The following is a 72089-nucleotide window of genomic DNA, read 5'->3' as shown; positions in this document are numbered from 1 at the left end:
ATCGACCAAAAATTTCCAGAGAGGGCAACCTTCCAAGAAAACAATGTCAAGAGTTATATTGTACTCCCAATTGTTTCCTTTTTTTTAACAGAAAAGAAAACGGTGGAGAAAAATGATGAGTTTTACGAATTTTCAAAGACATGCAAACCCAAATTACAAAAACCTATCAGCTCACAGCAGCCAGAAGGGCCATTAGCATAAATGCTGCAAACAATCAATGCTGAAGCGATTGTGGAGAAATGCGTACCCTCGATTCTAAGGGGGACGTGGTAAGAGCCACTCAGGAAAACACAAAGAAGGTGCTTTGAAAAGGGAAACACGGTGCTACCAGTCAATCAATCACACCCACTGCTGGGCTTATCACCTGAGAAAATGAGAATCAAAAAGTCACAGGCTGGCAATCCTGCACTCCAACAATATTTACCATAGCCAACACTTGGAAGCAAAGAAAATATCCATCAACCGAGGAGTGCACAAAGTAGAAGTGGTCCACGTACTCAGTGGAAAATTACTCCAATAAAAAATAAAAACTAAATTTAAAGATCCAACCAAAGTAAGGAGACATCAGCTTGTGTGGGTTTGTCCGGGCAGACTCCACTCTGATTTATAACCGAGAAACACCACAGGCCGCAAGGGCTTTTCCCTAGTTACCAGGGTGGGGGCATAGAAAGGCTGCCGACCTCTGGCAGTTACCTGCAAAAGCAGCTTTAAAGCCTGTGCTAATGGTCATTTCATAGGAACAAGTACTGCAGAACTGTAAATGAAACCTGCCCTCAAAGTGTCTTGAGGGAGGTAATGGCCACAACATTTCAAAATGTGACACATACTTAAAGAGAACACTTTGAAGAACTAAGGGGTAATCACAGCTTGAAAAAGAAAAAGGGCGTGCCTTAAAGCTCAATTTCAACAGATTATGTGACACATTCGAATTCAACCACAGAGAGGTATCAGCTCACACTTGTCAGAATAACCATCAGCAAGAAAACTACAAACAAGAAATGCTGAAGGTGTTGTGGAGAAATGCATACCCTCAACTTCTAAGGGGACGTAACTTGGAAAGGGCCACGAATGGGAACAGAATGGAGGTGCCTTAAAAAGGTAAACATTGAGCTACCATATGATCCAGCAGGCCCACTCCTCGACGTATAACCTAAGAAGAGAGAATTGGAAAGACACAGGCAGGCAAATCTGCATTGCACAGTATGACAAGAGCCAAGATATGGAAATAACCAAAAAGTCCACCAACAGATGGGTGGACAAAGAAGAACTCCTCCATGTACAGATGGAATATTCGCTAGTGAAAAAATGAAACAATGCCATTTGCAGCACCATAGATGAGTCTAGACGTAATCACGCCACCTGTAGTAAGTGAGAAAGCAAAAGACACATATCCTATCATATCACTTTTAAGAGTTACTTAAAAATTGATACCAATGAAGATATTTCCACAGAGAAAGGCAATCACAGATTCATTAGAAAACTTATGGTTCACCAAATAGAAAGGGATGAGGATTGGATACATTACCATATTGGGGTTAACAGAGATATACAAACCATGTGAAATATATAACCACCAAAGACATACAGAAGACCAGGAGAAGACTACTCAACATTGTGTCATAACCTACATGGGAAAAGGATGCGAGGAAGAATAGATACATGTATATGTGTGAAAGGACCACATCTTGCACACCTAGAACAAACAAACCATTGTAATCATATTGGCTGGGATAAAAAATAAAAAGTAAATTACAAATATGAACAAGAAGTAATGAGACATAAACCTAAAGGGCTTTTTCCTGGCACATTCCATTCTAATTTACAACCTAGAACACCACTTCCATTAAGGCTCTGTTTCCCTAGTAACCAAATTGGGTAAAGGGGAAATGCTGCCACCTTGTGGCCGTTTCCTGCAAGAACAGCTTTAAACGCACAGCTAATGGTCACTTAACATTCACAAGGACTCAGGGCTGTAAAGGACACCTGCTCTAAAAAATTGTGCTGAAGTAGGGAATGGACAAAAAATTTCAAAACAGGCAAATGTTTCAGGAAGAGAGTATGAAGAGATAAGTTTTACTCACGCTCTTTTTTAAAAAAAGGAAAATGCATAAAAGCTCAACCTCAGGGAGGGTTAGACCCATGCAATCTACTCTACAAAAAGTTTCAACTTACACCAGTCGACTGACCATCAGCAAAAAGTCTCCAAACAATAAATGCTGAAGGGATTTTAGAGAACTGTGTACCCTCTACCTGCAGGTGAGAGGTAAAGGGGTAACAGCCAATAATGAGAACAGAAAGGAGCTGTGTTTAAAAGTAAAAATGGAGGTACCATTCAATCCAGCAGGCGCCCCATTGGACCTCTCAGCTGAGAAGACAAGAATCGAGAAGACACAGGCCGCAAAAGCTGCAGAGCAGCCTTATTCACAATAGCCAAGACAGGGAAGCAATCCAAATGTCCAACAACAGGTGAATGGATCAAGAAGAAGTGGTCCATGTACACAATGGAATATTAGCCCTGGAAAACAATGAACCATTGCTCTTTGAGGCACCACAAATGAGTCTGGAGATAATCACGAAACATGAGGTAAGTCGGAAAGCAAAAGACCTCTATTCTATGATATCACTTATAGGCGTTATCTAATAACTGACACAAATGAACATATTTCCACAGAGAAAGACATTCACAGACTTCGAAAAGAAACTATGCTCATCTAAAAGGAAAGGTGGGGGGAATGGATAAATTAAGATTAGTGTTCCTATATGTATACAAACACATATTATATACATATCTCAAAAAGACCGATCATATAGCAATGGACGTCTGCAGAACCCTCTGTAACATTTTATATGGGAAGAGGATCTGTACTTGAATAGACATATATAATGTACAAACGAACCAGATTGTGTACACCTAGGACAAACAATATTCTAAGCTTTACACAAAGTAAAACTTTTTTTAACCCAAGAAGAAATAATGAGACATAAAGTTATGGGGGTTTCTCCAAGCACATTGCCATGTAATTTACAGCCTAGGAACACGACTCCCAGAAAGGCTCTGCTGCCCTAGTACCCAGATTTGGGAATGGAGAAATGCTGCCTCCTTGAGGCCACGTCCCACAACAGCAGCTTTAAACCCATTGCTAAAGGTCATTAAATATTTACCGAACTTGCAGTTCGGTAAAAGACACCTGCTCTCTAAAAAAATTCTGGGGTGGAAAATCGACCAAAAATTTCCAGAGAGGGCAACCTTCCAAGAAAACAATGTCAAGAGTTATATTGTACTCCCAATTGTTTCCTTTTTTTTAACAGAAAAGAAAACGGTGGAGAAAAATGATGAGTTTTACGAATTTTCAAAGACATGCAAACCCAAATTACAAAAACCTATCAGCTCACAGCAGCCAGAAGGGCCACTAGCATAAATGCTGCAAACAATCAATGCTGAAGCGATTGTGGAGAAATGCGTACCCTCGATTCTAAGGGGGACGTGGTAAGAGCCACTCAGGAAAACACAAAGAAGGTGCTTTGAAAAGGGAAACACGGTGCTACCAGTCAATCAATCACACCCACTGCTGGGCTTATCACCTGAGAAAATGAGAATCAAAAAGTCACAGGCTGGCAATCCTGCACTCCAACAATATTTACCATAGCCAACACTTGGAAGCAAAGAAAATATCCATCAACCGAGGAGTGCACAAAGTAGAAGTGGTCCACGTACTCAGTGGAAAATTACTCCAATAAAAAATAAAAATTAAATTTAAAGATCCAACCAAAGTAAGGAGACATCAGCTTGTGTGGGTTTGTCCGGGCAGACTCCACTCTGATTTATAACCGAGAAACACCACAGGCCGCAAGGGCTTTTCCCTAGTTACCAGGGTGGGGGCATAGAAAGGCTGCCGACCTCTGGCAGTTACCTGCAAAAGCAGCTTTAAAGCCTGTGCTAATGGTCATTTCATAGGAACAAGTACTGCAGAACTGTAAATGAAACCTGCCCTCAAAATGTCTTGAGGGAGGTAATGGCCACAACATTTCAAAATGTGACACAGACTTAAAGAGAACACTTTGAAGAACTAAGGGGTAATCACAGCTTGAAAAAGAAAAAGGGCGTGCCTTAAAGCTCAATTTCAACAGATTATGTGACACATTCGAATTCAACCACAGAGAGGTATCAGCTCACACTTGTCAGAATAACCATCAGCAAGAAAACTACAAACAATAAATGCTGAAGGTGTTGTGGAGAAATGCATACCCTCAACTTCTAAGGGGACGTAACTTGGAAAGGGCCACGAATGGGAACAGAATGGAGGTGCCTTAAAAAGGTAAACATTGAGCTACCATATGATCCAGCAGGCCCACTCCTCGACGTATAACCTTAGAAGAGAGAATTGGAAAGACACAGGCAGGCAAATCTGCATTGCACAGTATGACAAGAGCCAAGATATGGAAATAACCAAAAAGTCCACCAACAGATGGGTGGACAAAGAAGAACTCCTCCATGTACAGATGGAATATTCGCTAGTGAAAAAATGAAACAATGCCATTTGCAGCACCATAGATGAGTCTAGACGTAATCACGCCACCTGTAGTAAGTGAGAAAGCAAAAGACACATATCCTATCATATCACTTTTAAGAGTTACTTAAAAATTGATACCAATGAAGATATTTCCACAGAGAAAGGCAATCACAGATTCATTAGAAAACTTATGGTTCACCAAATAGAAAGGGATGAGGATTGGATACATTACCATATTGGGGTTAACAGAGATATACAAACCATGTGAAATATATAACCACCAAAGACATACAGAAGACCAGGAGAAGACTACTCAACATTGTGTCATAACCTACATGGGAAAAGGATGCGAGGAAGAATAGATACATGTATATGTGTGAAAGGACCACATCTTGCACACCTAGAACAAACAAACCATTGTAATCATATTGGCTGGGATAAAAAATAAAAAGTAAATTACAAATATGAACAAGAAGTAATGAGACATAAACCTAAAGGGCTTTTTCCTGGCACATTCCATTCTAATTTACAACCTAGAACACCACTTCCATTAAGGCTCTGTTTCCCTAGTAACCAAATTGGGTAAAGGGGAAATGCTGCCACCTTGTGGCCGTTTCCTGCAAGAACAGCTTTAAACGCACAGCTAATGGTCACTTAACATTCACAAGGACTCAGGGCTGTAAAGGACACCTGCTCTAAAAAATTGTGCTGAAGTAGGGAATGGACAAAAAATTTCAAAACAGGCAAATGTTTCAGGAAGAGAGTATGAAGAGATAAGTTTTACTCACGCTCTTTTTTAAAAAAAGGAAAATGCATAAAAGCTCAACCTCAGGGAGGGTTAGACCCATGCAATCTACTCTACAAAAAGTTTCAACTTACACCAGTCGACTGACCATCAGCAAAAAGTCTCCAAACAATAAATGCTGAAGGGATTTTAGAGAACTGTGTACCCTCTACCTGCAGGTGAGAGGTAAAGGGGTAACAGCCAATAATGAGAACAGAAAGGAGCTGTGTTTAAAAGTAAAAATGGAGGTACCATTCAATCCAGCAGGCGCCCCATTGGACCTCTCAGCTGAGAAGACAAGAATCGAGAAGACACAGGCCGCAAAAGCTGCAGAGCAGCCTTATTCACAATAGCCAAGACAGGGAAGCAATCCAAATGTCCAACAACAGGTGAATGGATCAAGAAGAAGTGGTCCATGTACACAATGGAATATTAGCCCTGGAAAACAATGAACCATTGCTCTTTGAGGCACCACAAATGAGTCTGGAGATAATCACGAAACATGAGGTAAGTCGGAAAGCAAAAGACCTCTATTCTATGATATCACTTATAGGCGTTATCTAATAACTGACACAAATGAACATATTTCCACAGAGAAAGACATTCACAGACTTCGAAAAGAAACTATGCTCATCTAAAAGGAAAGGTGGGGGGAATGGATAAATTAAGATTAGTGTTCCTATATGTATACAAACACATATTATATACATATCTCAAAAAGACCGATCATATAGCAATGGACGTCTGCAGAACCCTCTGTAACATTTTATATGGGAAGAGGATCTGTACTTGAATAGACATATATAATGTACAAACGAACCAGATTGTGTACACCTAGGACAAACAATATTCTAAGCTTTACACAAAGTAAAACTTTTTTTAACCCAAGAAGAAATAATGAGACATAAAGTTATGGGGGTTTCTCCAAGCACATTGCCATGTAATTTACAGCCTAGGAACACGACTCCCAGAAAGGCTCTGCTGCCCTAGTACCCAGATTTGGGAATGGAGAAATGCTGCCTCCTTGAGGCCACGTCCCACAACAGCAGCTTTAAACCCATTGCTAAAGGTCATTAAATATTTACCGAACTTGCAGTTCGGTAAAAGACACCTGCTCTCTAAAAAAATTCTGGGGTGGAAAATCGACCAAAAATTTCCAGAGAGGGCAACCTTCCAAGAAAACAATGTCAAGAGTTATATTGTACTCCCAATTGTTTCCTTTTTTTTAACAGAAAAGAAAACGGTGGAGAAAAATGATGAGTTTTACGAATTTTCAAAGACATGCAAACCCAAATTACAAAAACCTATCAGCTCACAGCAGCCAGAAGGGCCATTAGCATAAATGCTGCAAACAATCAATGCTGAAGCGATTGTGGAGAAATGCGTACCCTCGATTCTAAGGGGGACGTGGTAAGAGCCACTCAGGAAAACACAAAGAAGGTGCTTTGAAAAGGGAAACACGGTGCTACCAGTCAATCAATCACACCCACTGCTGGGCTTATCACCTGAGAAAATGAGAATCAAAAAGTCACAGGCTGGCAATCCTGCACTCCAACAATATTTACCATAGCCAACACTTGGAAGCAAAGAAAATATCCATCAACCGAGGAGTGCACAAAGTAGAAGTGGTCCACGTACTCAGTGGAAAATTACTCCAATAAAAAATAAAAATTAAATTTAAAGATCCAACCAAAGTAAGGAGACATCAGCTTGTGTGGGTTTGTCCGGGCAGACTCCACTCTGATTTATAACCGAGAAACACCACAGGCCGCAAGGGCTTTTCCCTAGTTACCAGGGTGGGGGCATAGAAAGGCTGCCGACCTCTGGCAGTTACCTGCAAAAGCAGCTTTAAAGCCTGTGCTAATGGTCATTTCATAGGAACAAGTACTGCAGAACTGTAAATGAAACCTGCCCTCAAAATGTCTTGAGGGAGGTAATGGCCACAACATTTCAAAATGTGACACAGACTTAAAGAGAACACTTTGAAGAACTAAGGGGTAATCACAGCTTGAAAAAGAAAAAGGGCGTGCCTTAAAGCTCAATTTCAACAGATTATGTGACACATTCGAATTCAACCACAGAGAGGTATCAGCTCACACTTGTCAGAATAACCATCAGCAAGAAAACTACAAACAATAAATGCTGAAGGTCTTGTGGAGAAATGCATACCCTCAACTTCTAAGGGGACGTAACTTGGAAAGGGCCACGAATGGGAACAGAATGGAGGTGCCTTAAAAAGGTAAACATTGAGCTACCATATGATCCAGCAGGCCCACTCCTCGACGTATAACCTTAGAAGAGAGAATTGGAAAGACACAGGCAGGCAAATCTGCATTGCACAGTATGACAAGAGCCAAGATATGGAAATAACCAAAAAGTCCACCAACAGATGGGTGGACAAAGAAGAACTCCTCCATGTACAGATGGAATATTCGCTAGTGAAAAAATGAAACAATGCCATTTGCAGCACCATAGATGAGTCTAGACGTAATCACGCCACCTGTAGTAAGTGAGAAAGCAAAAGACACATATCCTATCATATCACTTTTAAGAGTTACTTAAAAATTGATACCAATGAAGATATTTCCACAGAGAAAGGCAATCACAGATTCATTAGAAAACTTATGGTTCACCAAATAGAAAGGGATGAGGATTGGATACATTACCATATTGGGGTTAACAGAGATATACAAACCATGTGAAATATATAACCACCAAAGACGTACGGAAGACCAGGAGAAGACTACTCAACATTGTGTCATAACCTACATGGGAAAAGGATGCGAGGAAGAATAGATACATGTATATGTGTGAAAGGACCACATCTTGCACACCTAGAACAAACAAACCATTGTAATCATATTGGCTGGGATAAAAAATAAAAAGTAAATTACAAATATGAACAAGAAGTAATGAGACATAAACCTAAAGGGCTTTTTCCTGGCACATTCCATTCTAATTTACAACCTAGAACACCACTTCCATTAAGGCTCTGTTTCCCTAGTAACCAAATTGGGTAAAGGGGAAATGCTGCCACCTTGTGGCCGTTTCCTGCAAGAACAGCTTTAAACGCACAGCTAATGGTCACTTAACATTCACAAGGACTCAGGGCTGTAAAGGACACCTGCTCTAAAAAATTGTGCTGAAGTAGGGAATGGACAAAAAATTTCAAAACAGGCAAATGTTTCAGGAAGAGAGTATGAAGAGATAAGTTTTACTCACGCTCTTTTTTAAAAAAAGGAAAATGCATAAAAGCTCAACCTCAGGGAGGGTTAGACCCATGCAATCTACTCTACAAAAAGTTTCAACTTACACCAGTCGACTGACCATCAGCAAAAAGTCTCCAAACAATAAATGCTGAAGGGATTTTAGAGAACTGTGTACCCTCTACCTGCAGGTGAGAGGTAAAGGGGTAACAGCCAATAATGAGAACAGAAAGGAGCTGTGTTTAAAAGTAAAAATGGAGGTACCATTCAATCCAGCAGGCGCACCATTGGACCTCTCACCTGAGAAGACAAGAATCGAGAAGACACAGGCCGCAAAAGCTGCAGAGCAGCCTTATTCACAATAGCCAAGACAGGGAAGCAATCCAAATGTCCAACAACAGGTGAATGGATCAAGAAGAAGTGGTCCATGTACACAATGGAATATTAGCCCTGGAAAACAATGAACCATTGCTCTTTGAGGCACCACAAATGAGTCTGGAGATAATCACGAAACATGAGGTAAGTCGGAAAGCAAAAGACCTCTATTCTATGATATCACTTATAGGCGTTATCTAATAACTGACACAAATGAACATATTTCCACAGAGAAAGACATTCACAGACTTCGAAAAGAAACTATGCTCATCTAAAAGGAAAGGTGGGGGGAATGGATAAATTAAGATTAGTGTTCCTATATGTATACAAACACATATTATATACATATCTCAAAAAGACCGATCATATAGCAATGGACGTCTGCAGAACCCTCTGTAACATTTTATATGGGAAGACGATCTGTACTTGAATAGACATATATAATGTACAAACAAACCAGATTGTGTACACCTAGGACAAACAATATTCTAAGCTTTACACAAAGTAAAACTCTTTTTAACCCAAGAAGAAATAATGAGACATAAAGTTATGGGGGTTTCTCCAAGCACATTGCCATGTAATTTACAGCCTAGGAACACGACTCCCAGAAAGGCTCTGCTGCCCTAGTATCCAGATTTGGGAATGGAGAAATGCTGCCTCCTTGAGGCCACGTCCCACAACAGCAGCTTTAAACCCATTGCTAAAGGTCATTAAATATTTACCGAACTTGCAGTTCGGTAAAAGACACCTGCTCTCTAAAAAAATTCTGGGGTGGAAAATCGACCAAAAATTTCCAGAGAGGGCAACCTTCCAAGAAAACAATGTCAAGAGTTATATTGTACTCCCAATTGTTTCCTTTTTTTTAACAGAAAAGAAAACGGTGGAGAAAAATGATGAGTTTTACGAATTTTCAAAGACATGCAAACCCAAATTACAAAAACCTATCAGCTCACAGCAGCCAGAAGGGCCACTAGCATAAATGCTGCAAACAATCAATGCTGAAGCGATTGTGGAGAAATGCGTACCCTCGATTCTAAGGGGGACGTGGTAAGAGCCACTCAGGAAAACACAAAGAAGGTGCTTTGAAAAGGGAAACACGGTGCTACCAGTCAATCAATCACACCCACTGCTGGGCTTATCACCTGAGAAAATGAGAATCAAAAAGTCACAGGCTGGCAATCCTGCACTCCAACAATATTTACCATAGCCAACACTTGGAAGCAAAGAAAATATCCATCAACCGAGGAGTGCACAAAGTAGAAGTGGTCCACATACTCAGTGGAAAATTACTCCAATAAAAAATAAAAATTAAATTTAAAGATCCAACCAAAGTAAGGAGACATCAGCTTGTGTGGGTTTGTCCGGGCAGACTCCACTCTGATTTATAACCGAGAAACACCACAGGCCGCAAGGGCTTTTCCCTAGTTAACACGGTGGGGGCATAGAAAGGCTGCCGACCTCTGGCAGTTACCTGCAAAAGCAGCCTTAAAGCCTGTGCTAATGGTCATTTCATAGGAACAAGTACTGCAGAACTGTAAATGAAACCTGCCCTCAAAGTGTCTTGAGGGAGGTAATGGCCACAACATTTCAAAATGTGACACATACTTAAAGAGAACACTTTGAAGAACTAAGGGGTAATCACAGCTTGAAAAAGAAAAAGGGCGTGCCTTAAAGCTCAATTTCAACAGATTATGTGACACATTCGAATTCAACCACAGAGAGGTATCAGCTCACACTTGTCAGAATAACCATCAGCAAGAAAACTACAAACAAGAAATGCTGAAGGTGTTGTGGAGAAATGCATACCCTCAACTTCTAAGGGGACGTAACTTGGAAAGGGCCACGAATGGGAACAGAATGGAGGTGCCTTAAAAAGGTAAACATTGAGCTACCATATGATCCAGCAGGCCCACTCCTCGACGTATAACCTAAGAAGAGAGAATTGGAAAGACACAGGCAGGCAAATCTGCATTGCACAGTATGACAAGAGCCAAGATATGGAAATAACCAAAAAGTCCACCAACAGATGGGTGGACAAAGAAGAACTCCTCCATGTACAGATGGAATATTCGCTAGTGAAAAAATGAAACAATGCCATTTGCAGCACCATAGATGAGTCTAGACGTAATCACGCCACCTGTAGTAAGTGAGAAAGCAAAAGACACATATCCTATCATATCACTTTTAAGAGTTACTTAAAAATTGATACCAATGAAGATATTTCCACAGAGAAAGGCAATCACAGATTCATTAGAAAACTTATGGTTCACCAAATAGAAAGGGATGAGGATTGGATACATTACCATATTGGGGTTAACAGAGATATACAAACCATGTGAAATATATAACCACCAAAGACGTACGGAAGACCAGGAGAAGACTACTCAACATTGTGTCATAACCTACATGGGAAAAGGATGCGAGGAAGAATAGATACATGTATATGTGTGAAAGGACCACATCTTGCACACCTAGAACAAACAAACCATTGTAATCATATTGGCTGGGATAAAAAATAAAAAGTAAATTACAAATATGAACAAGAAGTAATGAGACATAAACCTAAAGGGCTTTTTCCTGGCACATTCCATTCTAATTTACAACCTAGAACACCACTTCCATTAAGGCTCTGTTTCCCTAGTAACCAAATTGGGTAAAGGGGAAATGCTGCCACCTTGTGGCCGTTTCCTGCAAGAACAGCTTTAAACGCACAGCTAATGGTCACTTAACATTCACAAGGACTCAGGGCTGTAAAGGACACCTGCTCTAAAAAATTGTGCTGAAGTAGGGAATGGACAAAAAATTTCAAAACAGGCAAATGTTTCAGGAAGAGAGTATGAAGAGATAAGTTTTACTCACGCTCTTTTTTAAAAAAAGGAAAATGCATAAAAGCTCAACCTCAGGGAGGGTTAGACCCATGCAATCTACTCTACAAAAAGTTTCAACTTACACCAGTCGACTGACCATCAGCAAAAAGTCTCCAAACAATAAATGCTGAAGGGATTTTAGAGAACTGTGTACCCTCTACCTGCAGGTGAGAGGTAAAGGGGTAACAGCCAATAATGAGAACAGAAAGGAGCTGTGTTTAAAAGTAAAAATGGAGGTACCATTCAATCCAGCAGGCGCCCCATTGGACCTCTCACCTGAGAAGACAAGAATCGAGAAGACACAGGCCGCAAAAGCTGCAGAGCAGCCTTATTCACAATAGCCAAGACAGGGAAGCAATCCAAATGTCCAACAACAGGTGAATGGATCAAGAAGAAGTGGTCCATGTACACAATGGAATATTAGCCCTGGAAAACAATGAACCATTGCTCTTTGAGGCACCACAAATGAGTCTGGAGATAATCACGAAACATGAGGTAAGTCGGAAAGCAAAAGACCTCTATTCTATGATATCACTTATAGGCGTTATCTAATAACTGACACAAATGAACATATTTCCACAGAGAAAGACATTCACACACTTCGAAAAGAAACTATGCTCATCTAAAAGGAAAGGTGGGGGGAAAGGATAAATTAAGATTAGTGTTCCTATATGTATACAAACACATATTATATACATATCTCAAAAAGACCGATCATATAGCAATGGACGTCTGCAGAACCCTCTGTAACATTTTATATGGGAAGAGGATCTGTACTTGAATAGACATATATAATGTACAAACGAACCAGATTGTGTACACCTAGGACAAACAATATTCTAAGCTTTACACAAAGTAAAACTTTTTTTAACCCAAGAAGAAATAATGAGACATAAAGTTATGGGGGTTTCTCCAAGCACATTGCCATGTAATTTACAGCCTAGGAACACGACTCCCAGAAAGGCTCTGCTGCCCTAGTACCCAGATTTGGGAATGGAGAAATGCTGCCTCCTTGAGGCCACGTCCCACAACAGCAGCTTTAAACCCATTGCTAAAGGTCATTAAATATTTACCGAACTTGCAGTTCGGTAAAAGACACCTGCTCTCTAAAAAAATTCTGGGGTGGAAAATCGACCAAAAATTTCCAGAGAGGGCAACCTTCCAAGAAAACAATGTCAAGAGTTATATTGTACTCCCAATTGTTTCCTTTTTTTTAACAGAAAAGAAAACGGTGGAGAAAAATGATGAGTTTTACGAATTTTCAAAGACATGCAAACCCAAATTACAAAAACCTATCAGCTCACAGCAGCCAGAAGGGCCATTAGCATAAATGCTGCAAACAATCAATGCTGAAGCGATTGTGGAGAAATGCGTACCCTCGATTCTAAGGGGGACGTGGTAAGAGCCACTCAGGAAAACACAAAGAAGGTGCTTTGAAAAGGGAAACACGGTGCTACCAGTCAATCAATCACACCCACTGCTGGGCTTATCACCTGAGAAAATGAGAATCAAAAAGTCACAGGCTGGCAATCCTGCACTCCAACAATATTTACCATAGCCAACACTTGGAAGCAAAGAAAATATCCATCAACCGAGGAGTGCACAAAGTAGAAGTGGTCCACGTACTCAGTGGAAAATTACTCCAATAAAAAATAAAAATTAAATTTAAAGATCCAACCAAAGTAAGGAGACATCAGCTTGTGTGGGTTTGTCCGGGCAGACTCCACTCTGATTTATAACCGAGAAACACCACAGGCCGCAAGGGCTTTTCCCTAGTTACCAGGGTGGGGGCATAGAAAGGCTGCCGACCTCTGGCAGTTACCTGCAAAAGCAGCTTTAAAGCCTGTGCTAATGGTCATTTCATAGGAACAAGTACTGCAGAACTGTAAATGAAACCTGCCCTCAAAGTGTCTTGAGGGAGGTAATGGCCACAACATTTCAAAATGTGACACATACTTAAAGAGAACACTTTGAAGAACTAAGGGGTAATCACAGCTTGAAAAAGAAAAAGGGCGTGCCTTAAAGCTCAATTTCAACAGATTATGTGACACATTCGAATTCAACCACAGAGAGGTATCAGCTCACACTTGTCAGAATAACCATCAGCAAGAAAACTACAAACAAGAAATGCTGAAGGTGTTGTGGAGAAATGCATACCCTCAACTTCTAAGGGGACGTAACTTGGAAAGGGCCACGAATGGGAACAGAATGGAGGTGCCTTAAAAAGGTAAACATTGAGCTACCATATGATCCAGCAGGCCCACTCCTCGACGTATAACCTAAGAAGAGAGAATTGGAAAGACACAGGCAGGCAAATCTGCATTGCACAGTATGACAAGAGCCAAGATATGGAAATAACCAAAAAGTCCACCAACAGATGGGTGGACAAAGAAGAACTCCTCCATGTACAGATGGAATATTCGCTAGTGAAAAAATGAAACAATGCCATTTGCAGCACCATAGATGAGTCTAGACGTAATCACGCCACCTGTAGTAAGTGAGAAAGCAAAAGACACATATCCTATCATATCACTTTTAAGAGTTACTTAAAAATTGATACCAATGAAGATATTTCCACAGAGAAAGGCAATCACAGATTCATTAGAAAACTTATGGTTCACCAAATAGAAAGGGATGAGGATTGGATACATTACCATATTGGGGTTAACAGAGATATACAAACCATGTGAAATATATAACCACCAAAGACGTACGGAAGACCAGGAGAAGACTACTCAACATTGTGTCATAACCTACATGGGAAAAGGATGCGAGGAAGAATAGATACATGTATATGTGTGAAAGGACCACATCTTGCACACCTAGAACAAACAAACCATTGTAATCATATTGGCTGGGATAAAAAATAAAAAGTAAATTACAAATATGAACAAGAAGTAATGAGACATAAACCTAAAGGGCTTTTTCCTGGCACATTCCATTCTAATTTACAACCTAGAACACCACTTCCATTAAGGCTCTGTTTCCCTAGTAACCAAATTGGGTAAAGGGGAAATGCTGCCACCTTGTGGCCGTTTCCTGCAAGAACAGCTTTAAACGCACAGCTAATGGTCACTTAACATTCACAAGGACTCAGGGCTGTAAAGGACACCTGCTCTAAAAAATTGTGCTGAAGTAGGGAATGGACAAAAAATTTCAAAACAGGCAAATGTTTCAGGAAGAGAGTATGAAGAGATAAGTTTTACTCACGCTCTTTTTTAAAAAAAGGAAAATGCATAAAAGCTCAACCTCAGGGAGGGTTAGACCCATGCAATCTACTCTACAAAAAGTTTCAACTTACACCAGTCGACTGACCATCAGCAAAAAGTCTCCAAACAATAAATGCTGAAGGGATTTTAGAGAACTGTGTACCCTCTACCTGCAGGTGAGAGGTAAAGGGGTAACAGCCAATAATGAGAACAGAAAGGAGCTGTGTTTAAAAGTAAAAATGGAGGTACCATTCAATCCAGCAGGCGCACCATTGGACCTCTCACCTGAGAAGACAAGAATCGAGAAGACACAGGCCGCAAAAGCTGCAGAGCAGCCTTATTCACAATAGCCAAGACAGGGAAGCAATCCAAATGTCCAACAACAGGTGAATGGATCAAGAAGAAGTGGTCCATGTACACAATGGAATATTAGCCCTGGAAAACAATGAACCATTGCTCTTTGAGGCACCACAAATGAGTCTGGAGATAATCACGAAACATGAGGTAAGTCGGAAAGCAAAAGACCTCTATTCTATGATATCACTTATAGGCGTTATCTAATAACTGACACAAATGAACATATTTCCACAGAGAAAGACATTCACAGACTTCGAAAAGAAACTATGCTCATCTAAAAGGAAAGGTGGGGGGAAAGGATAAATTAAGATTAGTGTTCCTATATGTATACAAACACATATTATATACATATCTCAAAAAGACCGATCATATAGCAATGGACGTCTGCAGAACCCTCTGTAACATTTTATATGGGAAGAGGATCTGTACTTGAATAGACATATATAATGTACAAACGAACCAGATTGTGTACACCTAGGACAAACAATATTCTAAGCTTTACACAAAGTAAAACTTTTTTTAACCCAAGAAGAAATAATGAGACATAAAGTTATGGGGGTTTCTCCAAGCACATTGCCATGTTATTTACAGCCTAGGAACACGACTCCCAGAAAGGCTCTGCTGCCCTAGTACCCAGATTTGGGAATGGAGAAATGCTGCCTCCTTGAGGCCACGTCCCACAACAGCAGCTTTAAACCCATTGCTAAAGGTCATTAAATATTTACCGAACTTGCAGTTCGGTAAAAGACACCTGCTCTCTAAAAAAATTCTGGGGTGGAAAATCGACCAAAAATTTCCAGAGAGGGCAACCTTCCAAGAAAACAATGTCAAGAGTTATATTGTACTCCCAATTGTTTCCTTTTTTTTAACAGAAAAGAAAACGGTGGAGAAAAATGATGAGTTTTACGAATTTTCAAAGACATGCAAACCCAAATTACAAAAACCTATCAGCTCACAGCAGCCAGAAGGGCCATTAGCATAAATGCTGCAAACAATCAATGCTGAAGCGATTGTGGAGAAATGCGTACCCTCGATTCTAAGGGGGACGTGGTAAGAGCCACTCAGGAAAACACAAAGAAGGTGCTTTGAAAAGGGAAACACGGTGCTACCAGTCAATCAATCACACCCACTGCTGGGCTTATCACCTGAGAAAATGAGAATCAAAAAGTCACAGGCTGGCAATCCTGCACTCCAACAATATTTACCATAGCCAACACTTGGAAGCAAAGAAAATATCCATCAACCGAGGAGTGCACAAAGTAGAAGTGGTCCACGTACTCAGTGGAAAATTACTCCAATAAAAAATAAAAATTAAATTTAAAGATCCAACCAAAGTAAGGAGACATCAGCTTGTGTGGGTTTGTCCGGGCAGACTCCACTCTGATTTATAACCGAGAAACACCACAGGCCGCAAGGGCTTTTCCCTAGTTACCAGGGTGGGGGCATAGAAAGGCTGCCGACCTCTGGCAGTTACCTGCAAAAGCAGCTTTAAAGCCTGTGCTAATGGTCATTTCATAGGAACAAGTACTGCAGAACTGTAAATGAAACCTGCCCTCAAAGTGTCTTGAGGGAGGTAATGGCCACAACATTTCAAAATGTGACACATACTTAAAGAGAACACTTTGAAGAACTAAGGGGTAATCACAGCTTGAAAAAGAAAAAGGGCGTGCCTTAAAGCTCAATTTCAACAGATTATGTGACACATTCGAATTCAACCACAGAGAGGTATCAGCTCACACTTGTCAGAATAACCATCAGCAAGAAAACTACAAACAAGAAATGCTGAAGGTGTTGTGGAGAAATGCATACCCTCAACTTCTAAGGGGACGTAACTTGGAAAGGGCCACGAATGGGAACAGAATGGAGGTGCCTTAAAAAGGTAAACATTGAGCTACCATATGATCCAGCAGGCCCACTCCTCGACGTATAACCTAAGAAGAGAGAATTGGAAAGACACAGGCAGGCAAATCTGCATTGCACAGTATGACAAGAGCCAAGATATGGAAATAACCAAAAAGTCCACCAACAGATGGGTGGACAAAGAAGAACTCCTCCATGTACAGATGGAATATTCGCTAGTGAAAAAATGAAACAATGCCATTTGCAGCACCATAGATGAGTCTAGACGTAATCACGCCACCTGTAGTAAGTGAGAAAGCAAAAGACACATATCCTATCATATCACTTTTAAGAGTTACTTAAAAATTGATACCAATGAAGATATTTCCACAGAGAAAGGCAATCACAGATTCATTAGAAAACTTATGGTTCACCAAATAGAAAGGGATGAGGATTGGATACATTACCATATTGGGGTTAACAGAGATATACAAACCATGTGAAATATATAACCACCAAAGACGTACGGAAGACCAGGAGAAGACTACTCAACATTGTGTCATAACCTACATGGGAAAAGGATGCGAGGAAGAATAGATACATGTATATGTGTGAAAGGACCACATCTTGCACACCTAGAACAAACAAACCATTGTAATCATATTGGCTGGGATAAAAAATAAAAAGTAAATTACAAATATGAACAAGAAGTAATGAGACATAAACCTAAAGGGCTTTTTCCTGGCACATTCCATTCTAATTTACAACCTAGAACACCACTTCCATTAAGGCTCTGTTTCCCTAGTAACCAAATTGGGTAAAGGGGAAATGCTGCCACCTTGTGGCCGTTTCCTGCAAGAACAGCTTTAAACGCACAGCTAATGGTCACTTAACATTCACAAGGACTCAGGGCTGTAAAGGACACCTGCTCTAAAAAATTGTGCTGAAGTAGGGAATGGACAAAAAATTTCAAAACAGGCAAATGTTTCAGGAAGAGAGTATGAAGAGATAAGTTTTACTCACGCTCTTTTTTAAAAAAAGGAAAATGCATAAAAGCTCAACCTCAGGGAGGGTTAGACCCATGCAATCTACTCTACAAAAAGTTTCAACTTACACCAGTCGACTGACCATCAGCAAAAAGTCTCCAAACAATAAATGCTGAAGGGATTTTAGAGAACTGTGTACCCTCTACCTGCAGGTGAGAGGTAAAGGGGTAACAGCCAATAATGAGAACAGAAAGGAGCTGTGTTTAAAAGTAAAAATGGAGGTACCATTCAATCCAGCAGGCGCCCCATTGGACCTCTCAGCTGAGAAGACAAGAATCGAGAAGACACAGGCCGCAAAAGCTGCAGAGCAGCCTTATTCACAATAGCCAAGACAGGGAAGCAATCCAAATGTCCAACAACAGGTGAATGGATCAAGAAGAAGTGGTCCATGTACACAATGGAATATTAGCCCTGGAAAACAATGAACCATTGCTCTTTGAGGCACCACAAATGAGTCTGGAGATAATCACGAAACATGAGGTAAGTCGGAAAGCAAAAGACCTCTATTCTATGATATCACTTATAGGCGTTATCTAATAACTGACACAAATGAACATATTTCCACAGAGAAAGACATTCACAGACTTCGAAAAGAAACTATGCTCATCTAAAAGGAAAGGTGGGGGGAAAGGATAAATTAAGATTAGTGTTCCTATATGTATACAAACACATATTATATACATATCTCAAAAAGACCGATCATATAGCAATGGACGTCTGCAGAACCCTCTGTAACATTTTATATGGGAAGAGGATCTGTACTTGAATAGACATATATAATGTACAAACGAACCAGATTGTGTACACCTAGGACAAACAATATTCTAAGCTTTACACAAAGTAAAACTTTTTTTAACCCAAGAAGAAATAATGAGACATAAAGTTATGGGGGTTTCTCCAAGCACATTGCCATGTAATTTACAGCCTAGGAACACGACTCCCAGAAAGGCTCTGCTGCCCTAGTACCCAGATTTGGGAATGGAGAAATGCTGCCTCCTTGAGGCCACGTCCCACAACAGCAGCTTTAAACCCATTGCTAAAGGTCATTAAATATTTACCGAACTTGCAGTTCGGTAAAAGACACCTGCTCTCTAAAAAAATTCTGGGGTGGAAAATCGACCAAAAATTTCCAGAGAGGGCAACCTTCCAAGAAAACAATGTCAAGAGTTATATTGTACTCCCAATTGTTTCCTTTTTTTTAACAGAAAAGAAAACGGTGGAGAAAAATGATGAGTTTTACGAATTTTCAAAGACATGCAAACCCAAATTACAAAAACCTATCAGCTCACAGCAGCCAGAAGGGCCATTAGCATAAATGCTGCAAACAATCAATGCTGAAGCGATTGTGGAGAAATGCGTACCCTCGATTCTAAGGGGGACGTGGTAAGAGCCACTCAGGAAAACACAAAGAAGGTGCTTTGAAAAGGGAAACACGGTGCTACCAGTCAATCAATCACACCCACTGCTGGGCTTATCACCTGAGAAAATGAGAATCAAAAAGTCACAGGCTGGCAATCCTGCACTCCAACAATATTTACCATAGCCAACACTTGGAAGCAAAGAAAATATCCATCAACCGAGGAGTGCACAAAGTAGAAGTGGTCCACGTACTCAGTGGAAAATTACTCCAATAAAAAATAAAAACTAAATTTAAAGATCCAACCAAAGTAAGGAGACATCAGCTTGTGTGGGTTTGTCCGGGCAGACTCCACTCTGATTTATAACCGAGAAACACCACAGGCCGCAAGGGCTTTTCCCTAGTTACCAGGGTGGGGGCATAGAAAGGCTGCCGACCTCTGGCAGTTACCTGCAAAAGCAGCTTTAAAGCCTGTGCTAATGGTCATTTCATAGGAACAAGTACTGCAGAACTGTAAATGAAACCTGCCCTCAAAGTGTCTTGAGGGAGGTAATGGCCACAACATTTCAAAATGTGACACATACTTAAAGAGAACACTTTGAAGAACTAAGGGGTAATCACAGCTTGAAAAAGAAAAAGGGCGTGCCTTAAAGCTCAATTTCAACAGATTATGTGACACATTCGAATTCAACCACAGAGAGGTATCAGCTCACACTTGTCAGAATAACCATCAGCAAGAAAACTACAAACAAGAAATGCTGAAGGTGTTGTGGAGAAATGCATACCCTCAACTTCTAAGGGGACGTAACTTGGAAAGGGCCACGAATGGGAACAGAATGGAGGTGCCTTAAAAAGGTAAACATTGAGCTACCATATGATCCAGCAGGCCCACTCCTCGACGTATAACCTAAGAAGAGAGAATTGGAAAGACACAGGCAGGCAAATCTGCATTGCACAGTATGACAAGAGCCAAGATATGGAAATAACCAAAAAGTCCACCAACAGATGGGTGGACAAAGAAGAACTCCTCCATGTACAGATGGAATATTCGCTAGTGAAAAAATGAAACAATGCCATTTGCAGCACCATAGATGAGTCTAGACGTAATCACGCCACCTGTAGTAAGTGAGAAAGCAAAAGACACATATCCTATCATATCACTTTTAAGAGTTACTTAAAAATTGATACCAATGAAGATATTTCCACAGAGAAAGGCAATCACAGATTCATTAGAAAACTTATGGTTCACCAAATAGAAAGGGATGAGGATTGGATACATTACCATATTGGGGTTAACAGAGATATACAAACCATGTGAAATATATAACCACCAAAGACGTACGGAAGACCAGGAGAAGACTACTCAACATTGTGTCATAACCTACATGGGAAAAGGATGCGAGGAAGAATAGATACATGTATATGTGTGAAAGGACCACATCTTGCACACCTAGAACAAACAAACCATTGTAATCATATTGGCTGGGATAAAAAATAAAAAGTAAATTACAAATGTGAACAAGACGTAATGAGACATAAACCTAAAGGGCTTTTTCCTGGCACATTCCATTCTAATTTACAACCTAGAACACCACTTCCATTAAGGCTCTGTTTCCCTAGTAACCAAATTGGGTAAAGGGGAAATGCTGCCACCTTGTGGCCGTTTCCTGCAAGAACAGCTTTAAACGCACAGCTAATGGTCACTTAACATTCACAAGGACTCAGGGCTGTAAAGGACACCTGCTCTAAAAAATTGTGCTGAAGTAGGGAATGGACAAAAAATTTCAAAACAGGCAAATGTTTCAGGAAGAGAGTATGAAGAGATAAGTTTTACTCACGCTCTTTTTTAAAAAAAGGAAAATGCATAAAAGCTCAACCTCAGGGAGGGTTAGACCCATGCAATCTACTCTACAAAAAGTTTCAACTTACACCAGTCGACTGACCATCAGCAAAAAGTCTCCAAACAATAAATGCTGAAGGGATTTTAGAGAACTGTGTACCCTCTACCTGCAGGTGAGAGGTAAAGGGGTAACAGCCAATAATGAGAACAGAAAGGAGCTGTGTTTAAAAGTAAAAATGGAGGTACCATTCAATCCAGCAGGCGCCCCATTGGACCTCTCAGCTGAGAAGACAAGAATCGAGAAGACACAGGCCGCAAAAGCTGCAGAGCAGCCTTATTCACAATAGCCAAGACAGGGAAGCAATCCAAATGTCCAACAACAGGTGAATGGATCAAGAAGAAGTGGTCCATGTACACAATGGAATATTAGCCCTGGAAAACAATGAACCATTGCTCTTTGAGGCACCACAAATGAGTCTGGAGATAATCACGAAACATGAGGTAAGTCGGAAAGCAAAAGACCTCTATTCTATGATATCACTTATAGGCGTTATCTAATAACTGACACAAATGAACATATTTCCACAGAGAAAGACATTCACAGACTTCGAAAAGAAACTATGCTCATCTAAAAGGAAAGGTGGGGGGAAAGGATAAATTAAGATTAGTGTTCCTATATGTATACAAACACATATTATATACATATCTCAAAAAGACTGATCATATAGCAATGGACGTCTGCAGAACCCTCTGTAACATTTTATATGGGAAGAGGATCTGTACTTGAATAGACATATATAATGTACAAACGAACCAGATTGTGTACACCTAGGACAAACAATATTCTAAGCTTTACACAAAGTAAAACTTTTTTTAACCCAAGAAGAAATAATGAGACATAAAGTTATGGGGGTTTCTCCAAGCACATTGCCATGTAATTTACAGCCTAGGAACACGACTCCCAGAAAGGCTCTGCTGCCCTAGTACCCAGATTTGGGAATGGAGAAATGCTGCCTCCTTGAGGCCACGTCCCACAACAGCAGCTTTAAACCCATTGCTAAAGGTCATTAAATATTTACCGAACTTGCAGTTCGGTAAAAGACACCTGCTCTCTAAAAAAATTCTGGGGTGGAAAATCGACCAAAAATTTCCAGAGAGGGCAACCTTCCAAGAAAACAATGTCAAGAGTTATATTGTACTCCCAATTGTTTCCTTTTTTTTAACAGAAAAGAAAACGGTGGAGAAAAATGATGAGTTTTACGAATTTTCAAAGACATGCAAACCCAAATTACAAAAACCTATCAGCTCACAGCAGCCAGAAGGGCCATTAGCATAAATGCTGCAAACAATCAATGCTGAAGCGATTGTGGAGAAATGCGTACCCTCGATTCTAAGGGGGACGTGGTAAGAGCCACTCAGGAAAACACAAAGAAGGTGCTTTGAAAAGGGAAACACGGTGCTACCAGTCAATCAATCACACCCACTGCTGGGCTTATCACCTGAGAAAATGAGAATCAAAAAGTCACAGGCTGGCAATCCTGCACTCCAACAATATTTACCATAGCCAACACTTGGAAGCAAAGAAAATATCCATCAACCGAGGAGTGCACAAAGTAGAAGTGGTCCACGTACTCAGTGGAAAATTACTCCAATAAAAAATAAAAACTAAATTTAAAGATCCAACCAAAGTAAGGAGACATCAGCTTGTGTGGGTTTGTCCGGGCAGACTCCACTCTGATTTATAACCGAGAAACACCACAGGCCGCAAGGGCTTTTCCCTAGTTACCAGGGTGGGGGCATAGAAAGGCTGCCGACCTCTGGCAGTTACCTGCAAAAGCAGCTTTAAAGCCTGTGCTAATGGTCATTTCATAGGAACAAGTACTGCAGAACTGTAAATGAAACCTGCCCTCAAAGTGTCTTGAGGGAGGTAATGGCCACAACATTTCAAAATGTGACACATACTTAAAGAGAACACTTTGAAGAACTAAGGGGTAATCACAGCTTGAAAAAGAAAAAGGGCGTGCCTTAAAGCTCAATTTCAACAGATTATGTGACACATTCGAATTCAACCACAGAGAGGTATCAGCTCACACTTGTCAGAATAACCATCAGCAAGAAAACTACAAACAAGAAATGCTGAAGGTGTTGTGGAGAAATGCATACCCTCAACTTCTAAGGGGACGTAACTTGGAAAGGGCCACGAATGGGAACAGAATGGAGGTGCCTTAAAAAGGTAAACATTGAGCTACCATATGATCCAGCAGGCCCACTCCTCGACGTATAACCTAAGAAGAGAGAATTGGAAAGACACAGGCAGGCAAATCTGCATTGCACAGTATGACAAGAGCCAAGATATGGAAATAACCAAAAAGTCCACCAACAGATGGGTGGACAAAGAAGAACTCCTCCATGTACAGATGGAATATTCGCTAGTGAAAAAATGAAACAATGCCATTTGCAGCACCATAGATGAGTCTAGACGTAATCACGCCACCTGTAGTAAGTGAGAAAGCAAAAGACACATATCCTATCATATCACTTTTAAGAGTTACTTAAAAATTGATACCAATGAAGATATTTCCACAGAGAAAGGCAATCACAGATTCATTAGAAAACTTATGGTTCACCAAATAGAAAGGGATGAGGATTGGATACATTACCATATTGGGGTTAACAGAGATATACAAACCATGTGAAATATATAACCACCAAAGACGTACGGAAGACCAGGAGAAGACTACTCAACATTGTGTCATAACCTACATGGGAAAAGGATGCGAGGAAGAATAGATACATGTATATGTGTGAAAGGACCACATCTTGCACACCTAGAACAAACAAACCATTGTAATCATATTGGCTGGGATAAAAAATAAAAAGTAAATTACAAATATGAACAAGAAGTAATGAGACATAAACCTAAAGGGCTTTTTCCTGGCACATTCCATTCTAATTTACAACCTAGAACACCACTTCCATTAAGGCTCTGTTTCCCTAGTAACCAAATTGGGTAAAGGGGAAATGCTGCCACCTTGTGGCCGTTTCCTGCAAGAACAGCTTTAAACGCACAGCTAATGGTCACTTAACATTCACAAGGACTCAGGGCTGTAAAGGACACCTGCTCTAAAAAATTGTGCTGAAGTAGGGAATGGACAAAAAATTTCAAAACAGGCAAATGTTTCAGGAAGAGAGTATGAAGAGATAAGTTTTACTCACGCTCTTTTTTAAAAAAAGGAAAATGCATAAAAGCTCAACCTCAGGGAGGGTTAGACCCATGCAATCTACTCTACAAAAAGTTTCAACTTACACCAGTCGACTGACCATCAGCAAAAAGTCTCCAAACAATAAATGCTGAAGGGATTTTAGAGAACTGTGTACCCTCTACCTGCAGGTGAGAGGTAAAGGGGTAACAGCCAATAATGAGAACAGAAAGGAGCTGTGTTTAAAAGTAAAAATGGAGGTACCATTCAATCCAGCAGGCGCCCCATTGGACCTCTCAGCTGAGAAGACAAGAATCGAGAAGACACAGGCCGCAAAAGCTGCAGAGCAGCCTTATTCACAATAGCCAAGACAGGGAAGCAATCCAAATGTCCAACAACAGGTGAATGGATCAAGAAGAAGTGGTCCATGTACACAATGGAATATTAGCCCTGGAAAACAATGAACCATTGCTCTTTGAGGCACCACAAATGAGTCTGGAGATAATCACGAAACATGAGGTAAGTCGGAAAGCAAAAGACCTCTATTCTATGATATCACTTATAGGCGTTATCTAATAACTGACACAAATGAACATATTTCCACAGAGAAAGACATTCACAGACTTCGAAAAGAAACTATGCTCATCTAAAAGGAAAGGTGGGGGGAAAGGATAAATTAAGATTAGTGTTCCTATATGTATACAAACACATATTATATACATATCTCAAAAAGACCGATCATATAGCAATGGACGTCTGCAGAACCCTCTGTAACATTTTATATGGGAAGAGGATCTGTACTTGAATAGACATATATAATGTACAAACGAACCAGATTGTGTACACCTAGGACAAACAATATTCTAAGCTTTACACAAAGTAAAACTTTTTTTAACCCAAGAAGAAATAATGAGACATAAAGTTATGGGGGTTTCTCCAAGCACATTGCCATGTAATTTACAGCCTAGGAACACGACTCCCAGAAAGGCTCTGCTGCCCTAGTACCCAGATTTGGGAATGGAGAAATGCTGCCTCCTTGAGGCCACGTCCCACAACAGCAGCTTTAAACCCATTGCTAAAGGTCATTAAATATTTACCGAACTTGCAGTTCGGTAAAAGACACCTGCTCTCTAAAAAAATTCTGGGGTGGAAAATCGACCAAAAATTTCCAGAGAGGGCAACCTTCCAAGAAAACAATGTCAAGAGTTATATTGTACTCCCAATTGTTTCCTTTTTTTTAACAGAAAAGAAAACGGTGGAGAAAAATGATGAGTTTTACGAATTTTCAAAGACATGCAAACCCAAATTACAAAAACCTATCAGCTCACAGCAGCCAGAAGGGCCATTAGCATAAATGCTGCAAACAATCAATGCTGAAGCGATTGTGGAGAAATGCGTACCCTCGATTCTAAGGGGGACGTGGTAAGAGCCACTCAGGAAAACACAAAGAAGGTGCTTTGAAAAGGGAAACACGGTGCTACCAGTCAATCAATCACACCCACTGCTGGGCTTATCACCTGAGAAAATGAGAATCAAAAAGTCACAGGCTGGCAATCCTGCACTCCAACAATATTTACCATAGCCAACACTTGGAAGCAAAGAAAATATCCATCAACCGAGGAGTGCACAAAGTAGAAGTGGTCCACGTACTCAGTGGAAAATTACTCCAATAAAAAATAAAAATTAAATTTAAAGATCCAACCAAAGTAAGGAGACATCAGCTTGTGTGGGTTTGTCCGGGCAGACTCCACTCTGATTTATAACCGAGAAACACCACAGGCCGCAAGGGCTTTTCCCTAGTTACCAGGGTGGGGGCATAGAAAGGCTGCCGACCTCTGGCAGTTACCTGCAAAAGCAGCTTTAAAGCCTGTGCTAATGGTCATTTCATAGGAACAAGTACTGCAGAACTGTAAATGAAACCTGCCCTCAAAGTGTCTTGAGGGAGGTAATGGCCACAACATTTCAAAATGTGACACATACTTAAAGAGAACACTTTGAAGAACTAAGGGGTAATCACAGCTTGAAAAAGAAAAAGGGCGTGCCTTAAAGCTCAATTTCAACAGATTATGTGACACATTCGAATTCAACCACAGAGAGGTATCAGCTCACACTTGTCAGAATAACCATCAGCAAGAAAACTACAAACAATAAATGCTGAAGGTCTTGTGGAGAAATGCATACCCTCAACTTCTAAGGGGACGTAACTTGGAAAGGGCCACGAATGGGAACAGAATGGAGGTGCCTTAAAAAGGTAAACATTGAGCTACCATATGATCCAGCAGGCCCACTCCTCGACGTACAACCTAAGAAGAGAGAATTGGAAAGACACAGGCAGGCAAATCTGCATTGCACAGTATGACAAGAGCCAAGATATGGAAATAACCAAAAAGTCCACCAACAGATGGGTGGACAAAGAAGAACTCCTCCATGTACAGATGGAATATTCGCTAGTGAAAAAATGAAACAATGCCATTTGCAGCACCATAGATGAGTCTAGACGTAATCACGCCACCTGTAGTAAGTGAGAAAGCAAAAGACACATATCCTATCATATCACTTTTAAGAGTTACTTAAAAATTGATACCAATGAAGATATTTCCACAGAGAAAGGCAATCACAGATTCATTAGAAAACTTATGGTTCACCAAATAGAAAGGGATGAGGATTGGATACATTACCATATTGGGGTTAACAGAGATATACAAACCATGTGAAATATATAACCACCAAAGACGTACGGAAGACCAGGAGAAGACTACTCAACATTGTGTCATAACCTACATGGGAAAAGGATGCGAGGAAGAATAGATACATGTATATGTGTGAAAGGACCACATCTTGCACACCTAGAACAAACAAACCATTGTAATCATATTGGCTGGGATAAAAAATAAAAAGTAAATTACAAATATGAACAAGACGTAATGAGACATAAACCTAAAGGGCTTTTTCCTGGCACATTCCATTCTAATTTACAACCTAGAACACCACTTCCATTAAGGCTCTGTTTCCCTAGTAACCAAATTGGGTAAAGGGGAAATGCTGCCACCTTGTGGCCGTTTCCTGCAAGAACAGCTTTAAACGCACAGCTAATGGTCACTTAACATTCACAAGGACTCAGGGCTGTAAAGGACACCTGCTCTAAAAAATTGTGCTGAAGTAGGGAATGGACAAAAAATTTCAAAACAGGCAAATGTTTCAGGAAGAGAGTATGAAGAGATAAGTTTTACTCACGCTCTTTTTTAAAAAAAGGAAAATGCATAAAAGCTCAACCTCAGGGAGGGTTAGACCCATGCAATCTACTCTACAAAAAGTTTCAACTTACACCAGTCGACTGACCATCAGCAAAAAGTCTCCAAACAATAAATGCTGAAGGGATTTTAGAGAACTGTGTACCCTCTACCTGCAGGTGAGAGGTAAAGGGGTAACAGCCAATAATGAGAACAGAAAGGAGCTGTGTTTAAAAGTAAAAATGGAGGTACCATTCAATCCAGCAGGCGCCCCATTGGACCTCTCAGCTGAGAAGACAAGAATCGAGAAGACACAGGCCGCAAAAGCTGCAGAGCAGCCTTATTCACAATAGCCAAGACAGGGAAGCAATCCAAATGTCCAACAACAGGTGAATGGATCAAGAAGAAGTGGTCCATGTACACAATGGAATATTAGCCCTGGAAAACAATGAACCATTGCTCTTTGAGGCACCACAAATGAGTCTGGAGATAATCACGAAACATGAGGTAAGTCGGAAAGCAAAAGACCTCTATTCTATGATATCACTTATAGGCGTTATCTAATAACTGACACAAATGAACATATTTCCACAGAGAAAGACATTCACAGACTTCGAAAAGAAACTATGCTCATCTAAAAGGAAAGGTGGGGGGAAAGGATAAATTAAGATTAGTGTTCCTATATGTATACAAACACATATTATATACATATCTCAAAAAGACCGATCATATAGCAATGGACGTCTGCAGAACCCTCTGTAACATTTTATATGGGAAGAGGATCTGTACTTGAATAGACATATATAATGTACAAACGAACCAGATTGTGTACACCTAGGACAAACAATATTCTAAGCTTTACACAAAGTAAAACTTTTTTTAACCCAAGAAGAAATAATGAGACATAAAGTTATGGGGGTTTCTCCAAGCACATTGCCATGTAATTTACAGCCTAGGAACACGACTCCCAGAAAGGCTCTGCTGCCCTAGTACCCAGATTTGGGAATGGAGAAATGCTGCCTCCTTGAGGCCACGTCCCACAACAGCAGCTTTAAACCCATTGCTAAAGGTCATTAAATATTTACCGAACTTGCAGTTCGGTAAAAGACACCTGCTCTCTAAAAAAATTCTGGGGTGGAAAATCGACCAAAAATTTCCAGAGAGGGCAACCTTCCAAGAAAACAATGTCAAGAGTTATATTGTACTCCCAATTGTTTCCTTTTTTTTAACAGAAAAGAAAACGGTGGAGAAAAATGATGAGTTTTACGAATTTTCAAAGACATGCAAACCCAAATTACAAAAACCTATCAGCTCACAGCAGCCAGAAGGGCCATTAGCATAAATGCTGCAAACAATCAATGCTGAAGCGATTGTGGAGAAATGCGTACCCTCGATTCTAAGGGGGACGTGGTAAGAGCCACTCAGGAAAACACAAAGAAGGTGCTTTGAAAAGGGAAACACGGTGCTACCAGTCAATCAATCACACCCACTGCTGGGCTTATCACCTGAGAAAATGAGAATCAAAAAGTCACAGGCTGGCAATCCTGCACTCCAACAATATTTACCATAGCCAACACTTGGAAGCAAAGAAAATATCCATCAACCGAGGAGTGCACAAAGTAGAAGTGGTCCACGTACTCAGTGGAAAATTACTCCAATAAAAAATAAAAATTAAATTTAAAGATCCAACCAAAGTAAGGAGACATCAGCTTGTGTGGGTTTGTCCGGGCAGACTCCACTCTGATTTATAACCGAGAAACACCACAGGCCGCAAGGGCTTTTCCCTAGTTACCAGGGTGGGGGCATAGAAAGGCTGCCGACCTCTGGCAGTTACCTGCAAAAGCAGCTTTAAAGCCTGTGCTAATGGTCATTTCATAGGAACAAGTACTGCAGAACTGTAAATGAAACCTGCCCTCAAAGTGTCTTGAGGGAGGTAATGGCCACAACATTTCAAAATGTGACACATACTTAAAGAGAACACTTTGAAGAACTAAGGGGTAATCACAGCTTGAAAAAGAAAAAGGGCGTGCCTTAAAGCTCAATTTCAACAGATTATGTGACACATTCGAATTCAACCACAGAGAGGTATCAGCTCACACTTGTCAGAATAACCATCAGCAAGAAAACTACAAACAATAAATGCTGAAGGTCTTGTGGAGAAATGCATACCCTCAACTTCTAAGGGGACGTAACTTGGAAAGGGCCACGAATGGGAACAGAATGGAGGTGCCTTAAAAAGGTAAACATTGAGCTACCATATGATCCAGCAGGCCCACTCCTCGACGTACAACCTAAGAAGAGAGAATTGGAAAGACACAGGCAGGCAAATCTGCATTGCACAGTATGACAAGAGCCAAGATATGGAAATAACCAAAAAGTCCACCAACAGATGGGTGGACAAAGAAGAACTCCTCCATGTACAGATGGAATATTCGCTAGTGAAAAAATGAAACAATGCCATTTGCAGCACCATAGATGAGTCTAGACGTAATCACGCCACCTGTAGTAAGTGAGAAAGCAAAAGACACATATCCTATCATATCACTTTTAAGAGTTACTTAAAAATTGATACCAATGAAGATATTTCCACAGAGAAAGGCAATCACAGATTCATTAGAAAACTTATGGTTCACCAAATAGAAAGGGATGAGGATTGGATACATTACCATATTGGGGTTAACAGAGATATACAAACCATGTGAAATATATAACCACCAAAGACGTACGGAAGACCAGGAGAAGACTACTCAACATTGTGTCATAACCTACATGGGAAAAGGATGCGAGGAAGAATAGATACATGTATATGTGTGAAAGGACCACATCTTGCACACCTAGAACAAACAAACCATTGTAATCATATTGGCTGGGATAAAAAATAAAAAGTAAATTACAAATATGAACAAGAAGTAATGAGACATAAACCTAAAGGGCTTTTTCCTGGCACATTCCATTCTAATTTACAACCTAGAACACCACTTCCATTAAGGCTCTGTTTCCCTAGTAACCAAATTGGGTAAAGGGGAAATGCTGCCACCTTGTGGCCGTTTCCTGCAAGAACAGCTTTAAACGCACAGCTAATGGTCACTTAACATTCACAAGGACTCAGGGCTGTAAAGGACACCTGCTCTAAAAAATTGTGCTGAAGTAGGGAATGGACAAAAAATTTCAAAACAGGCAAATGTTTCAGGAAGAGAGTATGAAGAGATAAGTTTTACTCACGCTCTTTTTTAAAAAAAGGAAAATGCATAGAAGCTCAACCTCAGGGAGGGTTAGACCCATGCAATCTACTCTACAAAAAGTTTCAACTTACACCAGTCGACTGACCATCAGCAAAAAGTCTCCAAACAATAAATGCTGAAGGGATTTTAGAGAACTGTGTACCCTCTACCTGGAGGTGAGAGGTAAAGGGGTAACAGCCAATAATGAGAACAGAAAGGAGCTGTGTTTAAAAGTAAAAATGGAGGTACCATTCAATCCAGCAGGCGCCCCATTGGACCTCTCACCTGAGAAGACAAGAATCGAGAAGACACAGGCCGCAAAAGCTGCAGAGCAGCCTTATTCACAATAGCCAAGACAGGGAAGCAATCCAAATGTCCAACAACAGGTGAATGGATCAAGAAGAAGTGGTCCATGTACACAATGGAATATTAGCCCTGGAAAACAATGAACCATTGCTCTTTGAGGCACCACAAATGAGTCTGGAGATAATCACGAAACATGAGGTAAGTCGGAAAGCAAAAGACCTCTATTCTATGATATCACTTATAGGCGTTATCTAATAACTGACACAAATGAACATATTTCCACAGAGAAAGACATTCACAGACTTCGAAAAGAAACTATGCTCATCTAAAAGGAAAGGTGGGGGGAAAGGATAAATTAAGATTAGTGTTCCTATATGTATACAAACACATATTATATACATATCTCAAAAAGACCGAACATATAGCAATGGACGTCTGCAGAACCCTCTGTAACATTTTATATGGGAAGAGGATCTGTACTTGAATAGACATATATAATGTACAAACGAACCAGATTGTGTACACCTAGGACAAACAATATTCTAAGCTTTACACAAAGTAAAACATTTTTTAACCCAAGAAGAAATAATGAGACATAAAGTTATGGGGGTTTCTCCAAGCACATTGCCATGTAATTTACAGCCTAGGAACACGACTCCCAGAAAGGCTCTGCTGCCCTAGTACCCAGATTTGGGAATGGAGAAATGCTGCCTCCTTGAGGCCACGTCCCACAACAGCAGCTTAAAACCCATTGCTAAAGGTCATTAAATATTTACCGAACTTGCAGTTCGGTAAAAGACACCTGCTCTCTAAAAAAATTCTGGGGTGGAAAATCGACCAAAAATTTCCAGAGTGGGCAACCTTCCAAGAAAACAAGGTCAAGAGTTATATTGTACTCCCAATTGTTTCCTTTTTTTTAACAGAAAAGAAAACGGTGGAGAAAAATGATGAGTTTTACGAATTTTCAAAGACATGCAAACCCAAATTACAAAAACCTATCAGCTCACAGCAGCCAGAAGAGCCATTAGCATAAATGCTGCAAACAATCAATGCTGAAGCGATTGTGGAGAAATGCGTACCCTCGATTCTAAGGGGGACGTGGTAAGAGCCACTCAGGAAAACACAAAGAAGGTGCTTTGAAAAGGGAAACACGGTGCTACCAGTCAATCAATCACACCCACTGCTGGGCTTATCACCTGAGAAAATGAGAATCAAAAAGTCACAGGCTGGCAATCCTGCACTCCAACAATATTTACCATAGCCAACACTTGGAAGCAAAGAAAATATCCATCAACCGAGGAGTGCACAAAGTAGAAGTGGTCCACGTACTCAGTGGAAAATTACTCCAATAAAAAATAAAAATTAAATTTAAAGATCCAACCAAAGTAAGGAGACATCAGCTTGTGTGGGTTTGTCCGGGCAGACTCCACTCTGATTTATAACCGAGAAACACCACAGGCCGCAAGGGCTTTTCCCTAGTTACCAGGGTGGGGGCATAGAAAGGCTGCCGACCTCTGGCAGTTACCTGCAAAAGCAGCTTTAAAGCCTGTGCTAATGGTCATTTCATAGGAACAAGTACTGCAGAACTGTAAATGAAACCTGCCCTCAAAGTGTCTTGAGGGAGGTAATGGCCACAACATTTCAAAATGTGACACATACTTAAAGAGAACACTTTGAAGAACTAAGGGGTAATCACAGCTTGAAAAAGAAAAAGGGCGTGCCTTAAAGCTCAATTTCAACGGATTATGTGACACATTCGAATTCAACCACAGAGAGGTATCAGCTCACACTTGTCAGAATAACCATCAGCAAGAAAACTACAAACAATAAATGCTGAAGGTCTTGTGGAGAAATGCATACCCTCAACTTCTAAGGGGACGTAACTTGGAAAGGGCCACGAATGGGAACAGAATGGAGGTGCCTTAAAAAGGTAAACATTGAGCTACCATATGATCCAGCAGGCCCACTCCTCGACGTATAACCTAAGAAGAGAGAATTGGAAAGACACAGGCAGGCAAATCTGCATTGCACAGTATGACAAGAGCCAAGATATGGAAATAACCAAAAAGTCCACCAACAGATGGGTGGACAAAGAAGAACTCCTCCATGTACAGATGGAATATTCGCTAGTGAAAAAATGAAACAATGCCATTTGCAGCACCATAGATGAGTCTAGACGTAATCACGCCACCTGTAGTAAGTGAGAAAGCAAAAGACACATATCCTATCATATCACTTTTAAGAGTTACTTAAAAATTGATACCAATGAAGATATTTCCACAGAGAAAGGCAATCACAGATTCATTAGAAAACTTATGGTTCACCAAATAGAAAGGGATGAGGATTGGATACATTACCATATTGGGGTTAACAGAGATATACAAACCATGTGAAATATATAACCACCAAAGACGTACGGAAGACCAGGAGAAGACTACTCAACATTGTGTCATAACCTACATGGGAAAAGGATGCGAGGAAGAATAGATACATGTATATGTGTGAAAGGACCACATCTTGCACACCTAGAACAAACAAACCATTGTAATCATATTGGCTGGGATAAAAAATAAAAAGTAAATTACAAATATGAACAAGACGTAATGAGACATAAACCTAAAGGGCTTTTTCCTGGCACATTCCATTCTAATTTACAACCTAGAACACCACTTCCATTAAGGCTCTGTTTCCCTAGTAACCAAATTGGGTAAAGGGGAAATGCTGCCACCTTGTGGCCGTTTCCTGCAAGAACAGCTTTAAACGCACAGCTAATGGTCACTTACCATTCACAAGGACTCAGGGCTGTAAAGGACACCTGCTCTAAAAAATTGTGCTGAAGTAGGGAATGGACAAAAAATTTCAAAACAGGCAAATGTTTCAGGAAGAGAGTATGAAGAGATAAGATTTACTCACGCTCTTTTTTAAAAAAAGGAAAATGCATAAAAGCTCAACCTCAGGGAGGGTTAGACCCATGCAATCTACTCTACAAAAAGTTTCAACTTACACCAGTCGACTGACCATCAGCAAAAAGTCTCCAAACAATAAATGCTGAAGGGATTTTAGAGAACTGTGTACCCTCTACCTGCAGGTGAGAGGTAAAGGGGTAACAGCCAATAATGAGAACAGAAAGGAGCTGTGTTTAAAAGTAAAAATGGAGGTACCATTCAATCCAGCAGGCGCACCATTGGACCTCTCACCTGAGAAGACAAGAATCGAGAAGACACAGGCCGCAAAAGCTGCAGAGCAGCCTTATTCACAATAGCCAAGACAGGGAAGCAATCCAAATGTCCAACAACAGGTGAATGGATCAAGAAGAAGTGGTCCATGTACACAATGGAATATTAGCCCTGGAAAACAATGAACCATTGCTCTTTGAGGCACCACAAATGAGTCTGGAGATAATCACGAAACATGAGGTAAGTCGGAAAGCAAAAGACCTCTATTCTATGATATCACTTATAGGCGTTATCTAATAACTGACACAAATGAACATATTTCCACAGAGAAAGACATTCACAGACTTCGAAAAGAAACTATGCTCATCTAAAAGGAAAGGTGGGGGGAATGGATAAATTAAGATTAGTGTTCCTATATGTATACAAACACATATTATATACATATCTCAAAAAGACCGATCATATAGCAATGGACGTCTGCAGAACCCTCTGTAACATTTTATATGGGAAGAGGATCTGTACTTGAATAGACATATATAATGTACAAACGAACCAGATTGTGTACACCTAGGACAAACAATATTCTAAGCTTTACACAAAGTAAAACTTTTTTTAACCCAAGAAGAAATAATGAGACATAAAGTTATGGGGGTTTCTCCAAGCACATTGCCATGTAATTTACAGCCTAGGAACACGACTCCCAGAAAGGCTCTGCTGCCCTAGTACCCAGATTTGGGAATGGAGAAATGCTGCCTCCTTGAGGCCACGTCCCACAACAGCAGCTTTAAACCCATTGCTAAAGGTCATTAAATATTTACCGAACTTGCAGTTCGGTAAAAGACACCTGCTCTCTAAAAAAATTCTGGGGTGGAAAATCGACCAAAAATTTCCAGAGAGGGCAACCTTCCAAGAAAACAATGTCAAGAGTTATATTGTACTCCCAATTGTTTCCTTTTTTTTAACAGAAAAGAAAACGGTGGAGAAAAATGATGAGTTTTACGAATTTTCAAAGACATGTAAACCCAAATTACAAAAACCTATCAGCTCACAGCAGCCAGAAGGGCCATTAGCATAAATGCTGCAAACAATCAATGCTGAAGCGATTGTGGAGAAATGCGTACCCTCGATTCTAAGGGGGACGTGGTAAGAGCCACTCAGGAAAACACAAAGAAGGTGCTTTGAAAAGGGAAACACGGTGCTACCAGTCAATCAATCACACCCACTGCTGGGCTTATCACCTGAGAAAATGAGAATCAAAAAGTCACAGGCTGGCAATCCTGCACTCCAACAATATTTACCATAGCCAACACTTGGAAGCAAAGAAAATATCCATCAACCGAGGAGTGCACAAAGTAGAAGTGGTCCACGTACTCAGTGGAAAATTACTCCAATAAAAAATAAAAACTAAATTTAAAGATCCAACCAAAGTAAGGAGACATCAGCTTGTGTGGGTTTGTCCGGGCAGACTCCACTCTGATTTATAACCGAGAAACACCACAGGCCGCAAGGGCTTTTCCCTAGTTACCAGGGTGGGGGCATAGAAAGGCTGCCGACCTCTGGCAGTTACCTGCAAAAGCAGCTTTAAAGCCTGTGCTAATGGTCATTTCATAGGAACAAGTACTGCAGAACTGTAAATGAAAACTGCCCTCAAAGTGTCTTGAGGGAGGTAATGGCCACAACATTTCAAAATGTGACACATACTTAAAGAGAACACTTTGAAGAACTAAGGGGTAATCACAGCTTGAAAAAGAAAAAGGGCGTGCCTTAAAGCTCAATTTCAACGGATTATGTGACACATTCGAATTCAACCACAGAGAGGTATCAGCTCACACTTGTCAGAATAACCATCAGCAAGAAAACTACAAACAATAAATGCTGAAGGTCTTGTGGAGAAATGCATACCCTCAACTTCTAAGGGGACGTAACTTGGAAAGGGCCACGAATGGGAACAGAATGGAGGTGCCTTAAAAAGGTAAACATTGAGCTACCATATGATCCAGCAGGCCCACTCCTCGACGTATAACCTAAGAAGAGAGAATTGGAAAGACACAGGCAGGCAAATCTGCATTGCACAGTATGACAAGAGCCAAGATATGGAAATAACCAAAAAGTCCACCAACAGATGGGTGGACAAAGAAGAACTCCTCCATGTACAGATGGAATATTCGCTAGTGAAAAAATGAAACAATGCCATTTGCAGCACCATAGATGAGTCTAGACGTAATCACGCCACCTGTAGTAAGTGAGAAAGCAAAAGACACATATCCTATCATATCACTTTTAAGAGTTACTTAAAAATTGATACCAATGAAGATATTTCCACAGAGAAAGGCAATCACAGATTCATTAGAAAACTTATGGTTCACCAAATAGAAAGGGATGAGGATTGGATACATTACCATATTGGGGTTAACAGAGATATACAAACCATGTGAAATATATAACCACCAAAGACGTACGGAAGACCAGGAGAAGACTACTCAACATTGTGTCATAACCTACATGGGAAAAGGATGCGAGGAAGAATAGATACATGTATATGTGTGAAAGGACCACATCTTGCACACCTAGAACAAACAAACCATTGTAATCATATTGGCTGGGATAAAAAATAAAAAGTAACTTACAAATATGAACAAGACGTAATGAGACATAAACCTAAAGGGCTTTTTCCTGGCACATTCCATTCTAATTTACAACCTAGAACACCACTTCCATTAAGGCTCTGTTTCCCTAGTAACCAAATTGGGTAAAGGGGAAATGCTGCCACCTTGTGGCCGTTTCCTGCAAGAACAGCTTTAAACGCACAGCTAATGGTCACTTACCATTCACAAGGACTCAGGGCTGTAAAGGACACCTGCTCTAAAAAATTGTGCTGAAGTAGGGAATGGACAAAAAATTTCAAAACAGGCAAATGTTTCAGGAAGAGAGTATGAAGAGATAAGTTTTACTCACGCTCTTTTTTAAAAAAAGGAAAATGCATAAAAGCTCAACCTCAGGGAGGGTTAGACCCATGCAATCTACTCTACAAAAAGTTTCAACTTACACCAGTCGACTGACCATCAGCAAAAAGTCTCCAAACAATAAATGCTGAAGGGATTTTAGAGAACTGTGTACCCTCTACCTGCAGGTGAGAGGTAAAGGGGTAACAGCCAATAATGAGAACAGAAAGGAGCTGTGTTTAAAAGTAAAAATGGAGGTACCATTCAATCCAGCAGGCGCCCCATTGGACCTCTCACCTGAGAAGACAAGAATCGAGAAGACACAGGCCGCAAAAGCTGCAGAGCAGCCTTATTCACAATAGCCAAGACAGGGAAGCAATCCAAATGTCCAACAACAGGTGAATGGATCAAGAAGAAGTGGTCCATGTACACAATGGAATATTAGCCCTGGAAAACAATGAACCATTGCTCTTTGAGGCACCACAAATGAGTCTGGAGATAATCACGAAACATGAGGTAAGTCGGAAAGCAAAAGACCTCTATTCTATGATATCACTTATAGGCGTTATCTAATAACTGACACAAATGAACATATTTCCACAGAGAAAGACATTCACAGACTTCGAAAAGAAACTATGCTCATCTAAAAGGAAAGGTGGGGGGAATGGATAAATTAAGATTAGTGTTCCTATATGTATACAAACACATATTATATACATATCTCAAAAAGACCGATCATATAGCAATGGACGTCTGCAGAACCCTCTGTAACATTTTATATGGGAAGAGGATCTGTACTTGAATAGACATATATAATGTACAAACGAACCAGATTGTGTACACCTAGGACAAACAATATTCTAAGCTTTACACAAAGTAAAACTTTTTTTAACCCAAGAAGAAATAATGAGACATAAAGTTATGGGGGTTTCTCCAAGCACATTGCCATGTAATTTACAGCCTAGGAACACGACTCCCAGAAAGGCTCTGCTGCCCTAGTACCCAGATTTGGGAATGGAGAAATGCTGCCTCCTTGAGGCCACGTCCCACAACAGCAGCTTTAAACCCATTGCTAAAGGTCATTAAATATTTACCGAACTTGCAGTTCGGTAAAAGACACCTGCTCTCTAAAAAAATTCTGGGGTGGAAAATCGACCAAAAATTTCCAGAGAGGGCAACCTTCCAAGAAAACAATGTCAAGAGTTATATTGTACTCCCAATTGTTTCCTTTTTTTTAACAGAAAAGAAAACGGTGGAGAAAAATGATGAGTTTTACGAATTTTCAAAGACATGCAAACCCAAATTACAAAAACCTATCAGCTCACAGCAGCCAGAAGGGCCATTAGCATAAATGCTGCAAACAATCAATGCTGAAGCGATTGTGGAGAAATGCGTACCCTCGATTCTAAGGGGGACGTGGTAAGAGCCACTCAGGAAAACACAAAGAAGGTGCTTTGAAAAGGGAAACACGGTGCTACCAGTCAATCAATCACACCCACTGCTGGGCTTATCACCTGAGAAAATGAGAATCAAAAAGTCACAGGCTGGCAATCCTGCACTCCAACAATATTTACCATAGCCAACACTTGGAAGCAAAGAAAATATCCATCAACCGAGGAGTGCACAAAGTAGAAGTGGTCCACGTACTCAGTGGAAAATTACTCCAATAAAAAATAAAAACTAAATTTAAAGATCCAACCAAAGTAAGGAGACATCAGCTTGTGTGGGTTTGTCCGGGCAGACTCCACTCTGATTTATAACCGAGAAACACCACAGGCCGCAAGGGCTTTTCCCTAGTTACCAGGGTGGGGGCATAGAAAGGCTGCCGACCTCTGGCAGTTACCTGCAAAAGCAGCTTTAAAGCCTGTGCTAATGGTCATTTCATAGGAACAAGTACTGCAGAACTGTAAATGAAAACTGCCCTCAAAGTGTCTTGAGGGAGGTAATGGCCACAACATTTCAAAATGTGACACATACTTAAAGAGAACACTTTGAAGAACTAAGGGGTAATCACAGCTTGAAAAAGAAAAAGGGCGTGCCTTAAAGCTCAATTTCAACGGATTATGTGACACATTCGAATTCAACCACAGAGAGGTATCAGCTCACACTTGTCAGAATAACCATCAGCAAGAAAACTACAAACAATAAATGCTGAAGGTCTTGTGGAGAAATGCATACCCTCAACTTCTAAGGGGACGTAACTTGGAAAGGGCCACGAATGGGAACAGAATGGAGGTGCCTTAAAAAGGTAAACATTGAGCTACCATATGATCCAGCAGGCCCACTCCTCGACGTATAACCTAAGAAGAGAGAATTGGAAAGACACAGGCAGGCAAATCTGCATTGCACAGTATGACAAGAGCCAAGATATGGAAATAACCAAAAAGTCCACCAACAGATGGGTGGACAAAGAAGAACTCCTCCATGTACAGATGGAATATTCGCTAGTGAAAAAATGAAACAATGCCATTTGCAGCACCATAGATGAGTCTAGACGTAATCACGCCACCTGTAGTAAGTGAGAAAGCAAAAGACACATATCCTATCATATCACTTTTAAGAGTTACTTAAAAATTGATACCAATGAAGATATTTCCACAGAGAAAGGCAATCACAGATTCATTAGAAAACTTATGGTTCACCAAATAGAAAGGGATGAGGATTGGATACATTACCATATTGGGGTTAACAGAGATATACAAACCATGTGAAATATATAACCACCAAAGACGTACGGAAGACCAGGAGAAGACTACTCAACATTGTGTCATAACCTACATGGGAAAAGGATGCGAGGAAGAATAGATACATGTATATGTGTGAAAGGACCACATCTTGCACACCTAGAACAAACAAACCATTGTAATCATATTGGCTGGGATAAAAAATAAAAAGTAAATTACAAATATGAACAAGACGTAATGAGACATAAACCTAAAGGGCTTTTTCCTGGCACATTCCATTCTAATTTACAACCTAGAACACCACTTCCATTAAGGCTCTGTTTCCCTAGTAACCAAATTGGGTAAAGGGGAAATGCTGCCACCTTGTGGCCGTTTCCTGCAAGAACAGCTTTAAACGCACAGCTAATGGTCACTTACCATTCACAAGGACTCAGGGCTGTAAAGGACACCTGCTCTAAAAAATTGTGCTGAAGTAGGGAATGGACAAAAAATTTCAAAACAGGCAAATGTTTCAGGAAGAGAGTATGAAGAGATAAGTTTTACTCACGCTCTTTTTTAAAAAAAGGAAAATGCATAAAAGCTCAACCTCAGGGAGGGTTAGACCCATGCAATCTACTCTACAAAAAGTTTCAACTTACACCAGTCGACTGACCATCAGCAAAAAGTCTCCAAACAATAAATGCTGAAGGGATTTTAGAGAACTGTGTACCCTCTACCTGCAGGTGAGAGGTAAAGGGGTAACAGCCAATAATGAGAACAGAAAGGAGCTGTGTTTTAAAGTAAAAATGGAGGTACCATTCAATCCAGCAGGCGCCCCATTGGACCTCTCACCTGAGAAGACAAGAATCGAGAAGACACAGGCCGCAAAAGCTGCAGAGCAGCCTTATTCACAATAGCCAAGACAGGGAAGCAATCCAAATGTCCAACAACAGGTGAATGGATCAAGAAGAAGTGGTCCATGTACACAATGGAATATTAGCCCTGGAAAACAATGAACCATTGCTCTTTGAGGCACCACAAATGAGTCTGGAGATAATCACGAAACATGAGGTAAGTCGGAAAGCAAAAGACCTCTATTCTATGATATCACTTATAGGCGTTATCTAATAACTGACACAAATGAACATATTTCCACAGAGAAAGACATTCACAGACTTCGAAAAGAAACTATGCTCATCTAAAAGGAAAGGTGGGGGGAAAGGATAAATTAAGATTAGTGTTCCTATATGTATACAAACACATATTATATACATATCTCAAAAAGACCGATCATATAGCAATGGACGTCTGCAGAACCCTCTGTAACATTTTATATGGGAAGAGGATCTGTACTTGAATAGACATATATAATGTACAAACGAACCAGATTGTGTACACCTAGGACAAACAATATTCTAAGCTTTACACAAAGTAAAACTTTTTTTAACCCAAGAAGAAATAATGAGACATAAAGTTATGGGGGTTTCTCCAAGCACATTGCCATGTAATTTACAGCCTAGGAACACGACTCCCAGAAAGGCTCTGCTGCCCTAGTACCCAGATTTGGGAATGGAGAAATGCTGCCTCCTTGAGGCCACGTCCCACAACAGCAGCTTTAAACCCATTGCTAAAGGTCATTAAATATTTACCGAACTTGCAGTTCGGTAAAAGACACCTGCTCTCTAAAAAAATTCTGGGGTGGAAAATCGACCAAAAATTTCCAGAGAGGGCAACCTTCCAAGAAAACAATGTCAAGAGTTATATTGTACTCCCAATTGTTTCCTTTTTTTTAACAGAAAAGAAAACGGTGGAGAAAAATGATGAGTTTTACGAATTTTCAAAGACATGCAAACCCAAATTACAAAAACCTATCAGCTCACAGCAGCCAGAAGGGCCATTAGCATAAATGCTGCAAACAATCAATGCTGAAGCGATTGTGGAGAAATGCGTACCCTCGATTCTATGGGGGACGTGGTAAGAGCCACTCAGGAAAACACAAAGAAGGTGCTTTGAAAAGGGAAACACGGTGCTACCAGTCAATCAATCACACCCACTGCTGGGCTTATCACCTGAGAAAATGAGAATCAAAAAGTCACAGGCTGGCAATCCTGCACTCCAACAATATTTACCATAGCCAACACTTGGAAGCAAAGAAAATATCCATCAACCGAGGAGTGCACAAAGTAGAAGTGGTCCACGTACTCAGTGGAAAATTACTCCAATAAAAAATAAAAACTAAATTTAAAGATCCAACCAAAGTAAGGAGACATCAGCTTGTGTGGGTTTGTCCGGGCAGACTCCACTCTGATTTATAACCGAGAAACACCACAGGCCGCAAGGGCTTTTCCCTAGTTACCAGGGTGGGGGCATAGAAAGGCTGCCGACCTCTGGCAGTTACCTGCAAAAGCAGCTTTAAAGCCTGTGCTAATGGTCATTTCATAGGAACAAGTACTGCAGAACTGTAAATGAAACCTGCCCTCAAAGTGTCTTGAGGGAGGTAATGGCCACAACATTTCAAAATGTGACACATACTTAAAGAGAACACTTTGAAGAACTAAGGGGTAATCACAGCTTGAAAAAGAAAAAGGGCGTGCCTTAAAGCTCAATTTCAACAGATTATGTGACACATTCGAATTCAACCACAGAGAGGTATCAGCTCACACTTGTCAGAATAACCATCAGCAAGAAAACTACAAACAATAAATGCTGAAGGTCTTGTGGAGAAATGCATACCCTCAACTTCTAAGGGGACGTAACTTGGAAAGGGCCACGAATGGGAACAGAATGGAGGTGCCTTAAAAAGGTAAACATTGAGCTACCATATGATCCAGCAGGCCCACTCCTCGACGTATAACCTAAGAAGAGAGAATTGGAAAGACACAGGCAGGCAAATCTGCATTGCACAGTATGACAAGAGCCAAGATATGGAAATAACCAAAAAGTCCACCAACAGATGGGTGGACAAAGAAGAACTCCTCCATGTACAGATGGAATATTCGCTAGTGAAAAAATGAAACAATGCCATTTGCAGCACCATAGATGAGTCTAGACGTAATCACGCCACCTGTAGTAAGTGAGAAAGCAAAAGACACATATCCTATCATATCACTTTTAAGAGTTACTTAAAAATTGATACCAATGAAGATATTTCCACAGAGAAAGGCAATCACAGATTCATTAGAAAACTTATGGTTCACCAAATAGAAAGGGATGAGGATTGGATACATTACCATATTGGGGTTAACAGAGATATACAAACCATGTGAAATATATAACCACCAAAGACGTACGGAAGACCAGGAGAAGACTACTCAACATTGTGTCATAACCTACATGGGAAAAGGATGCGAGGAAGAATAGATACATGTATATGTGTGAAAGGACCACATCTTGCACACCTAGAACAAACAAACCATTGTAATCATATTGGCTGGGATAAAAAATAAAAAGTAAATTACAAATATGAACAAGAAGTAATGAGACATAAACCTAAAGGGCTTTTTCCTGGCACATTCCATTCTAATTTACAACCTAGAACACCACTTCCATTAAGGCTCTGTTTCCCTAGTAACCAAATTGGGTAAAGGGGAAATGCTGCCACCTTGTGGCCGTTTCCTGCAAGAACAGCTTTAAACGCACAGCTAATGGTCACTTAACATTCACAAGGACTCAGGGCTGTAAAGGACACCTGCTCTAAAAAATTGTGCTGAAGTAGGGAATGGACAAAAAATTTCAAAACAGGCAAATGTTTCAGGAAGAGAGTATGAAGAGATAAGTTTTACTCACGCTCTTTTTTAAAAAAAGGAAAATGCATAAAAGCTCAACCTCAGGGAGGGTTAGACCCATGCAATCTACTCTACAAAAAGTTTCAACTTACACCAGTCGACTGACCATCAGCAAAAAGTCTCCAAACAATAAATGCTGAAGGGATTTTAGAGAACTGTGTACCCTCTACCTGCAGGTGAGAGGTAAAGGGGTAACAGCCAATAATGAGAACAGAAAGGAGCTGTGTTTAAAAGTAAAAATGGAGGTACCATTCAATCCAGCAGGCGCCCCATTGGACCTCTCAGCTGAGAAGACAAGAATCGAGAAGACACAGGCCGCAAAAGCTGCAGAGCAGCCTTATTCACAATAGCCAAGACAGGGAAGCAATCCAAATGTCCAACAACAGGTGAATGGATCAAGAAGAAGTGGTCCATGTACACAATGGAATATTAGCCCTGGAAAACAATGAACCATTGCTCTTTGAGGCACCACAAATGAGTCTGGAGATAATCACGAAACATGAGGTAAGTCGGAAAGCAAAAGACCTCTATTCTATGATATCACTTATAGGCGTTATCTAATAACTGACACAAATGAACATATTTCCACAGAGAAAGACATTCACAGACTTCGAAAAGAAACTATGCTCATCTAAAAGGAAAGGTGGGGGGAAAGGATAAATTAAGATTAGTGTTCCTATATGTATACAAACACATATTATATACATATCTCAAAAAGACCGAACATATAGCAATGGACGTCTGCAGAACCCTCTGTAACATTTTATATGGGAAGAGGATCTGTACTTGAATAGACATATATAATGTACAAACGAACCAGATTGTGTACACCTAGGACAAACAATATTCTAAGCTTTACACAAAGTAAAACTTTTTTTAACCCAAGAAGAAATAATGAGACATAAAGTTATGGGGGTTTCTCCAAGCACATTGCCATGTAATTTACAGCCTAGGAACACGACTCCCAGAAAGGCTCTGCTGCCCTAGTACCCAGATTTGGGAATGGAGAAATGCTGCCTCCTTGAGGCCACGTCCCACAACAGCAGCTTAAAACCCATTGCTAAAGGTCATTAAATATTTACCGAACTTGCAGTTCGGTAAAAGACACCTGCTCTCTAAAAAAATTCTGGGGTGGAAAATCGACCAAAAATTTCCAGAGAGGGCAACCTTCCAAGAAAACAATGTCAAGAGTTATATTGTACTCCCAATTGTTTCCTTTTTTTTAACAGAAAAGAAAACGGTGGAGAAAAATGATGAGTTTTACGAATTTTCAAAGACATGCAAACCCAAATTACAAAAACCTATCAGCTCACAGCAGCCAGAAGGGCCATTAGCATAAATGCTGCAAACAATCAATGCTGAAGCGATTGTGGAGAAATGCGTACCCTCGATTCTATGGGGGACGTGGTAAGAGCCACTCAGGAAAACACAAAGAAGGTGCTTTGAAAAGGGAAACACGGTGCTACCAGTCAATCAATCACACCCACTGCTGGGCTTATCACCTGAGAAAATGAGAATCAAAAAGTCACAGGCTGGCAATCCTGCACTCCAACAATATTTACCATAGCCAACACTTGGAAGCAAAGAAAATATCCATCAACCGAGGAGTGCACAAAGTAGAAGTGGTCCACGTACTCAGTGGAAAATTACTCCAATAAAAAATAAAAACTAAATTTAAAGATCCAACCAAAGTAAGGAGACATCAGCTTGTGTGGGTTTGTCCGGGCAGACTCCACTCTGATTTATAACCGAGAAACACCACAGGCCGCAAGGGCTTTTCCCTAGTTACCAGGGTGGGGGCATAGAAAGGCTGCCGACCTCTGGCAGTTACCTGCAAAAGCAGCTTTAAAGCCTGTGCTAATGGTCATTTCATAGGAACAAGTACTGCAGAACTGTAAATGAAAACTGCCCTCAAAGTGTCTTGAGGGAGGTAATGGCCACAACATTTCAAAATGTGACACATACTTAAAGAGAACACTTTGAAGAACTAAGGGGTAATCACAGCTTGAAAAAGAAAAAGGGCGTGCCTTAAAGCTCAATTTCAACAGATTATGTGACACATTCGAATTCAACCACAGAGAGGTATCAGCTCACACTTGTCAGAATAACCATCAGCAAGAAAACTACAAACAATAAATGCTGAAGGTCTTGTGGAGAAATGCATACCCTCAACTTCTAAGGGGACGTAACTTGGAAAGGGCCACGAATGGGAACAGAATGGAGGTGCCTTAAAAAGGTAAACATTGAGCTACCATATGATCCAGCAGGCCCACTCCTCGACGTATAACCTAAGAAGAGAGAATTGGAAAGACACAGGCAGGCAAATCTGCATTGCACAGTATGACAAGAGCCAAGATATGGAAATAACCAAAAAGTCCACCAACAGATGGGTGGACAAAGAAGAACTCCTCCATGTACAGATGGAATATTCGCTAGTGAAAAAATGAAACAATGCCATTTGCAGCACCATAGATGAGTCTAGACGTAATCACGCCACCTGTAGTAAGTGAGAAAGCAAAAGACACATATCCTATCATATCACTTTTAAGAGTTACTTAAAAATTGATACCAATGAAGATATTTCCACAGAGAAAGGCAATCACAGATTCATTAGAAAACTTATGGTTCACCAAATAGAAAGGGATGAGGATTGGATACATTACCATATTGGGGTTAACAGAGATATACAAACCATGTGAAATATATAACCACCAAAGACGTACGGAAGACCAGGAGAAGACTACTCAACATTGTGTCATAACCTACATGGGAAAAGGATGCGAGGAAGAATAGATACATGTATATGTGTGAAAGGACCACATCTTGCACACCTAGAACAAACAAACCATTGTAATCATATTGGCTGGGATAAAAAATAAAAAGTAAATTACAAATATGAACAAGAAGTAATGAGACATAAACCTAAAGGGCTTTTTCCTGGCACATTCCATTCTAATTTACAACCTAGAACACCACTTCCATTAAGGCTCTGTTTCCCTAGTAACCAAATTGGGTAAAGGGGAAATGCTGCCACCTTGTGGCCGTTTCCTGCAAGAACAGCTTTAAACGCACAGCTAATGGTCACTTAACATTCACAAGGACTCAGGGCTGTAAAGGACACCTGCTCTAAAAAATTGTGCTGAAGTAGGGAATGGACAAAAAATTTCAAAACAGGCAAATGTTTCAGGAAGAGAGTATGAAGAGATAAGTTTTACTCACGCTCTTTTTTAAAAAAAGGAAAATGCATAAAAGCTCAACCTCAGGGAGGGTTAGACCCATGCAATCTACTCTACAAAAAGTTTCAACTTACACCAGTCGACTGACCATCAGCAAAAAGTCTCCAAACAATAAATGCTGAAGGGATTTTAGAGAACTGTGTACCCTCTACCTGCAGGTGAGAGGTAAAGGGGTAACAGCCAATAATGAGAACAGAAAGGAGCTGTGTTTAAAAGTAAAAATGGAGGTACCATTCAATCCAGCAGGCGCCCCATTGGACCTCTCAGCTGAGAAGACAAGAATCGAGAAGACACAGGCCGCAAAAGCTGCAGAGCAGCCTTATTCACAATAGCCAAGACAGGGAAGCAATCCAAATGTCCAACAACAGGTGAATGGATCAAGAAGAAGTGGTCCATGTACACAATGGAATATTAGCCCTGGAAAACAATGAACCATTGCTCTTTGAGGCACCACAAATGAGTCTGGAGATAATCACGAAACATGAGGTAAGTCGGAAAGCAAAAGACCTCTATTCTATGATATCACTTATAGGCGTTATCTAATAACTGACACAAATGAACATATTTCCACAGAGAAAGACATTCACAGACTTCGAAAAGAAACTATGCTCATCTAAAAGGAAAGGTGGGGGGAAAGGATAAATTAAGATTAGTGTTCCTATATGTATACAAACACATATTATATACATATCTCAAAAAGACCGAACATATAGCAATGGACGTCTGCAGAACCCTCTGTAACATTTTATATGGGAAGAGGATCTGTACTTGAATAGACATATATAATGTACAAACGAACCAGATTGTGTACACCTAGGACAAACAATATTCTAAGCTTTACACAAAGTAAAACTTTTTTTAACCCAAGAAGAAATAATGAGACATAAAGTTATGGGGGTTTCTCCAAGCACATTGCCATGTAATTTACAGCCTAGGAACACGACTCCCAGAAAGGCTCTGCTGCCCTAGTACCCAGATTTGGGAATGGAGAAATGCTGCCTCCTTGAGGCCACGTCCCACAACAGCAGCTTAAAACCCATTGCTAAAGGTCATTAAATATTTACCGAACTTGCAGTTCGGTAAAAGACACCTGCTCTCTAAAAAAATTCTGGGGTGGAAAATCGACCAAAAATTTCCAGAGAGGGCAACCTTCCAAGAAAACAATGTCAAGAGTTATATTGTACTCCCAATTGTTTCCTTTTTTTTAACAGAAAAGAAAACGGTGGAGAAAAATGATGAGTTTTACGAATTTTCAAAGACATGCAAACCCAAATTACAAAAACCTATCAGCTCACAGCAGCCAGAAGGGCCATTAGCATAAATGCTGCAAACAATCAATGCTGAAGCGATTGTGGAGAAATGCGTACCCTCGATTCTAAGGGGGACGTGGTAAGAGCCACTCAGGAAAACACAAAGAAGGTGCTTTGAAAAGGGAAACACGGTGCTACCAGTCAATCAATCACACCCACTGCTGGGCTTATCACCTGAGAAAATGAGAATCAAAAAGTCACAGGCTGGCAATCCTGCACTCCAACAATATTTACCATAGCCAACACTTGGAAGCAAAGAAAATATCCATCAACCGAGGAGTGCACAAAGTAGAAGTGGTCCACGTACTCAGTGGAAAATTACTCCAATAAAAAATAAAAATTAAATTTAAAGATCCAACCAAAGTAAGGAGACATCAGCTTGTGTGGGTTTGTCCGGGCAGACTCCACTCTGATTTATAACCGAGAAACACCACAGGCCGCAAGGGCTTTTCCCTAGTTAACACGGTGGGGGCATAGAAAGGCTGCCGACCTCTGGCAGTTACCTGCAAAAGCAGCTTTAAAGCCTGTGCTAATGGTCATTTCATAGGAACAAGTACTGCAGAACTGTAAATGAAACCTGCCCTCAAAGTGTCTTGAGGGAGTTAATGGCCACAACATTTCAAAATGTGACACATACTTAAAGAGAACACTTTGAAGAACTAAGGGGTAATCACAGCTTGAAAAAGAAAAAGGGCGTGCCTTAAAGCTCAATTTCAACAGATTATGTGACACATTCGAATTCAACCACAGAGAGGTATCAGCTCACACTTGTCAGAATAACCATCAGCAAGAAAACTACAAACAATAAATGCTGAAGGTCTTGTGGAGAAATGCATACCCTCAACTTCTAAGGGGACGTAACTTGGAAAGGGCCACGAATGGGAACAGAATGGAGGTGCCTTAAAAAGGTAAACATTGAGCTACCATATGATCCAGCAGGCCCACTCCTCGACGTATAACCTAAGAAGAGAGAATTGGAAAGACACAGGCAGGCAAATCTGCATTGCACAGTATGACAAGAGCCAAGATATGGAAATAACCAAAAAGTCCACCAACAGATGGGTGGACAAAGAAGAACTCCTCCATGTACAGATGGAATATTCGCTAGTGAAAAAATGAAACAATGCCATTTGCAGCACCATAGATGAGTCTAGACGTAATCACGCCACCTGTAGTAAGTGAGAAAGCAAAAGACACATATCCTATCATATCACTTTTAAGAGTTACTTAAAAATTGATACCAATGAAGATATTTCCACAGAGAAAGGCAATCACAGATTCATTAGAAAACTTATGGTTCACCAAATAGAAAGGGATGAGGATTGGATACATTACCATATTGGGGTTAACAGAGATATACAAACCATGTGAAATATATAACCACCAAAGACGTACGGAAGACCAGGAGAAGACTACTCAACATTGTGTCATAACCTACATGGGAAAAGGATGCGAGGAAGAATAGATACATGTATATGTGTGAAAGGACCACATCTTGCACACCTAGAACAAACAAACCATTGTAATCATATTGGCTGGGATAAAAAATAAAAAGTAAATTACAAATATGAACAAGAAGTAATGAGACATAAACCTAAAGGGCTTTTTCCTGGCACATTCCATTCTAATTTACAACCTAGAACACCACTTCCATTAAGGCTCTGTTTCCCTAGTAACCAAATTGGGTAAAGGGGAAATGCTGCCACCTTGTGGCCGTTTCCTGCAAGAACAGCTTTAAACGCACAGCTAATGGTCACTTAACATTCACAAGGACTCAGGGCTGTAAAGGACACCTGCTCTAAAAAATTGTGCTGAAGTAGGGAATGGACAAAAAATTTCAAAACAGGCAAATGTTTCAGGAAGAGAGTATGAAGAGATAAGTTTTACTCACGCTCTTTTTTAAAAAAAGGAAAATGCATAAAAGCTCAACCTCAGGGAGGGTTAGACCCATGCAATCTACTCTACAAAAAGTTTCAACTTACACCAGTCGACTGACCATCAGCAAAAAGTCTCCAAACAATAAATGCTGAAGGGATTTTAGAGAACTGTGTACCCTCTACCTGCAGGTGAGAGGTAAAGGGGTAACAGCCAATAATGAGAACAGAAAGGAGCTGTGTTTAAAAGTAAAAATGGAGGTACCATTCAATCCAGCAGGCGCCCCATTGGACCTCTCAGCTGAGAAGACAAGAATCGAGAAGACACAGGCCGCAAAAGCTGCAGAGCAGCCTTATTCACAATAGCCAAGACAGGGAAGCAATCCAAATGTCCAACAACAGGTGAATGGATCAAGAAGAAGTGGTCCATGTACACAATGGAATATTAGCCCTGGAAAACAATGAACCATTGCTCTTTGAGGCACCACAAATGAGTCTGGAGATAATCACGAAACATGAGGTAAGTCGGAAAGCAAAAGACCTCTATTCTATGATATCACTTATAGGCGTTATCTAATAACTGACACAAATGAACATATTTCCACAGAGAAAGACATTCACAGACTTCGAAAAGAAACTATGCTCATCTAAAAGGAAAGGTGGGGGGAAAGGATAAATTAAGATTAGTGTTCCTATATGTATACAAACACATATTATATACATATCTCAAAAAGACCGAACATATAGCAATGGACGTCTGCAGAACCCTCTGTAACATTTTATATGGGAAGAGGATCTGTACTTGAATAGACATATATAATGTACAAACGAACCAGATTGTGTACACCTAGGACAAACAATATTCTAAGCTTTACACAAAGTAAAACTTTTTTTAACCCAAGAAGAAATAATGAGACATAAAGTTATGGGGGTTTCTCCAAGCACATTGCCATGTAATTTACAGCCTAGGAACACGACTCCCAGAAAGGCTCTGCTGCCCTAGTACCCAGATTTGGGAATGGAGAAATGCTGCCTCCTTGAGGCCACGTCCCACAACAGCAGCTTAAAACCCATTGCTAAAGGTCATTAAATATTTACCGAACTTGCAGTTCGGTAAAAGACACCTGCTCTCTAAAAAAATTCTGGGGTGGAAAATCGACCAAAAATTTCCAGAGAGGGCAACCTTCCAAGAAAACAATGTCAAGAGTTATATTGTACTCCCAATTGTTTCCTTTTTTTTAACAGAAAAGAAAACGGTGGAGAAAAATGATGAGTTTTACGAATTTTCAAAGACATGCAAACCCAAATTACAAAAACCTATCAGCTCACAGCAGCCAGAAGGGCCATTAGCATAAATGCTGCAAACAATCAATGCTGAAGCGATTGTGGAGAAATGCGTACCCTCGATTCTAAGGGGGACGTGGTAAGAGCCACTCAGGAAAACACAAAGAAGGTGCTTTGAAAAGGGAAACACGGTGCTACCAGTCAATCAATCACACCCACTGCTGGGCTTATCACCTGAGAAAATGAGAATCAAAAAGTCACAGGCTGGCAATCCTGCACTCCAACAATATTTACCATAGCCAACACTTGGAAGCAAAGAAAATATCCATCAACCGAGGAGTGCACAAAGTAGAAGTGGTCCACGTACTCAGTGGAAAATTACTCCAATAAAAAATAAAAATTAAATTTAAAGATCCAACCAAAGTAAGGAGACATCAGCTTGTGTGGGTTTGTCCGGGCAGACTCCACTCTGATTTATAACCGAGAAACACCACAGGCCGCAAGGGCTTTTCCCTAGTTACCAGGGTGGGGGCATAGAAAGGCTGCCGACCTCTGGCAGTTACCTGCAAAAGCAGCTTTAAAGCCTGTGCTAATGGTCATTTCATAGGAACAAGTACTGCAGAACTGTAAATGAAACCTGCCCTCAAAGTGTCTTGAGGGAGGTAATGGCCACAACATTTCAAAATGTGACACATACTTAAAGAGAACACTTTGAAGAACTAAGGGGTAATCACAGCTTGAAAAAGAAAAAGGGCGTGCCTTAAAGCTCAATTTCAACAGATTATGTGACACATTCGAATTCAACCACAGAGAGGTATCAGCTCACACTTGTCAGAATAACCATCAGCAAGAAAACTACAAACAATAAATGCTGAAGGTCTTGTGGAGAAATGCATACCCTCAACTTCTAAGGGGACGTAACTTGGAAAGGGCCACGAATGGGAACAGAATGGAGGTGCCTTAAAAAGGTAAACATTGAGCTACCATATGATCCAGCAGGCCCACTCCTCGACGTATAACCTAAGAAGAGAGAATTGGAAAGACACAGGCAGGCAAATCTGCATTGCACAGTATGACAAGAGCCAAGATATGGAAATAACCAAAAAGTCCACCAACAGATGGGTGGACAAAGAAGAACTCCTCCATGTACAGATGGAATATTCGCTAGTGAAAAAATGAAACAATGCCATTTGCAGCACCATAGATGAGTCTAGACGTAATCACGCCACCTGTAGTAAGTGAGAAAGCAAAAGACACATATCCTATCATATCACTTTTAAGAGTTACTTAAAAATTGATACCAATGAAGATATTTCCACAGAGAAAGGCAATCACAGATTCATTAGAAAACTTATGGTTCACCAAATAGAAAGGGATGAGGATTGGATACATTACCATATTGGGGTTAACAGAGATATACAAACCATGTGAAATATATAACCACCAAAGACGTACGGAAGACCAGGAGAAGACTACTCAACATTGTGTCATAACCTACATGGGAAAAGGATGCGAGGAAGAATAGATACATGTATATGTGTGAAAGGACCACATCTTGCACACCTAGAACAAACAAACCATTGTAATCATATTGGCTGGGATAAAAAATAAAAAGTAAATTACAAATATGAACAAGAAGTAATGAGACATAAACCTAAAGGGCTTTTTCCTGGCACATTCCATTCTAATTTACAACCTAGAACACCACTTCCATTAAGGCTCTGTTTCCCTAGTAACCAAATTGGGTAAAGGGGAAATGCTGCCACCTTGTGGCCGTTTCCTGCAAGAACAGCTTTAAACGCACAGCTAATGGTCACTTAACATTCACAAGGACTCAGGGCTGTAAAGGACACCTGCTCTAAAAAATTGTGCTGAAGTAGGGAATGGACAAAAAATTTCAAAACAGGCAAATGTTTCAGGAAGAGAGTATGAAGAGATAAGTTTTACTCACGCTCTTTTTTAAAAAAAGGAAAATGCATAAAAGCTCAACCTCAGGGAGGGTTAGACCCATGCAATCTACTCTACAAAAAGTTTCAACTTACACCAGTCGACTGACCATCAGCAAAAAGTCTCCAAACAATAAATGCTGAAGGGATTTTAGAGAACTGTGTACCCTCTACCTGCAGGTGAGAGGTAAAGGGGTAACAGCCAATAATGAGAACAGAAAGGAGCTGTGTTTAAAAGTAAAAATGGAGGTACCATTCAATCCAGCAGGCGCCCCATTGGACCTCTCAGCTGAGAAGACAAGAATCGAGAAGACACAGGCCGCAAAAGCTGCAGAGCAGCCTTATTCACAATAGCCAAGACAGGGAAGCAATCCAAATGTCCAACAACAGGTGAATGGATCAAGAAGAAGTGGTCCATGTACACAATGGAATATTAGCCCTGGAAAACAATGAACCATTGCTCTTTGAGGCACCACAAATGAGTCTGGAGATAATCACGAAACATGAGGTAAGTCGGAAAGCAAAAGACCTCTATTCTATGATATCACTTATAGGCGTTATCTAATAACTGACACAAATGAACATATTTCCACAGAGAAAGACATTCACAGACTTCGAAAAGAAACTATGCTCATCTAAAAGGAAAGGTGGGGGGAAAGGATAAATTAAGATTAGTGTTCCTATATGTATACAAACACATATTATATACATATCTCAAAAAGACCGAACATATAGCAATGGACGTCTGCAGAACCCTCTGTAACATTTTATATGGGAAGAGGATCTGTACTTGAATAGACATATATAATGTACAAACGAACCAGATTGTGTACACCTAGGACAAACAATATTCTAAGCTTTACACAAAGTAAAACTTTTTTTAACCCAAGAAGAAATAATGAGACATAAAGTTATGGGGGTTTCTCCAAGCACATTGCCATGTAATTTACAGCCTAGGAACACGACTCCCAGAAAGGCTCTGCTGCCCTAGTACCCAGATTTGGGAATGGAGAAATGCTGCCTCCTTGAGGCCACGTCCCACAACAGCAGCTTAAAACCCATTGCTAAAGGTCATTAAATATTTACCGAACTTGCAGTTCGGTAAAAGACACCTGCTCTCTAAAAAAATTCTGGGGTGGAAAATCGACCAAAAATTTCCAGAGAGGGCAACCTTCCAAGAAAACAATGTCAAGAGTTATATTGTACTCCCAATTGTTTCCTTTTTTTTAACAGAAAAGAAAACGGTGGAGAAAAATGATGAGTTTTACGAATTTTCAAAGACATGCAAACCCAAATTACAAAAACCTATCAGCTCACAGCAGCCAGAAGGGCCATTAGCATAAATGCTGCAAACAATCAATGCTGAAGCGATTGTGGAGAAATGCGTACCCTCGATTCTAAGGGGGACGTGGTAAGAGCCACTCAGGAAAACACAAAGAAGGTGCTTTGAAAAGGGAAACACGGTGCTACCAGTCAATCAATCACACCCACTGCTGGGCTTATCACCTGAGAAAATGAGAATCAAAAAGTCACAGGCTGGCAATCCTGCACTCCAACAATATTTACCATAGCCAACACTTGGAAGCAAAGAAAATATCCATCAACCGAGGAGTGCACAAAGTAGAAGTGGTCCACGTACTCAGTGGAAAATTACTCCAATAAAAAATAAAAATTAAATTTAAAGATCCAACCAAAGTAAGGAGACATCAGCTTGTGTGGGTTTGTCCGGGCAGACTCCACTCTGATTTATAACCGAGAAACACCACAGGCCGCAAGGGCTTTTCCCTAGTTACCAGGGTGGGGGCATAGAAAGGCTGCCGACCTCTGGCAGTTACCTGCAAAAGCAGCTTTAAAGCCTGTGCTAATGGTCATTTCATAGGAACAAGTACTGCAGAACTGTAAATGAAACCTGCCCTCAAAGTGTCTTGAGGGAGGTAATGGCCACAACATTTCAAAATGTGACACATACTTAAAGAGAACACTTTGAAGAACTAAGGGGTAATCACAGCTTGAAAAAGAAAAAGGGCGTGCCTTAAAGCTCAATTTCAACAGATTATGTGACACATTCGAATTCAACCACAGAGAGGTATCAGCTCACACTTGTCAGAATAACCATCAGCAAGAAAACTACAAACAATAAATGCTGAAGGTCTTGTGGAGAAATGCATACCCTCAACTTCTAAGGGGACGTAACTTGGAAAGGGCCACGAATGGGAACAGAATGGAGGTGCCTTAAAAAGGTAAACATTGAGCTACCATATGATCCAGCAGGCCCACTCCTCGACGTATAACCTAAGAAGAGAGAATTGGAAAGACACAGGCAGGCAAATCTGCATTGCACAGTATGACAAGAGCCAAGATATGGAAATAACCAAAAAGTCCACCAACAGATGGGTGGACAAAGAAGAACTCCTCCATGTACAGATGGAATATTCGCTAGTGAAAAAATGAAACAATGCCATTTGCAGCACCATAGATGAGTCTAGACGTAATCACGCCACCTGTAGTAAGTGAGAAAGCAAAAGACACATATCCTATCATATCACTTTTAAGAGTTACTTAAAAATTGATACCAATGAAGATATTTCCACAGAGAAAGGCAATCACAGATTCATTAGAAAACTTATGGTTCACCAAATAGAAAGGGATGAGGATTGGATACATTACCATATTGGGGTTAACAGAGATATACAAACCATGTGAAATATATAACCACCAAAGACGTACGGAAGACCAGGAGAAGACTACTCAACATTGTGTCATAACCTACATGGGAAAAGGATGCGAGGAAGAATAGATACATGTATATGTGTGAAAGGACCACATCTTGCACACCTAGAACAAACAAACCATTGTAATCATATTGGCTGGGATAAAAAATAAAAAGTAAATTACAAATATGAACAAGAAGTAATGAGACATAAACCTAAAGGGCTTTTTCCTGGCACATTCCATTCTAATTTACAACCTAGAACACCACTTCCATTAAGGCTCTGTTTCCCTAGTAACCAAATTGGGTAAAGGGGAAATGCTGCCACCTTGTGGCCGTTTCCTGCAAGAACAGCTTTAAACGCACAGCTAATGGTCACTTAACATTCACAAGGACTCAGGGCTGTAAAGGACACCTGCTCTAAAAAATTGTGCTGAAGTAGGGAATGGACAAAAAATTTCAAAACAGGCAAATGTTTCAGGAAGAGAGTATGAAGAGATAAGTTTTACTCACGCTCTTTTTTAAAAAAAGGAAAATGCATAAAAGCTCAACCTCAGGGAGGGTTAGACCCATGCAATCTACTCTACAAAAAGTTTCAACTTACACCAGTCGACTGACCATCAGCAAAAAGTCTCCAAACAATAAATGCTGAAGGGATTTTAGAGAACTGTGTACCCTCTACCTGCAGGTGAGAGGTAAAGGGGTAACAGCCAATAATGAGAACAGAAAGGAGCTGTGTTTAAAAGTAAAAATGGAGGTACCATTCAATCCAGCAGGCGCCCCATTGGACCTCTCAGCTGAGAAGACAAGAATCGAGAAGACACAGGCCGCAAAAGCTGCAGAGCAGCCTTATTCACAATAGCCAAGACAGGGAAGCAATCCAAATGTCCAACAACAGGTGAATGGATCAAGAAGAAGTGGTCCATGTACACAATGGAATATTAGCCCTGGAAAACAATGAACCATTGCTCTTTGAGGCACCACAAATGAGTCTGGAGATAATCACGAAACATGAGGTAAGTCGGAAAGCAAAAGACCTCTATTCTATGATATCACTTATAGGCGTTATCTAATAACTGACACAAATGAACATATTTCCACAGAGAAAGACATTCACAGACTTCGAAAAGAAACTATGCTCATCTAAAAGGAAAGGTGGGGGGAAAGGATAAATTAAGATTAGTGTTCCTATATGTATACAAACACATATTATATACATATCTCAAAAAGACCGAACATATAGCAATGGACGTCTGCAGAACCCTCTGTAACATTTTATATGGGAAGAGGATCTGTACTTGAATAGACATATATAATGTACAAACGAACCAGATTGTGTACACCTAGGACAAACAATATTCTAAGCTTTACACAAAGTAAAACTTTTTTTAACCCAAGAAGAAATAATGAGACATAAAGTTATGGGGGTTTCTCCAAGCACATTGCCATGTAATTTACAGCCTAGGAACACGACTCCCAGAAAGGCTCTGCTGCCCTAGTACCCAGATTTGGGAATGGAGAAATGCTGCCTCCTTGAGGCCACGTCCCACAACAGCAGCTTAAAACCCATTGCTAAAGGTCATTAAATATTTACCGAACTTGCAGTTCGGTAAAAGACACCTGCTCTCTAAAAAAATTCTGGGGTGGAAAATCGACCAAAAATTTCCAGAGAGGGCAACCTTCCAAGAAAACAATGTCAAGAGTTATATTGTACTCCCAATTGTTTCCTTTTTTTTAACAGAAAAGAAAACGGTGGAGAAAAATGATGAGTTTTACGAATTTTCAAAGACATGCAAACCCAAATTACAAAAACCTATCAGCTCACAGCAGCCAGAAGGGCCATTAGCATAAATGCTGCAAACAATCAATGCTGAAGCGATTGTGGAGAAATGCGTACCCTCGATTCTAAGGGGGACGTGGTAAGAGCCACTCAGGAAAACACAAAGAAGGTGCTTTGAAAAGGGAAACACGGTGCTACCAGTCAATCAATCACACCCACTGCTGGGCTTATCACCTGAGAAAATGAGAATCAAAAAGTCACAGGCTGGCAATCCTGCACTCCAACAATATTTACCATAGCCAACACTTGGAAGCAAAGAAAATATCCATCAACCGAGGAGTGCACAAAGTAGAAGTGGTCCACGTACTCAGTGGAAAATTACTCCAATAAAAAATAAAAATTAAATTTAAAGATCCAACCAAAGTAAGGAGACATCAGCTTGTGTGGGTTTGTCCGGGCAGACTCCACTCTGATTTATAACCGAGAAACACCACAGGCCGCAAGGGCTTTTCCCTAGTTACCAGGGTGGGGGCATAGAAAGGCTGCCGACCTCTGGCAGTTACCTGCAAAAGCAGCTTTAAAGCCTGTGCTAATGGTCATTTCATAGGAACAAGTACTGCAGAACTGTAAATGAAACCTGCCCTCAAAGTGTCTTGAGGGAGGTAATGGCCACAACATTTCAAAATGTGACACATACTTAAAGAGAACACTTTGAAGAACTAAGGGGTAATCACAGCTTGAAAAAGAAAAAGGGCGTGCCTTAAAGCTCAATTTCAACAGATTATGTGACACATTCGAATTCAACCACAGAGAGGTATCAGCTCACACTTGTCAGAATAACCATCAGCAAGAAAACTACAAACAATAAATGCTGAAGGTCTTGTGGAGAAATGCATACCCTCAACTTCTAAGGGGACGTAACTTGGAAAGGGCCACGAATGGGAACAGAATGGAGGTGCCTTAAAAAGGTAAACATTGAGCTACCATATGATCCAGCAGGCCCACTCCTCGACGTATAACCTAAGAAGAGAGAATTGGAAAGACACAGGCAGGCAAATCTGCATTGCACAGTATGACAAGAGCCAAGATATGGAAATAACCAAAAAGTCCACCAACAGATGGGTGGACAAAGAAGAACTCCTCCATGTACAGATGGAATATTCGCTAGTGAAAAAATGAAACAATGCCATTTGCAGCACCATAGATGAGTCTAGACGTAATCACGCCACCTGTAGTAAGTGAGAAAGCAAAAGACACATATCCTATCATATCACTTTTAAGAGTTACTTAAAAATTGATACCAATGAAGATATTTCCACAGAGAAAGGCAATCACAGATTCATTAGAAAACTTATGGTTCACCAAATAGAAAGGGATGAGGATTGGATACATTACCATATTGGGGTTAACAGAGATATACAAACCATGTGAAATATATAACCACCAAAGACGTACGGAAGACCAGGAGAAGACTACTCAACATTGTGTCATAACCTACATGGGAAAAGGATGCGAGGAAGAATAGATACATGTATATGTGTGAAAGGACCACATCTTGCACACCTAGAACAAACAAACCATTGTAATCATATTGGCTGGGATAAAAAATAAAAAGTAAATTACAAATATGAACAAGACGTAATGAGACATAAACCTAAAGGGCTTTTTCCTGGCACATTCCATTCTAATTTACAACCTAGAACACCACTTCCATTAAGGCTCTGTTTCCCTAGTAACCAAATTGGGTAAAGGGGAAATGCTGCCACCTTGTGGCCGTTTCCTGCAAGAACAGCTTTAAACGCACAGCTAATGGTCACTTAACATTCACAAGGACTCAGGGCTGTAAAGGACACCTGCTCTAAAAAATTGTGCTGAAGTAGGGAATGGACAAAAAATTTCAAAACAGGCAAATGTTTCAGGAAGAGAGTATGAAGAGATAAGTTTTACTCACGCTCTTTTTTAAAAAAAGGAAAATGCATAAAAGCTCAACCTCAGGGAGGGTTAGACCCATGCAATCTACTCTACAAAAAGTTTCAACTTACACCAGTCGACTGACCATCAGCAAAAAGTCTCCAAACAATAAATGCTGAAGGGATTTTAGAGAACTGTGTACCCTCTACCTGCAGGTGAGAGGTAAAGGGGTAACAGCCAATAATGAGAACAGAAAGGAGCTGTGTTTAAAAGTAAAAATGGAGGTACCATTCAATCCAGCAGGCGCCCCATTGGACCTCTCAGCTGAGAAGACAAGAATCGAGAAGACACAGGCCGCAAAAGCTGCAGAGCAGCCTTATTCACAATAGCCAAGACAGGGAAGCAATCCAAATGTCCAACAACAGGTGAATGGATCAAGAAGAAGTGGTCCATGTACACAATGGAATATTAGCCCTGGAAAACAATGAACCATTGCTCTTTGAGGCACCACAAATGAGTCTGGAGATAATCACGAAACATGAGGTAAGTCGGAAAGCAAAAGACCTCTATTCTATGATATCACTTATAGGCGTTATCTAATAACTGACACAAATGAACATATTTCCACAGAGAAAGACATTCACAGACTTCGAAAAGAAACTATGCTCATCTAAAAGGAAAGGTGGGGGGAATGGATAAATTAAGATTAGTGTTCCTATATGTATACAAACACATATTATATACATATCTCAAAAAGACTGATCATATAGCAATGGACGTCTGCAGAACCCTCTGTAACATTTTATATGGGAAGAGGATCTGTACTTGAATAGACATATATAATGTACAAACGAACCAGATTGTGTACACCTAGGACAAACAATATTCTAAGCTTTACACAAAGTAAAACTTTTTTTAACCCAAGAAGAAATAATGAGACATAAAGTTATGGGGCTTTCTCCAAGCACATTGCCATGTAATTTACAGCCTAGGAACACGACTCCCAGAAAGGCTCTGCTGCCCTAGTACCCAGATTTGGGAATGGAGAAATGCTGCCTCCTTGAGGCCACGTCCCACAACAGCAGCTTTAAACCCATTGCTAAAGGTCATTAAATATTTACCGAACTTGCAGTTCGGTAAAAGACACCTGCTCTCTAAAAAAATTCTGGGGTGGAAAATCGACCAAAAATTTCCAGAGAGGGCAACCTTCCAAGAAAACAATGTCAAGAGTTATATTGTACTCCCAATTGTTTCCTTTTTTTTAAGAGAAAAGAAAACGGTGGAGAAAAATGATGAGTTTTACGAATTTTCAAAGACATGCAAACCCAAATTACAAAAACCTATCAGCTCACAGCAGCCAGAAGGGCCATTAGCATAAATGCTGCAAACAATCAATGCTGAAGCGATTGTGGAGAAATGCGTACCCTCGATTCTAAGGGGGACGTGGTAAGAGCCACTCAGGAAAACACAAAGAAGGTGCTTTGAAAAGGGAAACACGGTGCTACCAGTCAAATAATCACACCCACTGCTGGGCTTATCACCTGAGAAAATGAGAATCAAAACGTCACAGGCTGGCAATCCTGCACTCCAACAATATTTACCATAGCCAACACTTGGAAGCAAAGAAAATATCCATCAACCGAGGAGTGCACAAAGTAGAAGTGGTCCACGTACTCAGTGGAAAATTACTCCAATAAAAAATAAAAACTAAATTTAAAGATCCAACCAAAGTAAGGAGACATCAGCTTGTGTGGGTTTGTCCGGGCAGACTCCACTCTGATTTATAACCGAGAAACACCACAGGCCGCAAGGGCTTTTCCCTAGTTAACACGGTGGGGGCATAGAAAGGCTGCCGACCTCTGGCAGTTACCTGCAAAAGCAGCCTTAAAGCCTGTGCTAATGGTCATTTCATAGGAACAAGTACTGCAGAACTGTAAATGAAACCTGCCCTCAAAATGTCTTGAGGGAGGTAAAGGCCACAACATTTCAAAATGTGACACATACTTAAAGAGAACACTTTGAAGAACTAAGGGGTAATCACAGCTTGAAAAAGAAAAAGGGCGTGCCTTAAAGCTCAATTTCAACGGATTATGTGACACATTCGAATTCAACCACAGAGAGGTATCAGCTCACACTTCTCAGAATAACCATCAGCAAGAAAACTACAAACAATAAATGCTGAAGGTCTTGTGGAGAAATGCATACCCTCAACTTCTAAGGGGACGTAACTTGGAAAGGGCCACGAATGAGAACAGAATGGAGATGCCTTAAAAAGGTAAACATTGAGCTACCATATGATCCAGCAGGCCCACTCCTCGACGTATAACCTAAGAAGAGAGAATTGGAAAGACACAGGCAGGCAAATCTGCATTGCACAGTATGACAAGAGCCAAGATATGGAAGTAACCAAAAAGTCCACCAACAGATGGGTGGACAAAGAAGAACTCCTCCATGTACAGATGGAATATTCGCTAGTGAAAAAATGAAACAATGCCATTTGCAGCACCATAGATGAGTCTAGACGTAATCACGCCACCTGTAGTAAGTGAGAAAGCAAAAGACACATATCCTATCATATCACTTTTAAGAGTTACTTAAAAATTGATACCAATGAAGATATTTCCACAGAGAAAGGCAATCACAGATTCATTAGAAAACTTATGGTTCACCAATATAGAAAGGGATGAGGATTGGATACATTACCATATTGGGGTTAACAGAGATATACAAACCATGTGAAATATATAACCACCAAAGACGTACGGAAGACCAGGAGAAGACTACTCAACATTGTGTCATAACCTACATGGGAAAAGGATGCGAGGAAGAATAGATACATGTATATGTGTGAAAGGACCACATCTTGCACACCTAGAACAAACAAACCATTGTAATCATATTGGCTGGGATAAAAAATAAAAAGTAAATTACAAATATGAACAAGACGTAATGAGACATAAACCTAAAGGGCTTTTTCCTGGCACATTCCATTCTAATTTACAACCTAGAACACCACTTCCATTAAGGCTCTGTTTCCCTAGTAACCAAATTTGGTAAAGGGGAAATGCTGCCACCTTGTGGCCGTTTCCTGCAAGAACAGCTTTAAACGCACAGCTAATGGTCACTTAACATTCACAAGGACTCAGGGCTGTAAAGGACACCTGCTCTAAAAAATTGTGCTGAAGTAGGGAATGGACAAAAAATTTCAAAACAGGCAAATGTTTCAGGAAGAGAGTATGAAGAGATAAGTTTTACTCACGCTCTTTTTTAAAAAAAGGAAAATGCATAGAAGCTCAACCTCAGGGAGGGTTAGACCCATGCAATCTACTCTACAAAAAGTTTCAACTTACACCAGTCGACTGACCATCAGCAAAAAGTCTCCAAACAATAAATGCTGAAGGGATTTTAGAGAACTGTGTACCCTCTACCTGCAGGTGAGAGGTAAAGGGGTAACAGCCAATAATGAGAACAGAAAGGAGCTGTGTTTAAAAGTAAAAATGGAGGTACCATTCAATCCAGCAGGCGCCCCATTGGACCTCTCAGCTGAGAAGACAAGAATCGAGAAGACACAGGCCGCAAAAGCTGCAGAGCAGCCTTATTCACAATAGCCAAGACTGGGAAGCAATCCAAATGTCCAACAACAGGTGAATGGATCAAGAAGAAGTGGTCCATGTACACAATGGAATATTAGCCCTGGAAAACAATGAACCATTGCTCTTTGAGGCACCACAAATGAGTCTGGAGATAATCACGAAACATGAGGTAAGTCGGAAAGCAAAAGACCTCTATTCTATGATATCACTTATAGGCGTTATCTAATAACTGACACAAATGAACATATTTCCACAGAGAAAGACATTCACAGACTTCGAAAAGAAACTATGCTCATCTAAAAGGAAAGGTGGGGGGAATGGATAAATTAAGATTAGTGTTCCTATATGTATACAAACACATATTATATACATATCTCAAAAAGACTGATCATATAGCAATGGACGTCTGCAGAACCCTCTGTAACATTTTATATGGGAAGAGGATCTGTACTTGAATAGACATATATAATGTACAAACGAACCAGATTGTGTACACCTAGGACAAACAATATTCTAAGCTTTACACAAAGTAAAACTTTTTTTAACCCAAGAAGAAATAATGAGACATAAAGTTATGGGGGTTTCTCCAAGCACATTGCCATGTAATTTACAGCCTAGGAACACGACTCCCAGAAAGGCTCTGCTGCCCTAGTACCCAGATTTGGGAATGGAGAAATGCTGCCTCCTTGAGGCCACGTCCCACAACAGCAGCTTTAAACCCATTGCTAAAGGTCATTAAATATTTACCGAACTTGCAGTTCGGTAAAAGACACCTGCTCTCTAAAAAAATTCTGGGGTGGAAAATCGACCAAAAATTTCCAGAGAGGGCAACCTTCCAAGAAAACAATGTCAAGAGTTATATTGTACTCCCAATTGTTTCCTTTTTTTTAACAGAAAAGAAAACGGTGGAGAAAAATGATGAGTTTTACGAATTTTCAAAGACATGCAAACCCAAATTACAAAAACCTATCAGCTCACAGCAGCCAGAAGGGCCATTAGCATAAATGCTGCAAACAATCAATGCTGAAGCGATTGTGGAGAAATGCGTACCCTCGATTCTAAGGGGGACGTGGTAAGAGCCACTCAGGAAAACACAAAGAAGGTGCTTTGAAAAGGGAAACACGGTGCTACCAGTCAAATAATCACACCCACTGCTGGGCTTATCACCTGAGAAAATGAGAATCAAAACGTCACAGGCTGGCAATCCTGCACTCCAACAATATTTACCATAGCCAACACTTGGAAGCAAAGAAAATATCCATCAACCGAGGAGTGCACAAAGTAGAAGTGGTCCACGTACTCAGTGGAAAATTACTCCAATAAAAAATAAAAACTAAATTTAAAGATCCAACCAAAGTAAGGAGACATCAGCTTGTGTGGGTTTGTCCGGGCAGACTCCACTCTGATTTATAACCGAGAAACACCACAGGCCGCAAGGGCTTTTCCCTAGTTAACACGGTGGGGGCATAGAAAGGCTGCCGACCTCTGGCAGTTACCTGCAAAAGCAGCCTTAAAGCCTGTGCTAATGGTCATTTCATAGGAACAAGTACTGCAGAACTGTAAATGAAACCTGCCCTCAAAATGTCTTGAGGGAGGTAAAGGCCACAACATTTCAAAATGTGACACATACTTAAAGAGAACACTTTGAAGAACTAAGGGGTAATCACAGCTTGAAAAAGAAAAAGGGCGTGCCTTAAAGCTCAATTTCAACGGATTATGTGACACATTCGAATTCAACCACAGAGAGGTATCAGCTCACACTTCTCAGAATAACCATCAGCAAGAAAACTACAAACAATAAATGCTGAAGGTCTTGTGGAGAAATGCATACCCTCAACTTCTAAGGGGACGTAACTTGGAAAGGGCCACGAATGAGAACAGAATGGAGATGCCTTAAAAAGGTAAACATTGAGCTACCATATGATCCAGCAGGCCCACTCCTCGACGTATAACCTAAGAAGAGAGAATTGGAAAGACACAGGCAGGCAAATCTGCATTGCACAGTATGACAAGAGCCAAGATATGGAAGTAACCAAAAAGTCCACCAACAGATGGGTGGACAAAGAAGAACTCCTCCATGTACAGATGGAATATTCGCTAGTGAAAAAATGAAACAATGCCATTTGCAGCACCATAGATGAGTCTAGACGTAATCACGCCACCTGTAGTAAGTGAGAAAGCAAAAGACACATATCCTATCATATCACTTTTAAGAGTTACTTAAAAATTGATACCAATGAAGATATTTCCACAGAGAAAGGCAATCACAGATTCATTAGAAAACTTATGGTTCACCAATATAGAAAGGGATGAGGATTGGATACATTACCATATTGGGGTTAACAGAGATATACAAACCATGTGAAATATATAACCACCAAAGACGTACGGAAGACCAGGAGAAGACTACTCAACATTGTGTCATAACCTACATGGGAAAAGGATGCGAGGAAGAATAGATACATGTATATGTGTGAAAGGACCACATCTTGCACACCTAGAACAAACAAACCATTGTAATCATATTGGCTGGGATAAAAAATAAAAAGTAAATTACAAATATGAACAAGACGTAATGAGACATAAACCTAAAGGGCTTTTTCCTGGCACATTCCATTCTAATTTACAACCTAGAACACCACTTCCATTAAGGCTCTGTTTCCCTAGTAACCAAATTTGGTAAAGGGGAAATGCTGCCACCTTGTGGCCGTTTCCTGCAAGAACAGCTTTAAACGCACAGCTAATGGTCACTTAACATTCACAAGGACTCAGGGCTGTAAAGGACACCTGCTCTAAAAAATTGTGCTGAAGTAGGGAATGGACAAAAAATTTCAAAACAGGCAAATGTTTCAGGAAGAGAGTATGAAGAGATAAGTTTTACTCACGCTCTTTTTTAAAAAAAGGAAAATGCATAGAAGCTCAACCTCAGGGAGGGTTAGACCCATGCAATCTACTCTACAAAAAGTTTCAACTTACACCAGTCGACTGACCATCAGCAAAAAGTCTCCAAACAATAAATGCTGAAGGGATTTTAGAGAACTGTGTACCCTCTACCTGCAGGTGAGAGGTAAAGGGGTAACAGCCAATAATGAGAACAGAAAGGAGCTGTGTTTAAAAGTAAAAATGGAGGTACCATTCAATCCAGCAGGCGCCCCATTGGACCTCTCAGCTGAGAAGACAAGAATCGAGAAGACACAGGCCGCAAAAGCTGCAGAGCAGCCTTATTCACAATAGCCAAGACAGGGAAGCAATCCAAATGTCCAACAACAGGTGAATGGATCAAGAAGAAGTGGTCCATGTACACAATGGAATATTAGCCCTGGAAAACAATGAACCATTGCTCTTTGAGGCACCACAAATGAGTCTGGAGATAATCACGAAACATGAGGTAAGTCGGAAAGCAAAAGACCTCTATTCTATGATATCACTTATAGGCGTTATCTAATAACTGACACAAATGAACATATTTCCACAGAGAAAGACATTCACAGACTTCGAAAAGAAACTATGCTCATCTAAAAGGAAAGGTGGGGGGAATGGATAAATTAAGATTAGTGTTCCTATATGTATACAAACACATATTATATACATATCTCAAAAAGACTGATCATATAGCAATGGACGTCTGCAGAACCCTCTGTAACATTTTATATGGGAAGAGGATCTGTACTTGAATAGACATATATAATGTACAAACGAACCAGATTGTGTACACCTAGGACAAACAATATTCTAAGCTTTACACAAAGTAAAACTTTTTTTAACCCAAGAAGAAATAATGAGACATAAAGTTATGGGGGTTTCTCCAAGCACATTGCCATGTAATTTACAGCCTAGGAACACGACTCCCAGAAAGGCTCTGCTGCCCTAGTACCCAGATTTGGGAATGGAGAAATGCTGCCTCCTTGAGGCCACGTCCCACAACAGCAGCTTTAAACCCATTGCTAAAGGTCATTAAATATTTACCGAACTTGCAGTTCGGTAAAAGACACCTGCTCTCTAAAAAAATTCTGGGGTGGAAAATCGACCAAAAATTTCCAGAGAGGGCAACCTTCCAAGAAAACAATGTCAAGAGTTATATTGTACTCCCAATTGTTTCCTTTTTTTTAAGAGAAAAGAAAACGGTGGAGAAAAATGATGAGTTTTACGAATTTTCAAAGACATGCAAACCCAAATTACAAAAACCTATCAGCTCACAGCAGCCAGAAGGGCCATTAGCATAAATGCTGCAAACAATCAATGCTGAAGCGATTGTGGAGAAATGCGTACCCTCGATTCTAAGGGGGACGTGGTAAGAGCCACTCAGGAAAACACAAAGAAGGTGCTTTGAAAAGGGAAACACGGTGCTACCAGTCAAATAATCACACCCACTGCTGGGCTTATCACCTGAGAAAATGAGAATCAAAACGTCACAGGCTGGCAATCCTGCACTCCAACAATATTTACCATAGCCAACACTTGGAAGCAAAGAAAATATCCATCAACCGAGGAGTGCACAAAGTAGAAGTGGTCCACGTACTCAGTGGAAAATTACTCCAATAAAAAATAAAAACTAAATTTAAAGATCCAACCAAAGTAAGGAGACATCAGCTTGTGTGGGTTTGTCCGGGCAGACTCCACTCTGATTTATAACCGAGAAACACCACAGGCCGCAAGGGCTTTTCCCTAGTTAACACGGTGGGGGCATAGAAAGGCTGCCGACCTCTGGCAGTTACCTGCAAAAGCAGCCTTAAAGCCTGTGCTAATGGTCATTTCATAGGAACAAGTACTGCAGAACTGTAAATGAAACCTGCCCTCAAAGTGTCTTGAGGGAGGTAATGGCCACAACATTTCAAAATGTGACACATACTTAAAGAGAACACTTTGAAGAACTAAGGGGTAATCACAGCTTGAAAAAGAAAAAGGGCGTGCCTTAAAGCTCAATTTCAACAGATTATGTGACACATTCGAATTCAACCACAGAGAGGTATCAGCTCACACTTGTCAGAATAACCATCAGCAAGAAAACTACAAACAATAAATGCTGAAGGTCTTGTGGAGAAATGCATACCCTCAACTTCTAAGGGGACGTAACTTGGAAAGGGCCACGAATGAGAACAGAATGGAGATGCCTTAAAAAGGTAAACATTGAGCTACCATATGATCCAGCAGGCCCACTCCTCGACGTATAACCTAAGAAGAGAGAATTGGAAAGACACAGGCAGGCAAATCTGCATTGCACAGTATGACAAGAGCCAAGATATGGAAGTAACCAAAAAGTCCACCAACAGATGGGTGGACAAAGAAGAACTCCTCCATGTACAGATGGAATATTCGCTAGTGAAAAAATGAAACAATGCCATTTGCAGCACCATAGATGAGTCTAGACGTAATCACGCCACCTGTAGTAAGTGAGAAAGCAAAAGACACATATCCTATCATATCACTTTTAAGAGTTACTTAAAAATTGATACCAATGAAGATATTTCCACAGAGAAAGGCAATCACAGATTCATTAGAAAACTTATGGTTCACCAATATAGAAAGGGATGAGGATTGGATACATTACCATATTGGGGTTAACAGAGATATACAAACCATGTGAAATATATAACCACCAAAGACGTACGGAAGACCAGGAGAAGACTACTCAACATTGTGTCATAACCTACATGGGAAAAGGATGCGAGGAAGAATAGATACATGTATATGTGTGAAAGGACCACATCTTGCACACCTAGAACAAACAAACCATTGTAATCATATTGGCTGGGATAAAAAATAAAAAGTAAATTACAAATATGAACAAGACGTAATGAGACATAAACCTAAAGGGCTTTTTCCTGGCACATTCCATTCTAATTTACAACCTAGAACACCACTTCCATTAAGGCTCTGTTTCCCTAGTAACCAAATTGGGTAAAGGGGAAATGCTGCCACCTTGTGGCCGTTTCCTGCAAGAACAGCTTTAAACGCACAGCTAATGGTCACTTAACATTCACAAGGACTCAGGGCTGTAAAGGACACCTGCTCTAAAAAATTGTGCTGAAGTAGGGAATGGACAAAAAATTTCAAAACAGGCAAATGTTTCAGGAAGAGAGTATGAAGAGATAAGTTTTACTCACGCTCTTTTTTAAAAAAAGGAAAATGCATAGAAGCTCAACCTCAGGGAGGGTTAGACCCATGCAATCTACTCTACAAAAAGTTTCAACTTACACCAGTCGACTGACCATCAGCAAAAAGTCTCCAAACAATAAATGCTGAAGGGATTTTAGAGAACTGTGTACCCTCTACCTGCAGGTGAGAGGTAAAGGGGTAACAGCCAATAATGAGAACAGAAAGGAGCTGTGTTTAAAAGTAAAAATGGAGGTACCATTCAATCCAGCAGGCGCCCCATTGGACCTCTCAGCTGAGAAGACAAGAATCGAGAAGACACAGGCCGCAAAAGCTGCAGAGCAGCCTTATTCACAATAGCCAAGACAGGGAAGCAATCCAAATGTCCAACAACAGGTGAATGGATCAAGAAGAAGTGGTCCATGTACACAATGGAATATTAGCCCTGGAAAACAATGAACCATTGCTCTTTGAGGCACCACAAATGAGTCTGGAGATAATCACGAAACATGAGGTAAGTCGGAAAGCAAAAGACCTCTATTCTATGATATCACTTATAGGCGTTATCTAATAACTGACACAAATGAACATATTTCCACAGAGAAAGACATTCACAGACTTCGAAAAGAAACTATGCTCATCTAAAAGGAAAGGTGGGGGGAATGGATAAATTAAGATTAGTGTTCCTATATGTATACAAACACATATTATATACATATCTCAAAAAGACTGATCATATAGCAATGGACGTCTGCAGAACCCTCTGTAACATTTTATATGGGAAGAGGATCTGTACTTGAATAGACATATATAATGTACAAACGAACCAGATTGTGTACACCTAGGACAAACAATATTCTAAGCTTTACACAAAGTAAAACTTTTTTTAACCCAAGAAGAAATAATGAGACATAAAGTTATGGGGGTTTCTCCAAGCACATTGCCATGTAATTTACAGCCTAGGAACACGACTCCCAGAAAGGCTCTGCTGCCCTAGTACCCAGATTTGGGAATGGAGAAATGCTGCCTCCTTGAGGCCACGTCCCACAACAGCAGCTTTAAACCCATTGCTAAAGGTCATTAAATATTTACCGAACTTGCAGTTCGGTAAAAGACACCTGCTCTCTAAAAAAATTCTGGGGTGGAAAATCGACCAAAAATTTCCAGAGAGGGCAACCTTCCAAGAAAACAATGTCAAGAGTTATATTGTACTCCCAATTGTTTCCTTTTTTTTAAGAGAAAAGAAAACGGTGGAGAAAAATGATGAGTTTTACGAATTTTCAAAGACATGCAAACCCAAATTACAAAAACCTATCAGCTCACAGCAGCCAGAAGGGCCATTAGCATAAATGCTGCAAACAATCAATGCTGAAGCGATTGTGGAGAAATGCGTACCCTCGATTCTAAGGGGGACGTGGTAAGAGCCACTCAGGAAAACACAAAGAAGGTGCTTTGAAAAGGGAAACACGGTGCTACCAGTCAAATAATCACACCCACTGCTGGGCTTATCACCTGAGAAAATGAGAATCAAAACGTCACAGGCTGGCAATCCTGCACTCCAACAATATTTACCATAGCCAACACTTGGAAGCAAAGAAAATATCCATCAACCGAGGAGTGCACAAAGTAGAAGTGGTCCACGTACTCAGTGGAAAATTACTCCAATAAAAAATAAAAACTAAATTTAAAGATCCAACCAAAGTAAGGAGACATCAGCTTGTGTGGGTTTGTCCGGGCAGACTCCACTCTGATTTATAACCGAGAAACACCACAGGCCGCAAGGGCTTTTCCCTAGTTAACACGGTGGGGGCATAGAAAGGCTGCCGACCTCTGGCAGTTACCTGCAAAAGCAGCCTTAAAGCCTGTGCTAATGGTCATTTCATAGGAACAAGTACTGCAGAACTGTAAATGAAACCTGCCCTCAAAATGTCTTGAGGGAGGTAAAGGCCACAACATTTCAAAATGTGACACATACTTAAAGAGAACACTTTGAAGAACTAAGGGGTAATCACAGCTTGAAAAAGAAAAAGGGCGTGCCTTAAAGCTCAATTTCAACGGATTATGTGACACATTCGAATTCAACCACAGAGAGGTATCAGCTCACACTTCTCAGAATAACCATCAGCAAGAAAACTACAAACAATAAATGCTGAAGGTCTTGTGGAGAAATGCATACCCTCAACTTCTAAGGGGACGTAACTTGGAAAGGGCCACGAATGAGAACAGAATGGAGATGCCTTAAAAAGGTAAACATTGAGCTACCATATGATCCAGCAGGCCCACTCCTCGACGTATAACCTAAGAAGAGAGAATTGGAAAGACACAGGCAGGCAAATCTGCATTGCACAGTATGACAAGAGCCAAGATATGGAAGTAACCAAAAAGTCCACCAACAGATGGGTGGACAAAGAAGAACTCCTCCATGTACAGATGGAATA

The sequence above is a fragment of the Balaenoptera acutorostrata genome, chromosome 14 (genome assembly GCF_949987535.1).
Source record: "Balaenoptera acutorostrata chromosome 14, mBalAcu1.1, whole genome shotgun sequence".
In the NCBI taxonomy this organism is placed as follows: Eukaryota; Metazoa; Chordata; class Mammalia; order Artiodactyla; family Balaenopteridae; genus Balaenoptera; species Balaenoptera acutorostrata.
This window is presented reverse-complemented; position numbering follows the sequence as displayed.